Here is a 72089-nt window from a genome sequence, read left to right as displayed (position 1 = left end):
GACAAATAACGCTTTGAGTGTTGACGTGTGCTACCTTAAGGTTAGTGGGGTGGGAAGTGAAAGATTGTTTAAGGAGGTCAGCTGTAGTCGGTGTGGAAAGAGAAAGTGGAGGGTCGGTGACATTCCTAGACAGGCTTGGCTCTATTGTTAAAAGAGGGTGAGTTACAGCCAGAGATGACTCGCTAGGGGTTGTTGGTAGGTTTACACTTGTCGGAGTTTCAATGGTGCCAACTTACTAACTATTGAAACTAACAACTGTACTTACCACTTAGCGCAGCTATTCTATAGATTAATACTCGAGAGGAGATTAAACGCAGAATAAATATGGGAAATGCTTGTTATTCGTTGAGAAGCTTTTATCATCCAGTCTGCTCTCGAAAAAGCTGAAAGAATTTATAAAACATTTATATAGCTAATTCTTCTGTATGGTTGTGAAACTTGAACTCTCACTTTGAGAGAGGAACAGAGATTAAGGCTGTTCGATAATAAGATGCTTAGGAAAATATTTGAGGCTAAGAGGGATTAAGTTACAGGAGAATAGAGAAAGCTACAAAACGCGAACTGTACGCATTGTATTCTTCACTTAACATAATTAGGAACATTAAATCCAGACGTTTGAGTTGGGCAGGACATGTAGCACGTATGGGCGAATCCAGAAATGCATATAGAGTGTTAGTTGGGAGGCCGGAGGAAAAAATACCTTCGGGGAGGCCGAGACATAAATGGGAGGATAATATAAAATGTATTTGAGGGTGGTGGAATATGATGGTAGAGACTGAATTAATCTTGCTCACAATAGGGACCGTTGGCGGGCTTATGTGAGGGCGGCAATGAACCTCCGAGTTCCTTAACAGTCATTTGTAAGTAAGTACTATATTGGGAATGTGTTGCATATGAATATGATGCCAAGATGGCGACGAGTGTGAACAGCAGCTCGACACTCTCAGCACAAGTTCGAACTATGTGCAACGTTAGCTGTGGTAAATGTAATACGGTTGTGAAGAATGGAAACTTGTGTGACTTGTGTCATAGATGGTTTCATATTCGTTGTGGTGGTGGGTCAGTGAATGATAAAGATTCCACGAATTGTGATTCTTGTTTATGTGTCGGTTGTAGGCAGTATGGAGCTCGGAAGAATGTCCTTGAGAATCTGTCACGTGAAGATGTAACGGACGTTAATAGTCTAATGACAATTATAAGTGTGTTACAGCGGGACTTGGAATCTTTAAAATGTGAAAACGAACATTTGAAGATCAGTCTTCAAAACATAATTAATCATCAGCCTCAAATCACAGATGGAAATAATAATAATAATAGTGGTGCGATTTCAAAAAAAGCAATGGTCAACAGTGGTTAGGAATGGAAATAACATCCGGAAAAGCAAGTTCGCAGCATCTTCAGACATGCGTTTATTTGAATCATAAAACAGATTTAATATACTGGTCAATTTGGAGGCTAATGAAAGTCGTATTGAAAATAATAAAGAACAGATCAATTTGAACATAAAGTAACTCCGCCTTCCGTTTAAAAAAAGAAACGGTTGAGAATACATCTGTTTAGTGACAGTCATGGTCGACAGATGGCATCAAACATCAACTCATCTCTCAGCGATGTAGAAGTCTGTGGTATAGTAAAACCTGGAGCACAGATTGAATCAATGTTAGAAGGATGTAGCCCAGAATCGGTACAGAGTGACTATGTGGTAATAATCGGGGGTGCCAAGAATGCAGCCAACAATAATGGGAACAGAGTAGAGACGGAACTTAAACGTAAACTTGCCTCATTGCACACCTCTATAATTTTCATAACTAATATTCCACACAGGCATGATTTGCAAGTTCAGAGTGGGTCATGAAACTAGTAAGTTTGTGTTCAATGGTGATATTGTTATTATTATTTAAGTGCTTATAACTACATCCAGCAAAGTTCGTAAGTGAATTTAAACTTTATTTGTATAATTGACAGCTGATGAAAGTGTGGAAATATTAGGAATATTTGGTTTACTCAAATAATATAATATTTAATAAGTTAAATACGAACTATTTGGTTATCTGAAACAGATAGTGTGTTGCTTTATCATAAAATAAAAGAAGGCATTGTTGCATAGCCTTCAATATGCAATCACGTCAACAAGACGAAGGCCAATTATCCTTCCCAAATCAAGGCCCTCCAGTTAACTCTTCTACATCACGTTCCTTGTTACAGCCTTAAAAATTAGTCACAAAACGACAATATGAAGAAATAACTGAAAATAATTCTTCTAATTCTGATGAAAGTTTTTTCACACCAAATTAAAAACAAACAATTTCAGCTTCTAAAATAAATTCTAAATATGTAGTCGATCTAACTACCGTCTACAACAAGTTCTCCCCTCTCGAGGAGATGGATGATGAAATTGATAATGTGATTCCAGCATCAACACAAGAATCAACCTCTACTAGGCCTACTCCCAAAATCAGAGTACCACCAATATTTCTTCACGAAGTAAATCATTACCAGCAGATAATATGCGACATAATAGATTCCATTGTTTCCAATGAGTATTCAACACAACAACATAACAAAGTCTTAAAAATTAATACTACTACTGTTGCTGACTTTCGTTTAGTTACAAAATTCTTAGAAGAATCACAGCTCCCTTATCATACTTTTCGTAATCCAGATACCAAGAGACTGGAAGTCGTTTTACGCAATGATCCTCATTCTCTAACAGATAATGATGTTATCTTGGAGCTTAAATCCTCAACCTGCCTGTTATTAAAGTTACCAAGCTTTTCTATAGAGACAGACAACCTATGCCGCTCTGCGCAGTGGAATTGGACAACAATGAACAGGGTAAGAAGATTTTTAATATAAAACAAATTCAACATGCTCTCATTAGAGTAGAATATCGCCGAAACCTCCCGAAACATTCCTCAGCGTACAACATGTCAGCGTTATGGTCACACTAAAAACTTTTGCCATCTCACACCACGCTGTGTGAAGTGTCCTCAAAGTCATCACTTTTCTGAAAGCACTAAACCTAGAGAAGCCGAACCAATATGTATAAACTGTGGAGGAGCACACTCAGCAAATTTTAAGGGTTGTAGTTATTATCTTGGCTTAAAGAAAAAGTCTGATTCAAATCCTCGACAGCAAAACCTCTCAACATCACCGCCAACCTAAAATTTGCAAAATTTTCCTAATCTTGCAGCAAATTCTCCTCCTTCTGCCTCACCATCTACACCTTCTTGGCTACACTCAGTACCTATTAAAACAAATGTTACAAATACTTCAATTCAAGATACCTCTCATGCTACAGATGTTATTGGAAACTTAATTCAATTAGTGATAACTTCCCTGAAACCACACCTACCTGTGATTAAAACTTTCCTCCTCCATCTTGTCACAGGCCTTCTCAATAATGAATATTAATGCCAATAAAACGTTCTCTGAACTGATTATTTTAAACTGGAACGCAAATGCAATCAAAGCTAAGCGAGGAGCTTGCTTAGAATTTCTCTCTCGACACAATGTAGCTGTAGCGTGTGTTACTGAGACTCATCTTATTCATCCAGAGAAGTTTACAGTTCTTGGTTACAATATATGTAGAACTGATCGTGTTGCTCACGAAGCGTCTGGTGGTGTGGCAATTATAATTAGGAAAAATATACAGCATCACTCAATACTTCTGACAGAACTGAACTGTTTAGAAGCCTGTGCTATTAAGGTAACTTCACATAACCTTCCACAGTTTACTATAATTTCAGCATATAAACCACCAAAAGTACATTTGAATTCTGAAGATGTTGTTAATCTTTTTTTATAATACTACACCAATAATACTTTTAGGAGACTTAAATAGTAAACATCAAATATGGGGATGTCGTGTAACCAGACCTAACGGAAGACGATTACTATCTCAGAGGAAAACTCTATTAATATCGATGCACCTTTGGAACCCATGTTCTATCGACCTGACATATTACCTGATATACTGGACATAGCTTTGCACAAATATATTCAGAAAACCTCAAACATGCGTGTATTACATGAATTAGACTCTGATCATTGTCCTGTTCTGATTTCATTTGACGACAACCCTACGCTTCGCCCTCCTCCCAATCGACTTATCGAGGGTACTATAAACTGAAACAACTTTCAACTAAACCTAGACGATGTTTTGCAGGCACCAATAACTTGAAAACAATCACCGATGCTGATGCAGCAGTTCGTAATTTCACTGATGCTATTACTTCATCTATTGAGCAGCAACGGTTCCGTCAAGACGGGTACATAGAAAATCTTATCACGGAACTCTTCCCCCAAAAATAAAACGGCTTATAAAGGAAAAACATCAAATCCGTCGATTGTGGCAAAAAAAAAAAATAGAGAACCATGGCAGCATCACCGCCTAAATCAACTAACCAGAGACGTAAAAAAATTGTTGGACGAACACCGATTCATATCTTATCAACGCCATCTATCCACTTTATCTCCAGAAGATTCCTCCCTTTGGAAAGAGACAAAGAGAGTATTGAAAGAGCCATGTATAATCCCACCTTTACAACAAGTCGGTTGTCAATATGCAAGTGACAATGAAAAGTGTGAAATTTTCGCAGACACCTTTCGAGCCTCTTTCATACCAAACCCAATCAAGAATAAAGAATTCAACGAAGAAATAGAACATTTTCCGAATAATTACCCTTCAGCACCATTGCCCGTAAACTTCACCTCTCCAAATGAGATCCACTCAATAATTCAGGAACTTCCAACAAAGAAAACTCCTGGATACGATCTCATCCCAAACTTTGTATTGAAGTATCTTACTCTTAAAGCTCTAGCAAACTTAGCTTCAGTATTCAATGCTCTACTTCGTCTGGAATATTTCCCTGATACTTGGAAACATGCAGTAATAATTGTAATTCATAAACCTGGAAAACCTGCTTCAAATCCAACAAGTTACCGTCCCATAAGTCTTTTATCAACTATATCCAAAGTCTTTGAAATGGTTTTGCTGAAACGCTTGGATACGTTTCTACTTCAAGCATCCATCCTACCTCCATATCAGTTTGGCTTTCGTCGAAATCATTCTATCAACCATGAAGTGCTTCGTATCACTGAACAAATTGCACAGGGCTTTGAAAAGAAAGAGCAGACTGCAGTCGCATTTCTTGACTTCACTCAAGCATTTGATCGAGTTTGGCATAAAGGTCTTCGGTACAAATTACACAAGTCCGGCGTTCCAGACTACCTATGCAACATAATGTCTAGTTTCTTGGCAAATCGCACATTCTCAGTCAGAGTGGGTTGTACTCACTCCTCTGTTAGACCCGTTAGTGCTGCTGGCGTTCCACAAGGCTCTATCTTAGGTCCGATATTATTCAATGTATATACCTCGGACATTCCTGCAACACCAACTGCACAAATTGCTATGTATGCAGACGATACAGCTATTTATGCAACCCATCGCAACATTAAAGTAGCCTCAATTCGCCTTCAGAAAGCCTTAAACATCATATGTTCTTGGCTTGAGAATTGGCGCATCGCACTGAACTACAATAAATGCGAAGCAAAGATATTTACTTTGTGTCGTCCTGCTAATCCTCCATGCATAAATCTTTCAACCAACGTGATATCGTGGAAACCAAAGAATGAAGCTGTAAAATATCTTGGAGTGCACTTAGATCGCCGTCTATCATGGAAACATCACATCAACAACAAACTTAAATTGGCCTACTCAAGACTCGCTAAATTATATCCGCTCCTCAACAAGAAATCATCTCTAAAGCTACAAAATTGCATGCTACTTTACACATCTCTATTAGGACCTCTACTGCCTTATGCCTGTCCTGTCTGGGGAGGAGCTGCAATAAGTGAAATTAAACACATCCAGTCATTTCAAAATAAAGTCCTACGAATTTCACTCAACTCTCCTTGGTTTGTCCGTAACAGCCAACTACACAGAGAAACTGGTATTGACACAATCAAACAGTTTATTCATTCACAAGCTAAGAAGTTCTATAGCAACCTAGAAAATGTTCCAGGCGCCATCCATTACTCTCTCGGAAAGAAGTTCACATTTCCCACCAGAACCAAGAGCTGACTTCCAATGGACCTCATATTATAATCAAAATTTATCATCACACCAACCTGTGTAAATAATTATTTATTAACAATTATTTTTGTTCATTGAGGCTGCCCTCAACTCAATGCCATATATTGTATTTATATTTTTTTAGAAATGATGTATATAGCGCTAAATGCGCTGAACGATCAATAAATTGTTAAAAAAATGATTTGCAACATTGGTCTTGTGTCAACAATGAGGTTAGCAGAGTGAACAAAAGAATTGCCAGTATTTGTAAACATTTCAAAACTGTAAAAGTGATTGATGTCAATAGCTTTGATAGACAACTGTACACGAAGCACGAGTTTCATTTAAATAACAGAGGAAAAATTAGATTAAGCAACTTAATTAGTGAAGCTATTAGTAGAGAAGTCAACATCCAGACCAGTCAGGTACCAATTGCACTTTCATGGTAGGGAAACTAAATGGCTCAACCGATTATATACAGAGGCATGAGTCGGGTCAATCTCAAAATCTCAGAGGTGATAACAATGAAAATAATCTCAATAATCATATAAAAAGATGTAAATCTACACTAAGAATATAGACTATTATCAAAATGTTAGAGGACTAAACTCAAAATGTACAGAATTTTATTTTAATACTATAAGTGAAAGTTATCATATCATATTGTTGACAGAAACTTGGCTCACGGACTCTTTTTATTATTCGGAGCTATTTAGTGGTAACTATACAGTTTACAGAAATGATAAAATCGGTAAAAAAAGGAGTTGGTGTGATAATTGCAGCAAGCAATGACATTAAGAGTGACGTGATTAAATGTGACATTGAGAATGCCGTGTTTCAGATTCTAGCTGTATCAATCATATATCAAAATAGGAAATACATTATGGTTAATATATATATATATATATATATATATATATATATATATATGCCACCCAGTAGTAAAGTAGAATCATATATTTCTTTTTTCGAATGAATATCTAGTTTGAAAAATATTTATAATAGTAATATTTTGATAGTCGGGGAATTTAATTTATCGAATGTTACTCCAGATTTTTTAGCTTTGCTTAATTTATATTCAATCAATAACACATTAAATCACAATAATAGAACACTAGATTTAATTTTAACAAATACACCTAAACTCATGCACAACCTCCAGAGAGCACTATCCTCTTGTCAAAGAGGATAAGCATCATCCAGCTTTAAACATTCACATTTCTATTGAGGCCAAATCTTTCCTTGTAAAGCAAAAAAAACTCATCGTCACTAATTTCAGAAAAGCTAATTTCGAAGCAATGTACAGAAAACTTAATAATATAGATTGGGATATTTTGAGTAATAACTCAGACATTAACCATGCTTTAGAATGCTTTTACTCTTATGTGAACGAAGTCATAATGGATACGGTACCTAGTAAAGCAATAAAAAAGAATAAAAATTACCCGTTATGGTTCACGAATGAAATTATTAACAATTTAAAATTAAAATCATATTTTCATAAAAGAAAATCTTTTTCGAATGAATATGAGATTATCTTCAAAGAATTACGAAAACGTACAAAGGAATTAATCACCAAAGCCTATAATACATATATTGCCAATTCAGAAGATGCAATAAACGAAAATCCAAAAAATTTTTGGAATTTTATTAGATGTAAGAAGAATAATCTAAAACCAAAAAAATAATACATTAAGCCTAAATGACATTATTATAAATAATGAAAGTGCAATTGCTGAAAGTTTTGCTAAATATTTTAAGAGTGTTTATTTGATATGCCATCATCTTATGCGATTCCTGAAACTGTAAATTGTATTACCTCCTCCACACTATACTTTGATGAAATTTCAGGTGAGGAAATAACTGAAGCCATTAGACACCTGAAACAAAAAAAGAGCAGTGGTCCGGATGGGATACCTGCATATATAATGAAAGGTTGTTATGAAGCACTAAAATATCCACTAAAAATATTATATAGGCCTAATCTTATCATTAAAACTGGTGAATTCCCTAAATTCTGGAAATTAACCAAAATATGTCCTATTTTTAAATCTGGCGACATTTATAAAAATCGAAAACTACAGGCCTGTAACAGTAGTATCAGCTCCCGCTAAAATTTTCGAGCAAATAGTGTACGTTAAAATCTTCAATCATGTTAAAAGTTATTTATCTAATCTCCAACATGGGTTTATACCGAATAGGTCGACTACAACAAATCTACTTAATTTTGTGCAGTTGATTTCAAACAGCCTGGATAGCAGAACTCAAGTTAATGCAGTCTATACAGACTTTTCAAAAGCTTTCGACAAACTAGATCATGACATATCACTGCATAAACTATCAGAATTTGGCTTCTCTAACCATCTGCTAAAACTTACCTGTTCATACCTATCAAATAGAGAACAATATGTTTCATTCCGACAGGTCAATTCAAAACAACTTAATGTGAACTCGGGTGTCCCACAGGGGTCTAATTTAGGTCCTCTCTTCTTCTTACTATTCATCAATGATCTACCAAAACATATACAACATTCCAATTGCTTATTATACGCAGATGATGTTAAATTATTCAAAGAAATTACAAATGAATCTGACTCAGCTGAGCTACAACAAGATATTAATAATATTTTTTAGGAGGAGCATTGTTAACAAACTCAACTTTAATATTAAAAAATGCTCACACATTACCTTCACTCGTAATACTAACTTCTGGGTTACACGTATAGCATAAATAACACAAAATTAGAAAGGGTCACCATAGCCACCATCAGAATTGAGACACTTGTCGAATCGTGGGATCAACTTTTGTATCCCTCTGTCGTAGAACTCTGCTGCCTGTGAATGGAACCAGCGTGTGACAGACGTCTTCAGCTCTTCGTCGTTACCAAAACGCTTACCGGAGGACAGGAATTTCTTGAGGTGCAAGAAAACATGAAAATCGCTGGGAGCAAGATCAGGACTGTAGTGTGGATGATCAAACAACTCCCAGCCAAATTCCGTCAAAACAGCTGCTGTGCGCCGAGCCGTATGTGGACGAGCATTGTCATGGAGGAGCACAACACCTGCAGTAAGCATTCCACGCCTCTTGTTTTGAATGGCACGTCGCAATTTTCGCAGTGTTTCACAGTAACGGTCAGCGTTCACTGTTTCACCTCTTGGAAGGAAGTCAATGAGCAGAATGCCCTTCCTGTCCCAGAACACCGTGCACATCACCTTCCGTACCGACAGCGTCTGTTTGAATTTCGTCCTGACCGGAGAACCACTATGCCGCCAATGCATTGACTGCTGCTTGGTTTCCGGGGTGAAGTGCGAAATCAAAGTCTCATCGCCCGTGACGATCCTGTCGAGGAACTCGTCGCCGTCAACGTGATACCGTTGCAGAAATGTCAGTGCTGCTCCTAAACGTTGCATTTTGTGTTCGGGTGTCAGGTTTTTCGGCACCCACCTGGCACACACTTTTATGAACAGCAGATGCTTAGTGACAATGCCATCGCGATCGCGATCGCGATATCTGCGGGAAATGGCTGCTCAGCTCCGTAATCGTGAAGCGACGGTTCTCCATGATGTTTTCGCACCAGCTCAACACGATCATCATTGATGAGGGACGGTCGCCCACTGCGCTCTTCATCATGGACACTTTGACGACCTTCGGAAAACTGCCTACACCAGCGACGCACCATCTGCTTATTCATGATGTTCGGCCCATAGACCTGACAGAGCTGCCGATGAATTTCAATTGGCGCAATGCTTTGTGCATTAAAGAACTCTATCACCGACCGAACCTCGCAGGCGGCGGGAGAAGGAATAAGATCTTCCATTTCGGACAACTGCTGCCACGCTACTGGTATCAGGCGGGACCTGTCCGGATGGCATATGATACGTAATAGATCTGTTACGCATGCGCAATTGACACGGCTAATTACGTTTACTTTCAAGGGGAAAAAATCGGGAAATTTACTTTCTGGATGCGCCTCGTACATGCCTCTCGTTCTTCTTCTATATTGCGGCAACGGAACTGGCTGATCTGATCGAAGTGAGTAGTTCGAAGTGAGGGCCGCGTCCGCGGAAATCTTCGGTTTTATTAGAACGGTAGCGTCATGACGCTATCCATGTCGCGGGAAAAAGCGTGGCTACTACAGAGATGAATCTCGTATACGCCAGTCTTACTCTCGATGTAAGCGCTAGATTTGCGTTAATTTAACATACAGGATAATGTTGGGTTTTCCTGCCATCAGCATAGTTTCGATATGGATCCCAAAGCAAGAGAGGACTATGGAACGATCTAATCACGCAAGCGACCTTCTAGAGCGTGGAAGATAAAGATGGGAAAAGCTGGCGTTGCACTCTGCTACACAGAGTGAATGCGAACATGGGGATCGTCTTATTAGTTGACGTATATAGTTCGTCAGGGACTTGTATATACATGGTGTTGTACGTAAAACTTGCTATGAAACTAATGACAGTTGCTATATATATGACCACCGCAATTTATCCTTTAAATTAGCGAGGCATAACACCTGTATTCAAAAAGGGCGATCCATCGAAGGCCGAAAATTATAAATCAACATTCATTGTACCAATATTTTCTAAAATTCTCGAAACTGTCACGAACCATGAACTGAAGCGTTATTTTGAAACCAACACAATATTTACTGATTTTCAATATGGATTTAGAAAGAAATTGTTGACATTGCATGCTGTCGAAGATTTAGTTTTTTCAGTCCTAACGGGCTTTGAAAATCATAATGATTCATATGCTATCTTGTGTGATTTATCAACGGCTTTCGATAGTGTATTGGATAAAATAATTATTAATAAACTTGAGTATTATGATATAAAAGATATTGCCCTAGATTTGTTTCAAAGTTGTGTATCAAATCGTTCTCAAAGTGTAGACCTATATTATAGTGGTAAATATTCTAACATTATGGCAATTAATAGAGATGTTCCCCAACGATCGATATTTTTATGTTTGATTATGGCCAATGATTTGCTTTCTAATATTCATAGTAAATATATAGGCTACTTTTTGTAGATGATACAACGCTGTATTCCTACAGTAATAGTTTTAATGTTTTAAGCCATTTTACGAGTGTGTCCTATGAAGAAGCAAGTGAATCGTTTCAGACAAACGATTTCGAGCTTAATACTAACAAACCTTAGACAATATTATTTACTTTAAGACAGACGGAATTTGACGAGGTTCAACATGATGTTAAATTACTTTGTGTAACTCTAGATTCCAAATTAACTTGGGAACCGCATATAAATTTTGTTTTGTGTTAGATTATCGAAGGTGATTTATTTGTCAAGACGATTAAAATGCTTAGTATCTAAGGAATTTCTTAATAACGCTCATTATCCATTTTAAATAGCATATTGTTATATAGTATTCAAATTTGTGGAAAGAGTTATAATACAGTATAAATAGAGTTCTTAAATTTCAAAAGAAAACTATCCGTATAATCAGTGATTCAGACTTTGATGCACATTGTAAGCCTTTGTTTATTAGTGAAGGCATACTTACCGTAATAAATCTACACATATTTCATTGCCTAATTCAGGTCAAAAATAACTTATCCAAATATACAAGTAAATCCGAACTTCATGGTTATTCCACAAGATATAAATATTTTTTTCGTACCAAATGCTAGATTGAGTAAATCCAAAAATGTTTAAAAACGATTGCTATTGACTTGTTCAATAAACTACCTCCCGAGGCCCACTCTATTTGTTTCAGTAGATTTCAATCATCTGTCCACAGTTAGCTCCTAAACAATCCAGTCTATAATATTAAAGGATTTTTTTGACGTTTCTATTGATATTTTCTTTTAACCGCCCATTGTGTTAATTTAATGTATTTATTGTGTACCTGTTTCTGACTTGCCAAATACTCTTGGATTTTCTGGCTAAATAAAGATTAATTGATTCATCATAATCACCATCACGTCGTCAGATTTCGAGGTAGGCCAGGGCACCTGTTATATGTCCTCCCATCTCCGTAGAGATCTTTCTTGTGTTTCACTGTTTTGTATATTAATATTTAAACATTTTTTAGTATTCTATTATTATCAATTTTTACAATCCATATAGTTAATTTTATTGTTTCTGTATTTTCGAATTTTGTCACATAGTTAAAATAGATTAAAGTTTTATGATGACTATACTGGTTTGTATGTGTATAGTCAGCAACACGTCTCCAAATTAATTTATCTCAGTTATCGCTCATTGCAACTTTTTCATGGCCAATTTTTAAATCTATACAAATTGTCAGTATTTATAGAATTTTAATATTGTCTCATTTGTGGTCTTCAGATTTTTTAAATTAACTAATCAGAAAGTAATGTTACAGGAGAGAGGATAGAGGGTAAATAGTACAGCGTTGGTACATGTAGAGGAAACTGAACAACTTTCTACAATTTCTTATGAAAAATGTCGCCTGCTAGCAATAAACTGAGAACATGTTCCCGGAGACTGCGCAGCAAAACTTATCTCACCAAATCACTTAGTTGTATGTCGTTTTTTTCACCAAATAAAATACAAAATAAATACAAATACAAATTGTCAGTAATTATAGAATTTTAATATTGTGTCATTTGTGGTCTTCAGATGTTTTAATTAAATAAACAGAAAGCAATGTTACAAGAGAGAGGATAGTAAGGACTAGGCGACTAGAGGGTTAATAGTACAGCGTTGGAACATGTAGAGGGAACTGAACAGCTTACTACAATTTCTTATGAAAAATGTCGCCTGCTAGCAATAAATTGAGAACATGATCCCTAAGACTGCGCAGCAAAACTTACCTCACCAAATCACTTAGTTTTATGTCGCTTTTTCCACCAACGATCTGTTTTCTGTTGCTACATTTTAGTCCCTAGAATTGTAAAAATTACTCCCAAACTTTCTGCTATACCAATATTTAAATATATGCTGACAACCTTAAGGTTTGTATAGCCTAAACTTTTAATCTCTCGTTAGTGTGTGGCAACATAGTCTTGACCTACAGAGGGGACACGTCGCTTCTAATTTAGCCGTTCGAGAGTCGAAATAGGTTCATACAGTGATGTTTTGATAGTAGCATCTTTGTTTTTGAAATTTTTATAAAATCTTTGTCAGGATTGCTGGAGACATTACAGCTTAAAGATGTAATATTTTCAACTTTGTCGTAAATGTGATCATGACTTGCATTTCATATTGTTTCTAATGTAGCATACCGTAGGTAGAATGGTAGGAAATCCGAAGCGCTCGGAAAAACCGTACCTTAAATAATATTTTCTGTCTGTGACGAAATAATATGTACTGTAAGATAACCGACTTCCAGTGTTCTTGATAGGAATCCGTCAGCTGTTGGACTGACCTACGGCTCGATCCCTACTCCCGTGGTTCTGAGAAGAATGTCAAGACGTAAGAAGGTGATAAGGTGACAATATTAGAAGATAGCGGTATCTACATTGAAGAAAACTTAACTCGTATCAAAGGAGCAGTAGGCTGATAAGGTATCAGTGATATTATACAAACCTCTTTAACATTAGGAAGTAGTGGCAAGTTGTGAACACGTATTTTATAGGACAACGGACAGGAGACTAGAAGGACTATGACCTGATGGAAGTGACACACCCTTCTGTAAGTAATAATTTAAATCTGTAATATAAACGAAGTAGTATACGTAACGGACAAGTTACAACTATAACTTAACAGATTAGAAACCATATATACATGAATTCGAATTTCGCAATCATATGTAAGAGTAGGGGGGGGGAGGTGGTTTAACTCTTATGTTGGAAGTTGTGTCTTCATATAAGTTCCTTAGTTTTCCGCATTGGTTTGGTGTGTGATAATTGTGTTTCGATGGGAAAGATAGGATGAATTTGATTATAAGTGTTGCCAAATCTGAAAATTGTATATTATATTATATATTATTATATTATTTATAGGAATTGTCATTTTTATAACGTTGATATCATTATTGAACTATAAAATCATCTTTTTGTATAGCTGATTTACAATTTCAGTCGGAGACAAAGTACCTACATTAGTCACATTTGTTCAGTTGTTCAGTGATTAGATGTTGGCAAACCTGTTACGTTTGATTATGTGGACCAAATATTTTGCTTCCTGAAGAACTATGGCTGGAAGTCATGACATATACCATTTAACACTAAATATCCCTCTTAATTAATTCTATCGTCAATAGTGTTTCAGAAATATTGTTTTTTTTTTTTGTAAGAAGCACTATTTTAAAGTCCAACACATATGAAAAACTCTTACGAGAGTATGCAGTTTTGCTACAGAATGTGAATTACAGCATACACAATTGGCACGTATGTGGCGACCTAAAAGTTCATGACTCTGTTCGTTGGGCTTAAACTAGGGTACATAAAGTTCTCAGCTAATGGGGTAAGAGATTGGCCTGAAAGTAATCACTATTTACCTGAGAAGTTGAATGTGAAAAAGAACCTCTGGTAGACCCAAAGAAGATATTCCTGCCTCCACTACACATCAAAATTGGTTCAATGAAAAATTTCGTAAAGGCGATGGACCGCCAGGCAGAGACATTCCAATACATACAAAGCAAATTTCTTGAAGTTAGTGGAGTCAAAATTAATTAAGGTATCTTCATTGGCCCACAAATTAGAAATCTCATGAAGGATGTTAAGAACTTTTATACAGTGCTCCAGAGAAATTAAAAGGTAGCATGGAAGGCCTTGAAGGCAGTAATTGAACGTTTTATTGGTAAAAATAGACAACAACGAACAAATAGTTGACAACATGATTGAAATATACAGGAACAAGGGCTGCAACATGTCCTTGAAGATTAATTTCTTTCATAGTCATTCAGACTATTCCCCAAATTGTCTTACAGACGTCAGTGACGAGCATGGTGAGAGATTTCACCAAGAGATCTCTATCATGGAAATGCGCTACCAAAAAAAAATGTACTCCAGTAATACTTCCAGGCTACTGCTGCCAACTTAAAAGAGAGACACACATTATACATAACAGAAAGTCATATGCAAAAAGATCCAGTTAAAGTACACATTATGCATGTTGGTGTAAATAACATCTTTTTATGATAGTGTGTTTTTAATGGATGCAGTATATATGTATGTATATATATATATATATATACTTTTTTAATTGTTAACTGGTGTAGTAAATTAATATAGAGTAACTGCACCAGTGAATGACTGGTGCCAATAAATGGACCGTTTTGTTTAAACCAGAGAGAGAAGAACCAATCAGAAATCGTGAATTTGTAAAGTAGTAGTAGTAGTAGTATTAGTAGTAGTAGTAGTAGTAGTAGTAGTAGTAGATTTATTTCTACTGGCAGAGTTAAGTCCATAAAGCCTTCTCTTCCACTCAACTATTGTATCCCTTCGCTCATCAGGCTTCTTTTATGTCATTTACACAATTCTTTGCTAAAAATTGTTGAAAAGACACACATCACGGCACTTAGTTGTTGATCATTAATTGGTGCAGCTACCTTAGTAGTAAGTCCAAGGAGACATAAATTAAATGATCATTATCATCAACATTCAACGTATTAAACATAGTGATCTGTTACATTCTCTATCCATCGTTTTTTTAGGTCTTTATCTAGCTTTTCGAACAGAAAATGTATCGATCCGAACATTGTATCGAAATAGACTCGAAGAAAAATTCAGGAAGGCTAACTTAGGTGGGTTATATCATGAAGAAAAGTACCGAGAAATGAAAGATATATTCCAGGTTGGGCAACTGAAGTCTTAGGAACTAAAGTTAAAAAAAATTAGGAACGATTGATGGACGGAAGAAATGAGAGAGGAAGTAGATCACAAGAAAAGATGTTACCAGGGATATGCTCGTTCAGCTCACGTTTGGAAGATCCGTAAATCTATGGGAAACAACAATTGAGGGGTTGGGTGCAAGAAAGGCACTACACTCAAATGGAAGTTTAGAGAAAATTGATGTTGAAAATTCAAACCGTAATAATGTGATCTATGCACGCCTTTACATTTTGGGTACTCCTGACCTCTATGATCACAGTATTGAACTACAACTTGGTGATCATATGCATAACAGATCAGAGGACACAATAAAGCGTTTTACTCAAAAAGGGCACATCCTCTAAAATGCCCTTCTTGCACTCAGCCTCTCAATTATAAAGATCGAATCTCTCCCATATCAATGGAAAATTGGGTAACCTATATACAATTTTTCTACAAGAAAGACGGAATGAATCTCCACTCCGAGATATGCAGTTATTACATGACCTGGATTCAATTACAATGGATTAAGTTGTGGATGCACTAAAACAAAAATCCATTTTGAATCTTGCGTACACTACTTTTAACACTTGAATATAATTAATTGATTACTAGTGGACTAGTGTCTTCCTTATGATGTTGTCTATTATGTTTGGAAGACAAAACAAAAACTTAAACACAAAAACACGCAAAACACAACACAAACACAAGAACACAAGAAATACATCACACTAACATATGAAAACAAAAGCACACATAAGATCGCATCTTCATTCAGAAAACAGAAATACAACATAACATACAGAACAGAAAACACACTACAAAGACATCTCAACACACAAAAATCAGAAACAAATAAATACGACCACACAGGTGTATACAAACTCACATGTAATAGTTGCGATAAATTCTACATAGGACAGACAGGCAGATCATTCCAAACACGCTGCAAAGAACACATTAAAGCAATAGCCAGAGGACACAATACATCCACATACGCCGATCACATAACCAATACTAACCATACATACAATAACATAAATACGGACATGGAAATCCTACACATACAACCCAAGAACCAAAAACTCAACACACTAGAAAAATACGAAATATACAAACACACTAAAACACACCCCGATCAAATTCTCAACACACAGATCAACTTCAGTACACACACACTATTCGACTCCACTCTTCAACACATTTCAACTATAAAACACACCCACTTAACAGGCAGAGAAGTTCGAGATGACGCCGTGATCTAGTAGGCTCTGAGGATGGTGCGTGAAGCACTGAAACAGCTGTAAGCCGGACAAATCTTACATAATTAACACGAGTAAGTCCACTAGTACTCAATTAATTATAAAACAATAAATTTAAAAATGGTAAATCTTCGGAATCTGGAGGGATTTTAAGTACACCGGACCAATTGCGTTAAGAATCTTCATACACTATCTCAATGGCTTTTTAGAATTGAAGTTATTCCCTAGTGAAATAAGAGAATCTTATTTAACACGAATTTTGAAAAAAAAGGGGACAATTACTCGTATTTGAGAGTATCACAGTGTATGGTGCAGAATTGTGGGAGATGACCAATGCGCAAGAAAGACATTTGAAGGCGGCAGAGTTAAACTTCTGGAGGAAGTGTATGGATCGGGTGAGAACAGAGGACATCCGAATGGCTGTGAGTAGGAATATTACCATCATGGATCGGATAGAAGAGGAACGTTCAACCTGGTATGGACACGTCATAGGCTACCCCGCCAAATTCTTCAATGGACCTCCAGGCGAAGAAAAAAATGAGGACGTCTTGGTAGAATATGGATGGATGGAGTGAGTGAGATCGGCAATGATATCCAGAGGTCTAACTGATGAAGTCTGGCAAGACAGGGACCTCTGGCGGCGTAGAGTAACATCGGAAGATATCTAGCTGCAGGCAACTTTGAAGGGAGACGCCTGATGAATTGAACTGAACTGAACCTAAGTTTAAATTAAATTAATACAGAGTAATAATTACATTATGACATGTCTAGTAACGCAAATGTATTACAAACTAACAAAAAGTTAATGTATCTGTTTCTCAGTATTCTTACGTGATAGGACATTTCTGGTATCAAATTTGAATTTAGGAGGTCAAAATTAATGAGAAAGTCCCAGTTTCATGAAAGAAGTATAAAAAGTGTGTTCCACAGTGAAAGACACATTCCGTTGCATTGAACAAATTGGGTATGGGAGGGAACGTGTTGTCAGTGGTTTTCAGTCTAATGTTCAAATGTTCAATCATTATATTCATATCCATATGCAACACCAAAAACCTTATGTGGTATGCCTATTGTGGTTAAACATTTAAACTTTTAAGCCAATACGCTCCTTTGAGGAGAAATATGAAAAATACTAGTAATAATATTGTTTATATAATGGATATCTGTAATAGCGATCGAGATGAATAACAGGAGACGTACTTCCGAATTTTTCCACCATTGGCTTGAGTTTATATAACCTCCAAAAGTTATGCATTTAATTGGTGCTCTTTCTACATTATTTGTCTATGAGTAAGAGAACCGGGTATCCCCACGTCACAAGTGTCTCTTCGTGTGTGGAATAGATCAAGAAAAAGGGACATTTGATAGCGCATGGTGACAGAAAACAGAAAATAAGCAAACAAAGAAAATATAATTATAATATGACTCACAGTAGTGTACGCAACTGTTTGAACAGATACCGCTGCTTGAAATCAAGGTTGTGAATTCAAAACACCTCTAGTTATTCGTGTGAAGTGTTGTCTGTTATCACCTGTTTGTCTTTTGTGCAAGATTAATGCCCGGCAATTAGGAAAGGCAAAACCGTAACAAGACCAAATTCTAAAGAAAGATGGAAGGAAAGAATAAAGGAAGAAATACTGTAGAAGAAGGAAGGAAGTGAAAAAGTAAAAGATGGAAAGAAGAAAGGTTGGAAAGAACGAAAAAGAAAAGGAAAGGAGAGAGGAAGGAAAGATAAAAGGGCAAAAAGAAGCAAACAAGAAAGGGAGGAAAGGAGAAATAGGAAAAAGGAAAGAAGTAAGAGTGAAAGGAAGGAAAGAGTAAGGGTGAAGAGAACGAAAGAAGAAAGAAAGGATGAAAATGAAGAGCAAAAGGAAGACAAGTAGGAAGGAAAAAAAGAAAAGAGAGTGAAAAGAAAGATGAAGAGGAAGAGTGAAAAAAGAAGGGAAGAAAGAAGGAAGAGTAAATATAAGGAGAGAAGGAAGGGAAGAAATGAGTGAAAAGGCGATAAAACAGGGAGGTAAAAAGAAGAGTGAAAAGGAATGAAGAAGGAAGGAAAGAAGGAGGAGTCAAAAGAAGAGAAGAAGGAAGAATGAAAAGGAGAGAAGAAAGGAAAGAAAGAATGAAGAGTAAAAAGAATGAGATAAGAAAAGAAGGAAAGAAGGAAGTGTGAGGAGGAGAGAAATAAGGAAGAAAAGAAGGAAGAGTGAGAAAAATGAAAGAAAAAGCGAAGGAAGAGTGAGATGAATGAGAGAAGAAGAGAAGGAAAGAAAGTAGAGTGAAAAAGAGAGAAGTAAGAAAGGAAAGTAGGAAGAGTGAAAAAGAGAGAAGTAAGGAAGGAAAGAAGAAAGAGTGAGAAGAATGGAGAAGAAGAGAAGGAAAGATGGTAGAGTGACAAGGAGGGAAGAAAGGAAGGATAGAATGAATATTAAGAAGAATGAGAGACGAAGAAAAGGAAAGAAGGAAGAGTGAAAAGGAGAGAAGTAAGGCGGAAAGAAGAAAGAGTGAGAAGTATGAGAGAAGAAGAGAAGGAAAGAATGACGAGTGAGAAGAATGAGAGAAGAAGAGAAGGAAAGAAGGAAGAATAAAAAGAGAGAAGTAAGAAAGGAAAGGAGGAAGAGTGAGAAGAATGAGAGAAGAAGAGAAGGAAAGAAGGAAGAGTGAAAAGAGAGAAAGAAGGAAAGGAGGAAGAGTGAGAAGAATGAGAGAAGTGAAGGAAAGAAGGAAGAGTGAAAAGAGAGAAGAAAGGAAGGAAAGGAGGAAGAGTGAGAAGAATGAGAGAAGAACAGGAAAGAAGGAAGGGTGAAAAGGAGAGAAGAAAGGAAGGATAGAATGAAGACTGAGACGAATGAGAGAAGAAGTGAAGGTTATTAAAAGAAGCAAAAAAAACGAAAGGAAATAAGGTAGAGTGAAAAGAGAGAGAAAGAAGAAAGGAAAGAAGAAAGAGTGAATAAGAGGGGACAAGAAAAGGAGGAAAGAAAGGAGATTGAGAAGAAAGAAAAATGAAGGAAAGAAGGATGGGTGAAAAGAAGTGTAGAAGATTGGAAAGGAAGAAATACTCATATGCTATATACTATTCCATTTAGTCATCAACAGGTTGGAATGGTCAGGTTTATTTTAGAATTGATTTCGTCCTAGTTTTATTCCCAAGGGCAGGTCTTTCACTTAAAACCCAGGGAATTGCTTATTAATAGTTTTGTTGTGCCCAGGGATTATGATAAGCAATCATAACTTTGTTATGACCATAAGCAATATATTTCACTTTATTTTAAAGTAATAAAATCGTACTTATTAAAAGATTCAAACATGCCTTTACAATGCGAGAGCTCGCTTTCTGTTTCGACAGATTACAGACTACAGTTTAGCTAACTCAGCAAAGAACCACAGTCCAGTCCTTGAACATGCAGAAATGCGTACGCTTACATTTTTATCACGAACTCAGTCTTAGCAACAGCTGACATATAACGTGCAGCGTCTCTCGCGAGACATCAATTTCTATTGGTTACTGGTAAATCAGAAACAGAGATTCAGTCGTGAGAGTTTCTTAAATTTGTATTGTTCTAAGTGACAACCGGAAACGCCTATTTAAAATAATGGTTAAGAATCAGAAGCGAGGTGTTTAGTGAATGCAATACCGTCTTTTTAGAAGATTCGCGGGTAAAATAGCGTCACTCTGTTACGTCACAAAGGACGCGGTTCGAGAATTTATAAAAGGACATGAAACGTCGAAAACGCGGTCATTAGTTATTGGTCAAGACAGCACGTCCAGGAAGAAATCCAGGAATATGGCATCAACTATGAACAGCATTAGGGTTCGCCCTACTATCTATTGTAAGTAAAATCATCAGATCATTCTTTAGACTTTTCATGTAACTAGTTCATCTTGGTACTTTAGAATTAACATAAATTTTCATACTTTCCAAATCTTTCAATCTCAATACTTAATAATCTGTTTGTAGTAAATTTATATTTTATTAATAAACTTAGTAATAGTGAATTTCTACACTTGTGATTATTCCAAAAGTCTGAGATCACATTCTAAGTAGGAATCCTTCCTATCCATAAGCAAGTGCAGTTTATAAAGTATAATGCAGTGTCTGATTCGTTTGTGTTATTTTGATAGAGAATATAACTCGCTATTATCTCAAAGATAAGCCATCCGCCCTTGTCGTGGCAAGTGGCACGACAAAACACTGGTGTCAGATATGATAGAGCTCAACAATAACTTTTGGTGTCAGATATGGTAGAATAAAATATTGGTGTCAGATATGCTATAATAAATACTGGTGTCAGAATTAGTATAACAAAAATTGGTGTCAGAAATGGGCACAACAGTTATAATAGAGTAATCTATTGTATTTAAGATTTTTTGTACCCTATAATTTACAATTATATTTATGGTGATTGTCTATAATTCTTTAATTTAGCTTTATAATCAGACACTACACGTTCATAGTTCATACTGATTCTCGTAGTATGAGATCAGTACAATGCCGGAATACCTCTGCAATGCCCAAATCCATGCCCGTGGGTTTCTGAGCAGTATCTACACTCAGGGAAAGAAAAAATGCCGGTATAGAAATATACATATGTAGTCGTATATTTTAAAGAAAACATCATAGTGTCTTCCGTGATATTGACATATCCCATTGTAACGCTATACATTTTCAAATAACACTTATTAATGGTACTCTTGTTAACCTAACTGCAATTTACAGATCTCCAAAACTATGCAAAAATGAATTTCTGATAAATTTTGAAAGCTTCTTGTCAATATACAAAGATTAAAAAAAAAAAACATGTTATTCTGGGCGACATAAACATTCAAATTTTAGAAAATAGATTAGATAATTTTGGCAACACGTATTTAAATATCATGCATGAATATGGATACGTAAAATATTTAAATTCCATTACTCGTCCATCATGCAATTCATGTCTTGATCATATTTTCCTAAAAACGGGAAATAACTTAAATTTTATACCTGTAGTTTACGCAAGTGCAATAACAGATCATTGTATGACTTTTGCATTGTTGTCAATCAGTAATAAAAGTATTAGCAGAGAAGCCACTGAACCTTCGGACAATTATTAGCTAATTATAAACCATAAAAGCCTAATATCTCATATTAATAATATGAATTGGGAATCTATGTACTACAATGAAGACGCAGATACATGTTTCGATAATTTTTATAAAATACTCTGTAACCTAATTTGTAAATATTCTAATCATGTCCCTCTCAAATTGTCAAGTAAGTACAAAAAAATTAAACCTTGGATTACCACAGGTATTATCAAATCAATACTATCTAGGGATAAGTTAGCTAAGGAAGTTAAACGTGACCCACAAAACATTGTTTTATTAAATTACAACAGAAAATATAGAAATATTCTCACTAATGTAATAAGAAATCAGAGAATCAAATATAATTCTGAAAAATTGAACAAAAATAAAAATAAACCAAAGCAATTTTGGCAGACCATAAACGAAGCTACTGACACACAATGTAATAAAAATAGTATATTAAAGACAATTATAAGTCGAAATGGAATAAAAATTGAAAATAAGGAAACTATCGCAAACGAATTTAACGATCATTTTACTAATGTAGGTCATGACATCGTATCTAATATAAAAAAGAAAGTATATAATACTCATCACTATAACCTTACTTACAATAAAAGTATATCATCTATGTTTATGTTTCCAGTAAACGAATGTGAAATCATTAATATTGTAAACAGTTAGAAATAATGTGGCTCCTGGTATTGATGGTATTACAACAAATACCCTGAAACGTATTATCGAAGCTATTTCTAAAGCACTTGCCTTTATATTTAATTTGTGCATATCTCAAGGTGTATTTCCTTCACCCCTAAAACATGCTGTGGTGATACCAATTCACAAGTCTGGTGACAAAAATAATCTTAATAATTACAGACCCATTTCACTATTACCCAGTCTCTCTAAAGTATTTGAAATATGTATAAATACACGGTTAATACAATTTTTAGAAAAAAATAAACTACTAAATGGTAATCAATTTGGTTTCAGAAAAAATGTGTGCACTGATTATGCTATTATGGCAGTTACTTAAAAAATAATTCAACAATTAGATGTAGGAAATAAATGTCTAGGAATTTTTCTAGACTTAGAAAAAGCTTTCGATACAGTCAATCACAATATACTTTTGAATAAAATGAAATAGATTGGGAATTAATGGAATGGCCTTAAAATTATTTAAAACTTACTTAAGTAACAGAACTCAAGCAACTAAAATAAATGATCACCTTAGTGAATCACGTAACATTGATATAGGTGTACCTCAGGGGACGATTTTAGGTCCTGTTTTCTTTTTAATATATATCAATGATTTACTTAAAAATTGACATTGAGAAATATTCTGGTACTCTGTATTCTTATGCTGATGATACTGTGGTTATATTTAGCGGTTCGAGTTGGAATGAAACTTATCAAAATTCTAACGGTGGTATTAAAATTATTAAAGAATGGCTGGATGCTCACTTACTTTCTTTGAACGTTTCTAAAACAAAATTAATACCATTTTCATTAACATCACATGGCCTTGAGCAACTAAAAATGAATAATAACATAAGTATAACAATACATGATTGTAACCTACCTACTTGCTCATGTAACGCTTTGAGTATATCCACACAAGTTAAATATTTAGGCATTATTATTGACCAACATTTAAAATGGGACAAGATGTCCTTCATGTGTAACAGATTGCGTAAAACAATCCACAAATTTTCCATTCTACGCTCTTATTTACCTGTTTATGTTCTGCGTACTGTGTACTTAGCTCTGTTTCAATCAATAATTCAGTATGGTATTTTAGGTTGGGGAGGAATGGCAAAATCGACTCTCCATCCTTTAAATTTGCCCCAAAAAGAATTATCAAAATTTGTGTATATAAACCTTTTGATTACCCAACAAAATTAATTTTTCAGGAATTTGGTTCATCAAATCTAGAACAAATTTATGAACAAACATTGCTGATTTACTTCCATAAAAATCCCAATAATTTTAAATTTCATCCTCATGAATACCGTACGAGACAAAACTACAGTTTCTTTCTAAACACCCCCAAATGCCACACAACTGCTGGATTAAAACACAGCAGAAATTTTGGACTCAGAATATATAATGTATTAATTATAGTTTACCCTGTACTAAGTACACTGAACACACATAGATTTAGGAAACAAATTAGGTTAATTATTTAATTGTTTCATATTTCCTTAAGCTATATAATTTAAAATTGTAGAGTGGATCGGGGGAAGATGCCTGACTTTTTCTTTGATTGAATATTTAATATACTGTTAATTTAGTTTTGAATTTCATACTGAAATATCAAAGTCTGGAAGGTATTTTGAAACTATACTTTTGGTACAAAACAGAAAACATTAATTACCTTGTTAATAGATACAGAATTTCTTCTTGCCTGCACTGTAGGCATCTTTCCCCGATATTCGGGTAAGATGGCAAATGTAATTAACACATTTACTGATACATGTATTTTACCTGAACTTGGTTTGATACATGTATAATATAACAAAATTGACTCATTCGTTTATCACTACTTAGGAACACAGTCATTGCACTTATTTTATTGCCGTGTACAAGACTCGTGAAATCACTTCTTGCACACAATGAATTAAAATCCAGTACATTTTTGTCAACATTCGTTTTTACGAGGCGTTTAAAGGTACGGTAAGGAATCCCGTATTCTTGCGATGCTCTAAAACAGTTCTTACCCTCTGTTATAACATGTTCCATCGCAAGTTGAAGACTGTCCTCAATCCACTGACTTCTATCAGGGTATCTTACGTAATGTTTATACATTCCCTGCAGTAAAACAAAAAATAAAACTCTTGCAACAAGTTGCCATCTTACCCCGAAAAATGTGACCATATTCCCCAAGTATCGAGGTAAGATGCCTAGTTCTGTGACGCAACCTAAGATGGTGGAACAAGGTCGTTGGTTGTTAACAATACAAACTTTAGAACTTTTACTACAATATCCATTACAAAGGTTTGACAGTTATTACGAATTTATGGATGTATTAAAATTTCAACATACCTTTGAAATTAATTTATAGCAGAAAAATGAGCAGTTTTCTTACTTTTCTTCTTCTCACAACAAGGACACTTGGCAAAATGAGTTAGCTTCCACTCTACAAACATTCAACTCTCTCATTGATTATGAAGACATGTGCGTGGCGTTCTCTCTTGAAAGAATGTGAAACTACAAAGAAATAAGCATCTTTCCCCGATAGTCATCTCCCACCGATTCACTTTAACCTAATAGTCGTGTACTTTATATTTTCTATATTTTTATATGTCATTATATGGTTTGTATTTTACTATAAATTAATATTATTGTGCAGAATTAACACTCTCCAATTTTGTATAAGTAGACTGAACTGCCCACCGATTCACTTTAACCTAATAGTCGTGTACTTTATATTTTCTATATTTGTATATGTCATTATATGGTTTGTATTTTACTATAAATTAATATTATTGTGCAGAATTAACACTCTCCAATTTTGTATAAGTAGACTGAACTGCTCCCGAGCACGAGCTTCTGATCTTTCGGGCTGCAATGCCTAATGTATTGTAAACCGTGTGCATTAAGTAATTACATTTGATTTGATTTGAAAAAAAAATCTTCATGATGGCCATATAGTACAGCTGTACCTAAATTTTTGATCATGCTAGCTTGATGATTCCACTTAACTGTTTTCCCTCCCACGCATTTAGAACCAACCTCATCCTTTTCTGCTCTTATCTGTTTCTATAGATAATAATATAACTCACGAAACTTCCAAATATACGAATACAATCTAGATCCACCTCATTTGTTCACCGCACATACATATGGAAAGGACATTGGAAAAGGCTTGTTGTCGAAGTGTGTCGTAGCTCAATGATATGTTTGGCTACATACAAAATAGATGTTATCGTATTTGATTCCCGCTCCTTGTTTCATTCTTTTTAAATTGTATTTTAAAGTGACATTAATTTTATTCCACTATTGTTTTTGCAAAATTTTGCCCATATTGTGTCTTATCACTATGGTAATTTACTAATCTACCAAAAACAAAATCACACATGATGTTTTATAAAATTATCTCGCATTTGACAATAAATCGGTGTGCTTCTGAGTGACCTTTTTATGGTGCATTTGTTGTTGTTAGCTGTCAGTAGTCTCTTTTACGTTCATCTGGACGAGATTAAAACTTTGATCGAAGGACATGGACTATTGGATTCCATCGCTATAGGACATACTCGTACTTTATTGATAATGTAATCAAATATATACGTTAAATTACTTTGAAGTGAGTATCACTTAGTTGATCTTTCTACTGTTCTTTTTCTACTCAGTTTTTTCCTTGCTATCAACTATTCTCTCAAAATGCTCATTTCTTCTTTGCGTAACTCACTTGTATTACACATTTTTCACTAATCGATATGTTAGTTTGTTTGTCAAGAAAATTGTCCCGATTATGAACTTTTCACTTCAATTGTTGGGTAACTTTGGGCAGCTGGACTCCGAATTCATTTCGCTTGTATTCTTCTAATTCAAACGCCATATAACCATAGTAGCTGATAAAGCAGTCATAAAATAATCAATTAAAAATAGATGTATTCCTTTGCACTGCATTGGTATCGAAGGATTTGGTTTGTGACTCTTTCCCTTGTCATTCTACTTGCATAATCTTTTTAGCAGTGATGTAGCCAGATTATTTTGGGTGGGCCAGATATGCAGGGTTTAGAAAGTACCTGACCCATCTCCTGACAATTCTGCTGCCGTCAACTCTCTTGAGACTCATTCTCGGAAGTCTTATTTAATAACATGCAAAATTATGATAAAGAATCACGCAAAGCATATCTACACAAACGATTCATAAGGTGAACTGGAGCTGTCGAGATTTCCTTGCTACGAATCTGTCGATCGCTGATGATGGGTCCTTCAACAAATCCCAACTTTTCTCTCTCTCTCTCAATGGATAGAATTGCTAGATTACAAAGCCTTGTGCTTGACATGATTGTCGAATTTTTCTTCGTTCCAGAGCTTTGAAAAGTTTTATATAATTGTCTTAATGAAGGACGAACATTTACTAATATCCATTTTTGGAGACTGAAGTGCTTCCGATAATGAATTTGGAAGAGCAAGAATATTATCTAAACATACTAAATAAAATAAAGTGCCAATTTTTCTAGCTGATGTAACAATTCAGTAGCAACCATGGCTTCCTTTTTTTTATCGCTGCCAAACAATTTTTTAGGTTCAACCCAACACAGTCAAATTGGCTCTTGAAGAAATGAACACATTTTTGACATCTTACCTTAATGCTATCGACTGTAACTACTGTTCTGGATCCATGGTTTAGTATTAATGTTGAGTATTTTCCATAAAAACGTAAATTTCGCTTTTTTTTTTTTTGGGTGGGCCTGAGTCCACCTGGCCCACCCGCTGGCTACGCCACTGCTTTTTAGTTCTGTATTGTAATACATGTTCCATTTTCAGTTCTTTAATTACGACCTCATTCATTTTGTAGTCCTATCGTGTATAACCTGCTGTGTATTGCATGAAGCTTATCTATGTTTTAGTTAAATAAAATTACTTTACGCAACACTGGAAGTGAATGTGAACAATAACTATTGTCAGAATTATTATTCGTACTCAGGTAAATTTTCATATCTTGTATTATTATTATCATCATCATCATCTTTATCATCATCATCTTCATCATCGTCATCGTCATCATCATCATCATCATCATCATTGGCGTAGCTCAGATGATAGCGCATTTTCCTGCTGGTTCGGTGTTTTGCTCGATCATGGATTCTATTCATGATTGGGCTTTTTACCTGGTTAGATTTTTCTTAGGTTTTTTCCAACTGATAACTTCAGATACAAAGAATTTCCCCGAATCGTCTATCACTGAAAGCATTGTATTACACACCATCGTAATATACGGCGGCAGACAATACGATGGAGATACCCAGTTCTGTCAATTTGAATTCGGTACGAGATAACATCGTATCCTTGTATATGGAATACCAAGAATATATATTCCTGTATAATAGTAATTATTTGTATTTTTATCGTCGCCTACAACATCCAAGCCCGAATATAGTAAAATTATATGACGAATTCTTAACGAAAGGGCCAGTCTTAGATCTCAAACACATTCAGAGAACTTTTTTTATGGAACTGTAGTCTATGGAGTTAGTTCTTTTCTAGTGTTTAGATTTTCATTGTCATCATTACACAATGCTCAGTTATCGCCAAACCATCTCAAACAAAAAATCGGCTTTCGTAGTTGAAGTATCAAACAATAATAACAGGTCTAACAATAATAATAATATAAATAATAATAATAATAATAATAATAATTGTTATTATTATTATTATTATTATTATTATTATTATTATTATTATTATTATTATTATTATTATTATTATTATTATTCGTCATCATCCCTTGCACAACTGACCGTACGTTCACATGCCTAAGCAGAGGTAAAGGATCATCCAACCAGAACGACAGTAACGGAGTGAGAGCATACAAATATTATGAAGCGACAATGATAGAAGAATCAGTTTTAATTGGAGAAGGCACCACTAGTAATGTCACAATTCGTTATCTAACATAAACTTCTCGGCCCTCTCTGATAAAGAACAGTCAGCCTGAGCTATGTCTGGGTCTCTGTACTCTAAAAGACGTGCGTTGTGTTGTTGCTATTTATGTTGTACACGCACAGAAAATTTTCCCCGTATCCAGGCAGTGCCTGTGCTTGCGAGAAGAGTGATTTTGTGCCAATTAATGGTTACATTGCCACCGTCAACGTTTGTGCGCCTGATAAAGGCAATATTTCTTCAGCGAAATATATCAAACGAAATTATAAAACAGAAATTCAATTTTGTGCACTCGACGATGAAATAAATTTGAAATAACAGCAATAGCATTAATGCATGTATATAGTAAGAACATACTCCCAGGAGGAACTTCCCTTTTCACAAGTGACGTCGTTAGAGAACGCGATAGGAAACTGCATATATTCACAATAAAAAGGTTCGTTCGCGTATCAACATTACTTTCCAATTTCAATTTTGTTTATTATTACTTTCATAATTATAACCATTCACCATCATCATCATAATCACCTTCATCATCATCATCATTATCAACCTCGTCATTATTATCATCATGATCTAGTGTAATTACTGGATTCATTACGGCCATAGGCTACCAAAGATGGTTTTCCTTTGCCATCTGAAGTCAGACACTTCGTCGACGTTGCTTCTCCACAGATTAATTTATTTTTATAGAGATTTATGTAGCTGTTCTACGCATGAATATAATATCGTTGGCTATTATTCTGCATCATCTTGCTTTGTGATGACTGAAGCCTATTACATCACGGTAAGTTTTGCTTTGCGACATGAAAACGTAAATAGTACACATAGTTGTCTGGAAAAAAATAAATCAAGTTCGTGATGGAGGCTCTGAAATTACAGTAGGCCTACTTCAATTTTCTGGCGTTTTCTCTACACTTAATGGGACAAAATTATCCATACTGCACTGTAACTTGTTTGCCATTGTCTTCTCAGTGAGAAAAATGTGAGAACAGAAATTGGAAAAGGGAGGCCAAGTACTGTGTCTAAAGCCTTGGTTTTTCTGAACCGACGCATACGAGATGCTAGGTTCGAGGCCCGCCTGGCACCTCGCACGTCGCATGTGTCGGTTCAGAAAAACCAAGACTTAACTGTCGTCACATCGCTTCTATTTCGTTTAACATAACTTCAAATAGATTTTTGTACGTAGCTATTCAACACACAAAAATATAAAACCTTGATAAAAATTTGACAATTCTCTAACCCGGAGAAATTTTGTGAGACTTCTGTTCAATAAAACAGCTGTTTGAGAAGTTATCTCAGAATAATTAGGTTATTTGTCATATTTTCATTCCGTCAATATTTCATTGTCACCTCACAATTTTTTAATAAGCTTTCTAATGGAGACGTAACCTCACTTTCAATTTTAATGATTTTACGCGAAATTTTCGCGTATTTCTATATAATTTTACAAAATCTTAGAATTCGCAAAGAATCATAGGCCTATTATAGGTTTGTCATTTTGTGACTTTATGGAGTAAATTAGACCAAAAATAATCGGACTACCGTAACTGTAGTCAGCATGACGTCATTCACTGTCTAATGTATTTAATTTTAACATGAAGCGTTATGCTCGAGGATCAAATGGGTGGAACGTCACGGAAGTCTCAACATTTGACGTCACTTGCTTAGGAATGAAATAAGTTACGTCACACTAGTCTGATGTCACTTGCTTAGCAACGGTTCTGAATCTTGCATTGATATGGAGTTCGCTATAGAAACGGACTTACTTTCTAGGATGGATTATATTTCTTATTTCTCTTGCCATAGACATACTTATGCATATATTAATAAATTAATAGCATTTATTAAATATGAATATGTACAAGATTCAGTTTTTTTTTCCTTTTGCAGATAGTATATAGCGCATTTGTCTCAAGGGGTACGCATCTTACTGACTACGTATGTAAAAATGCTGACGTAGGTATTTATTTTATTATAGGCCTACTTAATAATTACTACAATTTACCTATTTTCTTTTACGATATTAGGTCTTGTTTTTTCTTGCTTCATTAACATTTTATATAATTCATTACAACTCGTATTATTATTCCATCAAAAACTGCTGTATGTATAATAATAATAATAATAATAATAATAATAATAATAATAATAATAATAATAGTAATAATAATAATAATAATAATAATAATAATAATAATAATAATTTATTTTGCTTGCAACATCCAATAATAGTCTTTTGTTATTTGTTATATAATGCAGTTTGGGGGTGCAAAGGTAAAAGTGAATATATTTTGGTGATACGTTTAACAAAAAATATTGAATACCACTAGTATATAGTATGAATACCACAAAGAACTGAAATAAAAATAATGATTACTAATAAAACACACAAATTGCAATACATTAGTTTCACTCTTAATCACATTCTCAATCCCTATAAATAAGAACCAATTCCTTAAAAATTTAAATAACAGAATAACACTCAACTGAGAACAAAAACTTTTCACACAAATACATAGGCCTTATGGTGTCCCGTCATATTTTTTATTATTATGAACAGTTAATGCCTCCAGCACACTAATATACCGAAATAATTGGGAAAATTGTCTATGTACCTTAAGAAGAATAGAGAAGATATGCGATGTGTCAGTACTTAGCCTATTGTGGTGATTTTCATTCTGTAGTTACGTTTATCCTTACACATGTAGGCCTACTGCACTCAAAATTTTAGATGGATTTCAATATTACTATTCTTTCTACATTCCTACCACGAAACTCTGTAATTTTATAACTGCTACTGCATTGCAAATTAATACTGACAAAACAAAATATATAATAAATAGTTTCCCGGAATTCATTTTCATGCATTCAACTATGCATTAACAGAAATACATATGTGAAGGAGTTGATTTTAAATGATTAATAATACGAAAGAAGAAATTGGCATTAGAATTCAGAATGCAAATCGATGTAATTAAAAGTAATGCAGATTTTGAAAAGTAAATTACTTTCAAGGAATGCAAAATTGCATATGTACAAATCATTGGTTTCTCCTGTACTGGCTTACCGTATGCTTCGGAAATCTGAATAATTACGATAAAAAGATTAACAAAAACTGAACAACATTGAATGTGCAATTTTTAGTAAATTATTTGGTGCAGTATTTGACCTAGTTGGTTTAGAATGGAGAAGATTAAAAAAAATGAAGAAATTTACAATCTCTACAGAGAACACAGCATATTAAAAAAGAAATCGCAGCCAAAGGACTAAAGTAGGACGCAGGTCACAGGGAAGACCAAGGCTTCTGTATTTAGATAACTTAGAAAAATATATGAATATGTTAAAAGTTTTTGACTGAAAGAAGACTTGTACAGAGTATTATAGCATTTTATTGTCATTTCTTCAGCGAGGAGTTTTCGTAGCTTCGAATAATAATAATAATAATAATAATAATAATAATAATAATAATAATAATAATAATAGTGATAATAATAATAATAATAATAATAATAATAATAATAATAATATAATTTTTAATTATACTATTTAACGACGCTGTATCAGTTACTAGGTTATAATATAGACTACTGTCGATGGAAATGGTGATAACGAGACCGTATTTGGCGAGAAATAGTCCTATAATTCTCCACGAAATAAGTGACTTCGAATTACCAGCACAGGCCTTAGAAATCTCACTTCCGCTGCTTCTCTTCATCTTTTCTCCAGTTCTCTCATCACCCATGTCTCACTCCCGTAGAGTAGGGCAGCTTTGATGGGATCTCTCTCTCTCTCTCTCTGAGGGTGGGAGGGGAACAACCCCTGACCGCGAACTGAGGTCTATTGTGCACCCCTTGGGATGAGTTGCATGCCCACCGATCCCACCTACGTTGCACCGACCTAACCGCTAACACCCTGGCGACCAGTCCCAGCCAACCTTCTAAACCCGTGTAACATTCTACGCCAACAGCCCATCCTCGTTTCCCCCCTCAACGAGTCTGAATTGTAAGCCCCCTCTCCCTTCTCCTGAATGGTTTGAGGTGTAAGCCCCCTCTCCCGTCGGGAGAGGAGTGGGTTCCGCTGCTAGTCACCAACTACTACTTCTTGACATATCCATGGAGGTCGACCGAGAGAGTCAGCAGCCTCGGAGGGCCGCCGCAGGCGCGATCTGAAAACCAATTGGACAACCAGAAATGAAGATGAAATTATGATAAGGGAGGAAAGGAAGTGGCGAGAATGAATGGGGCTTCAAACTCCTATTAAAGTTATGTGATATTTACCCATAGAAGTGAGGGAAACCCCCGAGAAAACCTCACTCAGGTAACTTGTCCTAAGCGGGGAATCAAACCCTGGCCCGCTGCGTTCAAGAGCGAAGACGCTATCACGACATCACAGCGGTGGACAATTTTACTTGCGTTGATAATTTTATTTTTCAAAATGTTTATATATATATATATATCTATTTATAGCATCATATTTTTGTATATTATTTTTAAAATAACATATGTCCACCAGTCAGATTGATATGTGAGTGTTTTGTCGTAGACAAAGCGCCACGCCGCTCGGATGTTTGTTATTGTTTTAATAATTTCTTCGCAGACGTACTTTAATTCTTTATTATAAATTACAAAATGTTCTCATAATTATATCAGGCGATCGAATTGTTCACCTACTGCTCTTAAACATGAGTCAGTCCTGTTGAAAATATAGTGTGAAGTTAGTTTTGCTGTAGTCTATTACAAAAATCGCTTGACAAATATTTTCCTTTAAATTCTCTAGATTACGTGAATTGATTGAGTGCAATTTTTTTAAGGATAGTCCACAAATAATAGTAACAGAAAATTAGGTTTAGGGATCTAGGAGGTCTAGATAATTATGTGTCATCGAACACTTAATGTAATGTATGAAATTTCCTCTTACAGGATTTGTAAGAGTGTTTTACTTTTATACATAACTGTCGTAAATGAGTATTCTTTGTTCTAATTTACAATAGAATTTTCATCATATTCCACAACATTACACAATGAACCACGCACAGATCAATAAACGTGTCAAATTAGCAACACACGAAAACTTAACTGCATAACAAACCGGTTGTTAATTGACATGACTCTTTGCGGTCGAGCTCGACGACGTAGAGAATATAATTCGATCAGTTTCTCTTGTTTTCGATCAATCTAACCGGCAGTACATCTGATATTATATACTGATATGTCTCATCCTAAGTATTTAAAAGTTTCTCTTTGTTCTACAATACGATCATTTGTTACAATTTTGGTTTAAAATTGGCCTATTTTTACTTCCCATCTCCATAACTTTTGTGTTGCTTTCAGAGACGTTCGTGTTATAACTTGACAATATTTTATTTAATTTTATAACATTTTCTTCAAGATTACGCTCTGTGTAATCACATCATCATCTACAAATAGGATTATATTAATATTTTTTAATATTTCATAGATTTATATTTTTATAATTAGTTCACTGTCATCCCTGTGTGATTTTATTAATATAGGTATCATATTATGATGTGGGTAATAGACTACAACCTTGTTTTAATCCTTCATCAACTTTTAAATGAATTTTACTGATTTCTATAATGACACTGCCATATAGCTAAATATTTAATTGTACATATTTTCTCTACATTCTCTATCATAAATAAGCTTTTTCTGTGTATAAAAATAATATACTATATAAGGAGCAGATTAGATTCTGTCCTCTTCTGTCTTGGCGGAAATCTGAAGAAAAATGGAAATAAATTCAACAAAATGAATTGGTTTTATTACAGGAATCTGTGATGGACAACATGGAAGTGCCTGTGAAAACGAGTGGCGACACTCGTCGACATAAGCTTAAGAAACTGACGCCTACGGAGAAGCGTGTCAGGTTACGCACGAGACCACTTGTGAGTCGTACTGCAGAGTCCCTCACTAAGAGTCTTATGAAACCACACATCGACATCGAAGTAGAAGACTTCAAAGAGAAGCTCGAGGCAGGAGGCGATCCTAACGGAGACCCAAATATATGGGGAGACTGGAGACCTATATTCTGGGCAGCTACCTCAGGTAACGTTCAGATTCTCTCCGCGTTGTTAAGTGACGAGAGAATTATTGTTGACGTTACTGACAACAAGGGCTATTCGGCGTTGCATCACGCTGTCATATCGGCTTGTAGGAAGGGTGATAGAGATGAAAAATTTTATTACTGCATTGATATTCTGATGAGGAATGAAAAGATGAAGTTGAATCTATTGGATAAGAAGGGTTATACAGCCATTGCACGTGCAGTGGAATATCCACATCTGAGATGCGTCGAGAGGATGTTGAAACACCCTTGTGCTCATAGACTTAATCTTGACCACAATCCAGGTGATAGAGAATCAACAGTAAGAGACATTATATTCAAGACCTTCCCACAATTTCAGTCACTTCTTCCACTTCCTCTGAGAGAAGATATTAACTCTGAAGACAAGAGAACAAAGGTTCTTGCCGCGTTACAAGAAGGGAACTACAAGATATTCCGAGAGTGTATTGATACAGATAATATCAATCCATGGTACGATGAATCGTATCACAGCAGTTTGCTTGAACTTGCTTGTCAAATGAGGAACCGTGAAGAATACGTCACGCTGCTTCTCCATAACGGTGCTGACCCAAACATACCACATCGTATTACTGGAATGCCTCTGCTCCATATGACGGCCAGATGTGGGAATCTGGATACATTGGAAGTATTACTGAAACATGATGGTATAGATGCAAATCTCAAAGACATTGAAGATCGCACTATCCTACACTGGTTATGCAGGATCTCTGGTGAACAACCTGGGGATAGATTAAGGCTTGAAACTTGTTTTGAGCTTCTTTTGGATACTGTAAGGGGCTCTCGGAAGGTTGATATAAACTGTAAGGATTCATCTGAAACTACGGCACTTCAGATCGCAGTTGAACGAGAATATCAAGAGAGAGTGATACTTCTTCTGAGATATGGTGCAGACGTAACTGTAACGAAACACGGTAGTCCTGTTCTATCATCCATAAGCACATCTACTCTAGAAAATATTTTAGATGAATGCGTTGAGACTAATGACGAGCCTGTAACGAGTAGAGACTTTAGACTGACATTCCGGTATGAGTTCCTTGCTAATATTCTTCATCATATGACGGACAGTCCTCATCTAAGAAGCCTTCTAAGACATCCAGTGATATCCAGTTTCCTGAGCTTGAAGTGGAAACAGATTAGAGTATTTTTCTATCTAGATCTTGCTTTCTATGTCTTCTTTGTTCTCTTCTTGACTATATATATTCTGTTCTCTGATTTCGATAATGCTAGAGATATAGAAAATATTTCTCCAAATAAAACTGCAAACTACGTGTTTGAAAAAATTGGAGAAAACAGAGAATCAAATCATACGAAGATAATTGATTACTCGATAGGCGATCAAGTTCCTCAGTATTTCTGGGTTCCTCTGATGATGTTGTTATGTCTCCTGGCTCTAAGGGAAACATTCCAGCTTTTCATTTACGGCACTACCTATATACTATCACCTGAAAACTGGTTAGAATGTCTGTTGATCATTTCGACGACTGTATCTTGCTCCGGTTTGGTACAAAATAATGAGGTAAAGCTCCATTTTTCGGCCATTGCCATCCTTCTAGGCTGGCTTGAGTTGGTGTTACTCTCTGGTAGACTTCCCTTACTTTCTGTTCAACTGGAGATGTTGAAAACTGTGAGTCTGACATTCTTGAGATTCATGGCAGGCTACGTTCTTCTATTAGTGGCATTTGCACTCAGTTTCTATATACTCTTCAAAGGAAGCCTAGAAAACGATGGTGAAGACATGTTTGTTACTCCTTATATGTCAATGTTGAAGACAATTGTTATGTTCACTGGTGAACTTGAAGCTTCGAATTTGAAATACGACAATCTACCATACACAAGCCATGCGATATTCTTATTGTTTGTCTTCCTGGTTGCTATTGTTTTGTTGAACTTGTTAAACGGTCTAGCAGTTAACGATACAGAAGTAATTAGGAAAGACGCTGAAGTACTGAGTTTAGTAGCCAGAGTGAAGTTGATAACGAAGATAGAGACAGTGATGAAAGCTTTTCCGAGATGTATTCTTTTCTCTGAGAAACTAACGGACAAAATATTTGTGTTATATCCAAATAGACCGAATTCAATCGAACCGATTGCAATTCGGTCTTCATTGAGGTTGGTGCATAAGAAGAAGGCTCCTAATAAGAAACGAAAATTGCACGATATCCAAGGAAAATGGAGTGAATTATCTGAAATGTTGGCTGAAATGCAGAAACGTCAGAATGAAATCGAAAAAAACTTTGAAGCAAAATTTGAGGAGACACAGAAACTTCTCATGAGAGTCATGACTCACCTGCAAGATGGAGAAAGAAAGGTTTCGAGTATTGAGGTATAAATCTCAGTGATTGTGTTAGCTAACCTTTGTGTTACGTCCCTTTAGCCCTTCCGTTGTGTTTTCCCCATTGTATGCCTAATAAAAGTGACACCAATCACAGTGGGTCACAAAACAGCGAAACAATCTATGGATGCAAACAATAAACGCACTGGCGTGCCAGATTCTGCGAAAAGAGTTAAAGTCTCTTAGTTCTCCTCCTAACTAGGAATTGAAATACAAATTATTTATTTTGTACAAGAGTTTAAACATCATATTTGCGGTAATATATTTAATGAAACCTAAAAAGCAAATCATTATTTTCATACTAATATAATATATTAAAACAAACAATTTTTAAGAAATCGCGGTTACTAGAGCGTAATGCCGATTATAATCTTACATTCTTTCCAAAATTACGTAATGGAAGCTTTAGGTCGAATAACGGCCTAAGTTACATTCTGCCAACTGTGCAGGAGAAACAAAAATATTACATCGTAGACCGTTGTTCCAACCAAGAAAGTCATGGTTGTAACTCGTGTAGAAACGCCTCTGGTACAGATATTGAAAAACAATTTTTGTGATAGCTGTGTAAGATTTAATATAGAGCATTATCCCATTAAAAAGTTGATTTTGAAAAATTGTAATATATATCGTTATTCAGCCCAACGCTTCAGTTGTACTCTTAGCCTAGTTCCTAATAATTCACTACCCCCCCTCCAAAAAAAAAAGTTTGTCGTACCTCCGCGATAAAGGTAGATGATTCTTAACGAAAAAGTTGCGCTGATTTTGAAAATCGCTATAGAAATCACCTATCACGTGAGGTTAAAAGATATAAACACATTTAGAATCTCATATACGCGGTTTCAGATAAAATATTATGTTAGATTAATTCTTATGATATAATGAAGTATTCATGTTAGGATAAGATTAATTCACAAATATAGTTTTATATGTATCCATTATGCCATATTTTAAGAGAACATACGTGTAACTTTGCTTAAAAGTGTTTGATATGTGATTTTCTCTAGTACTCCTTCCTGCTCTCTCTCACAAGAAACTCCATCATTACTAAATCCTTACGACCTTGGTATCTCTTCTCCATGATGGAAATGTCTTGATGAAACCGTTTCTTTTTGTTCATCACTAACATCATCCAGATTTTCCGGATAAAAGTTTAGATGGGAATGAAGCAAATGGATTTTCAAAGACATTCGACAACCCTTGTTTTTGTAGCATTTGAACAAATTTGACACCAAAGTTTTATAGTTTTCTTTTAAATGATTGCCAAGCTGCTAATTCAACCATTTGTAAATTTTTCTCAAACATTTCGTTCTCCATTACTTTTCTGATTTGAGGTCCAATAAAAAGTCTTTCTTTCAATTTTGCGTATGTTAACTGTGAAAATATGTAAATCCACTACCGTCCTTGTTGAGTGCCTTAACAATACTCTTCATCAACCCAAGGTTTATGTGTATGGGAGAAAGAAGAATCTTATCAGGCTGAACCAATGATGTTTCTTTTACATTACTTTCCCCCGGAACATATTGGTGCCGCTTGTCCCACTGTTGTATCACATAATGTTTTTGTGTAGCACGGCTGTCCCACAAACACAAGAAAAATCATATTTTGTGAAGTCCTTTTGCAAACTAAGCAACAAACCAATTACTTTAAGGACACCACATACCTTCCAACAATGAACCTCATATTTTAAAACACGCACAGTCTTATCCATAATCCATACTCTCATAACTTTCTTTAAGATCTATAGAATGGATAAAGGGAACAGATGGAAATTGATTATAATTATGAAATAACACTGCTTTTGAGCTAAACTTAGATGAATTTATAAACAATTGCCAGTCATATGGGTTATGCTCAATCTCTAGTTCACTCATTAAACCATTAACGTCTACACAAAAATACATATCCTCTTCCGTAGCGAAATATTTTTCAAATGTCTGATGTCTATTTCGAAATTCTATAATTTTTGTACCAGGTGCAAGTAATTTCCGCTGTTGTAGCCTAGAACTTAGAAATTCAGATTCTTCTTTGGACAAATTTAAGTCACGTGCCAAATCATTCAAGTCTACGTCTTGCTCTACGAAATGTCTTTCATTTTCAGAATTATCTGGTTGAAAGTCAGGATTTTTTTAAGTAGAGGACAACTCAGGTCGGGGATCACTATTTCCTTCACCATTACTATCACTACTCCATATCTTAGAGGGTACAGGTACAGGCAATTCCTCCCTATGTGGAACAAATCGCATGGCAGAAAGTATATCTGGGTACTGAATAACGTGTTTACTTTTCCTAGACATGTCAGATATATTTGTCATGCAGAAGTGACAATCATTAAAGGAGCAGTCCACGATAAAATTAAGTTGGCTTTAATCAAACACATTTTTCAATCTAAGTAGAATGTAATTTGCCGCATGTCAATGCGAGGCATGGTTCTTGAGTTACTGACTCCGCACAAATACTTATGACGTCACAGCCACTGTACTGGTGTGATTGCGTAGTAGGCCGAGAACATCCCGAGTGCAGTGCTTTGTATTAAATAATCTTCTCGCGCCGTAATACACGTGAACAGAATTTCGGACTTAGTTGTGATTGATTGAAGTTATATTTTGCTTTTCATTTAATCATAAAACAGTACATACCAACGTTGTGGTTTTATGTAGGGCTATTTTCTTTTATATGAACGACTTTGAACTACAGTAGACTAAACAGAAAAAATTGTATCGTAATACAGTTTAAAATGCCGTGGTGTTATGATTTTTCGTGTACAAAGGGAAGAACAAAAGCAGAACATGGAGAAGGGGTATCATTTCATGTATTTCCGAACAAAGAAAAGTCACCGCAAATATTTAAAACAGGGGCGAAGAAAATCAACAGAAAAGATTTTACACCATCGAAAACTGCTGTTGTGTGTTCTAATCATTTCCATGAAATTAATTTTGAAGAATCGTGTCTATTAAAAAGACGTTAAATGAAAGACAATAGAACTTCTATGAAAATGAAGAAAACTGCTGTCCCTTATTTTTGAAAGGAGAATCTCCCCAAGACAGTTCTAATACTAAGCGCTCCTCTGCTTATAAATGAAAAAAGATCGTCGAAGAAGTAATAGCAAGTTGCAGAGATGCACCTATAGCTGAAAATATTGACGTATGTGTAGTTCTCGATGAGGCTGAAAATTCACAGAAACCTAATATAAACAAAGCTGTACAGTGTGAGATAGGGTGCGAGACGCTAAGAAATGTGTGTGGTGAATCAGATGTGAGTGAGCCATAAACTGACTTAGACAGATATTTTCAAATAGAAGAAGAAACTTCATATTCTAATTCATCAGGTATAAGGTACAAATTGTTTGAAAATTTTTCAAAAACTTTACAACTATATTTCATCGGCAAGACAACATTTTATAAAATAATTTCAAAATTCGTAGAACCAACAGTAGGCGTAGTTATTTTCACATTCATGAACAACTTATCGATTCCCTAAAAGATAAAAACGTGCGAATCGCGGTGATGACCAATTTGATTCACCTGGTTACAGTGCAAAATAAGTGACTTACAGTGCAATGGACATCTATTCAGATAATCTTATAGACTTCATAGTTCTGCAAAATGGCCCAATTGTATGCAATCTTGAAAAAGCAGCATGCGAAAAAGTTCTAGATCGCCTAAAAGAAAAAATGAACATTACCCTCTCTCTGTCGGACCGCAATAGAGGAATTAGGAAATTAATTAGGACCAAATATGAATGGTGGACCATCAATTTGACATTTGGCACATTGCAAAAAAGCTTATCTAAAAACCTTAAAGCCGCTGCAAAAAACATATGAGAAAATACAAATGTGGAAAGCCAGCATCATAAATCACTAATGGTGATTATGTGCTACATGTGAAGTGATTCTGACGACTTAGAAGACAGATTCATTTCTGTATTAAATCATGTTTGTAATATACACGAACAGAGACATATAAGAAATGTGCACACATTCACCCATACAATAGCGAGAGAGAATGGATCGAACCTGGACCCAACGATTACAATGCTCTGAAAAATGTTGTATGCAACCCTGCCCTTTAAAAGACTTAAAGCAGACTAATCAGTTTTGTCACACCAGCAAGCTTGAATCATATCATAACGAGAGATTGATTTACATTCCTAAGAGAAAACACTTCCCATATGCTGGAATAGTAACAAGAACTATGATTGCGATAGTGGGCCATAATTACAACGTGAAAAGAGATGTAACTGGCTCCAGACTCCAGTACTCTAAAGCCACTAAACGATGGGTGGAAAAGAAAACATACATCAGGAAGAAAAACGCGTGGAGAGAAGATACACAGAGAAATGTGTTGGAAGTAGCTCGTGGTTATCCACTACCGCATTTCGATGATGCACATGTTTTAGAGTTCTCTCAAACATAGCCCCGGTGCCTAAACCGTGTGACTCAACAACAATGGTGCAATATAATAATATAAACCATGTACTAATTTATTGCTGACGTGAGATAAACACGTATCTGTAGTCCCTTCATAACGAATATTTCACGTCTCACATACATTCACTCAATCAGTGAATACGTTGATTTAGGTTATAATTGATCAAAATATTAAACCTTTTCAGTTTGAGCCCTTATCAGACCCATGTCGTTCTAATCACAGAATGGAACAGAATGCATTGTACACGGGATTTAAAGTGGGATAGAGTTTGGTTAAGTTATTATTATTATTATTATTATTATTATTATTATTATTATTATTATTATTATTACAGTATATGCATGTGATAGGTCCTAAGTGAGTTAATAATAACCGACTGTAACATGAATTTGTATTTACTCGGTCTACACTATATGTCAAACGGAACTGCAACGCAGTCTTACGAAGCGATCAGTGGTTATGACGTCAGAGCATGCAGTAAGACCTTTAATATTTCACAAACTAAAAGGCGTAGAGAGATGAGACAAACGCCGTTAATCTAAGGATTACTTAGGTAAACATCCTATAATATAATCAAAATTTCCAATTTTATCGCGGACTGCTCCTTTAATATGATTTGTTGGTTCTCGCCACATCATATGTACAGCAAATGGGAACGCATTGATTTTGCCATTTAACCACAATCTAATATTTATCGTACAACTGATACAACGTTCGTTGATGAGGTGAGCATTGTTTTTCCTGGTCACTAATTTTACACCCGAAATATAGTTTAGTAATGTTATAATTTTTTCCCTCTATTTTTTGGAAGTAAACCGTCTACAAACGTAACAAAAATTATCCGGATTATTTCTGCACTTTCGATGTGAACTAGCCCTTTGCATTGTACCACTAAAACACTCAATTATTTCTAAAAAAGAATATATTAAGGGAAAAATAAACTTCACAATATACTACACTGCTGTCAACACATCCACAATGAGACTGACAATTCGTTTCACAGGTAGTGTACTCGTATTTTAAACTGGTTGGCGACATCACCACCCAGGTAGAATATTCAACCTCCGGGTATCATAATTCTTGAAAGGAATAAGATAAGCTATTTCTTCAAATATTTTTATTTACCGATAAATTTCTTGTTCTGGTTTTAGTTAGCAGAAATGCGAATAACATAACTTACAACACGTTTATGGAGAAAATAATATTACTTTACAACCCCATTAGAAATACCAGACCCATCTCTACCTGGGTTTATCTCTTTGCGGTGTCTACTTCTAGAAGAAAAGATGCATTTATTACCGGTATCCTGATAACTGTTGGTATAACAAATAACATATTTTCATCTTTACATTTTGTAAATATGAAAGTAATCGTATAGGACAGGGGTAACCAACATGACACGTGTTACCAGGTCGCACACGAAGTAGTTTTAGATGTAGGATATCCAAAATATCTAAAAATTATGACGTGATGTGACATTTTAAGCATTGTTTTCAGAATATACGCGTGTAAATAGTTTAAAAACATGTATTATCTTCACGGAAGTAAATTTCATGTTGAGTAATGTAATCTTTGCAAATTACGGTATGCAAATGCACCGAAGACCATTATTCGACCCAAAGCTTCAATTGTATTCTTGGCTTAGTTCCTAATAACAATTGCGAATTATGGTATACCTTATGAAATATACATTGTTAATTCTTCTGAATTAACCGCACTGTTTTCTTGTACGTGTATTTGCATTTATCCTCTACCTCTGTTGAGGAATATTTCTTCAATTGCAATTTATTTAAGATATCGACGTAACTCTTACTTCCACACTCAACTGTATACGTAAATGAGGGGGTCCCGTTGAAAACCTGCTAAATGCATAATTTTAGATATTGAGAAAAATGAGAAAATGATGTAACCGAGAGTAATGCAGATATTTTAAAATATAAATTTGCAAGCTTACATTCTTTTCTACTATAACCGAAATTGTCAATAGTTCGTTCAAATAGTCAGGAAATAATGACATTTTAATAATTGTTCATTAAGAGGGGTTTGCAGCGGAATTTCTATGAAGCTTCTATAAAATTAAATTTAAAACAGTACAGAAACTCGGGCAAATATGAACATGTTATGACATAATGATGAAAAAGGTGATGTAATATGTTTTATTGGAACCAAACTAATATACCACATCAAAGCCCAATCTTCTGGCTTTCATCCCCTACGTTTGAAAAAGAAATACTTTTATTAATTTTTTGTAACAATTAAATTTCTCCAACAGTTACAGGTTGTTCATAATAGCGAGAATTCTGAGTAATATGATCAGGTTGTCTTGCGTATATATATTCAGGATTATATTGCATGTTAAACATTGAGAAAAACATCAACATCGCAGCTGAACATAATGTAAGCACTTGTAACATTAGTTATCGTTCTAATAAAGAATACATATGCATTTTAAATACCGACACAAATTTGGAAAAGCAATGGAGTTCACATTTTGAACTTTTTTGTATACTGATAATAACAGATATTATTATTACTTTCATTTACTGACAGTTTTCACGAAATTATTCTGAATCAGATACATATGCCTCTTGTAGAGATAGGGCGAGTAATAATTTTCAAGAGGGAAATTTGTTTCAAAGTTTTCTTTGACATAAGTGTTTCACCAGACATTATATTTCTAGAATAACTTCCTGATTCACACGATTGCAATAGCTCTTTTGATGGATTCTGTCAACCAATTTTAACGAAGAACAGGGCTTTTTATTTCTGTATCATTTGTGTAAATATTAATTAGATGCGTTAATCAGTATATCTGGTTCCAGAACTATGTGAAATTAGATTGAAAGCTAATAAAGAAGTCTTGCTTATATTAGCCATGTTGAAAAACACTTGGCCATATTTCCCGTATTGTCCCTGCTTATATTACACTTTGAGCAAACTTTTTTCTATCTAGATAGCAGCATACAACAAACTTTATATAATCCCAAACTTCATACACGGAAACATTGAGTATAAACAGCAGTTTTTAAATATTCAACAATAATTACGTTTATCCTCTGTCTAATGTTATTTTTCTGCACTTAAATAACTTTGAAACTAACTTTCGGCTAACAATTTTACACAATAATCAGACTTACTTTTCAAACATAAAATTGCTCCTTTACAGACATGCCAGCACGATTAACCTGATTTACAAAACTCAAGAACGCTATGGAGCACTGTTACCAACGATTACCACAATATGTACAAGAACACAAAAATTGCCGTTAGAGTAAATAATGAACTAACAGATTTTAAAACTATTAACCCAGGTGTACAACAGGGTTGTCCTCTCTCGCCTGTGCTTTTTATAATCTACATGAGCTCTATGATATGTAAATGACGTTTCCAAAACCTAAACAGAGGCTATGTTCCTACAAACAGACGGACCAAAATATGTATAGGGGAATTCGGGGAAATATGGGCACGTGGGGAATATGGGCAATATTACGTTTTCATGTCGAAACTCATGCAACGAATTATGTTTCTTCGCTAATAACGGTTAGTGTAAAGTGAGAGTATCGTAATGGTTGCTGTGGGAAGCGCGCTGTGCAGTATTGTCTCGTATTGTTGTTAAAACAGCCATCTAAAACGTGAGTATTGTCTTCAAAGTATACTGAAATTTCACAATACTTAATTTAGATATAATGTATGCAATAGATTACACATGAACTTTAGAAAATAGTTCAAATCTAATATTATACATACAGAATACACATCTTGAACTGCCGTTCTATTGAGTCAGACGTTGTTTTGTGAATAGTTTACGGTAGAGCCAACTGTTGAAAGTAAACCCTACATGTCGGGGTAATATGGGCGCTAATGTTCGGGAGAATATGGGCAAGCATTACACTTCATAAAAATGACTCTTCAATCTTGATTACAATGGCCTACAAATGATTACAAGAGCGAAAGATGTCATTGCAGCCAAAGAACACATGGTGCATTGCATTTACTCTAAAGAAAAGGGAGAAACCATTATCCTTGTGGCCGGCTTCAATGCAGCAGGGAACTACTTTCCTCCAAGTATCATTATAAAAGAAATGAGGACAATAATGACTGAAAGAACAGCTGCCTGCTGTCAGTAAAGTGTACGTCAACAAGCAGTCTGCCTACATTAACGGAGATAGGAGGTGTGATCATTAAATTCCCAGTCCTGTCCCATAAGTGGAAATAAAATTACCTCATTTAAATTTGGCTACCATCCCCTTTAAGGTAGTCCATTTGGGCAGCTATACACTGATCCCAACATGTCTGCCATTTTTGGAATGCCTCCTGGAAGTCGCGTTCTTGAAGCCTGTCAAGCACCTTCTGCGATTCGCGTTGGATCTCCTTCACAATGCCAAAACTGTGACTCTTTAGCTTGAATTTCATCGTCGGAAACAAAAAAAGTCGCAGGTGGCCAAAGCTGGTGAATAAGGGGCGAGGAACGACGTACGAGATAATAAGGGTGCAAAACTGGAGTCTTGCGAGAGCTCTGTGAGCTCTGTGAACTGGCGCAGTGTCGTCGTTGCTTTTTGTCCACAGTTGTGGTCGTTCATATTCAAAATGGACGTGAGGATCATTATGCACAATTTTTCGAATTTTTTCCACATTTTCGGCAGTGTTGCATGTGTGTGGTCAACCAGGCCTCTCGTCGTCCTTCGGCGATGTTCTGCCATTTCTGAAACGCGAATGTCACTCAAAACACCTCGCCTGGCTCACTGCTTTTTTCCCGTAGGCTTCCTTCAACATTCCATGGGTTACGCTTGCCGATTTCCCAAAGAATTTTACGTTGGCTCTCTGCTTCAGTTTCGATTCCGTGATTTCGCAAATGCGCGGCTGCACGTGCTAACAAAACTTTGTGTAGCACAGGTCTCAATGAAGCTAGCACTTCGAAACTTTGTGTCGTGTCTCTTCAAGGTCGTCTAGTGTCACTGCTGCGCACGCGTGTCAATCACACGATCCCTTCGCCCAAAGCAGACACAATCTCGGAATTTAATGATCACACTTCGTATATTTTTCTTAATAATCAAGAACTTCGTTGTTTACTTCAACATCAGTAAGCATGCGCCTGCAATTTTTATAGTAGGTGGACGTGATTCACATAGTTGTAATCCTGACACTCTTAACTTTGCAGTAGAAAACGGATTATGCATGTTTTGTCTTCCTCCACACGCCACAGCCTGACTTCAATCAGCAGTTAAGGGTCTGTTTGGTCCTCTGAAGAAAGCTTACAACAGTGGTGCTACAGCTTTCTTCAGGCAACGTAGGAGACCTTTTACGAAGGTCGAGTTTGCTTCCATTGTTAAAGAAGCATGGAACAGATGTGTCAATGTATGTCTGGCTGTAAATGCCTTCCGAGCTTCAGGCCCTTTTCACTGCACATGAGTGTCATTCTTGATTAAGCTTACATTGGCACTGCAGCATCAGGTGATAGACTTACAATTCATACAATTCCTTCAACTGATTCAAATGTCTTAGAATCTCCAAACGTCATTCATCGCCAAAGAGTCACATCATCTGCCAAAGGTCTTACGCAGTAAACATCATAAATTGCATATACAATATATAATATGTTTAATACAGTTATATTTTGAAGTATTTTAATTGTTTTTCACTTCTTTCAGTTGATTGTGATTCACATAGTTAATGCCCATTTTACCCCCACAATCGGGGGAATTTGGGCAAAATACATTAACTTGCATTTTCCAGTTTTACTTGCATACGTTTAGGACTAAGCAGTCAGGATTGTTATATAATATAGCTAAATTGTTAAGAAACATATCCCAGCTATAAAATTAATTATTAGAAAAAACCGAGAGATATTGCACCCGAAATAGTACTAAGGTGCCCATATTCCCCCGACTTCCCCTATACAATCCTCTTTGCAGATGACCAGGTTCTACTGGCCATTTCAGAAGATGATCTCCAAATGTAAATATATTCATTAAACACAGTTGCAAAATACTACAATATGACCATTTTTGTAGAAAAGTCCAACGTTATGGCGTTTAAATGTAAATATCCAATAAGAAGTAGAATCTGTTTTGAAATTCTAGAACAAGTGAACACATTTAACTATTTAGGGTACCGTCTTTCATATGAAAAAGAAAGGATATCGATTCTAAAATAACTAATTTTGTGAAAGTTATCGGTATTATCAATTCAGATTTCAAACCTAATTTACTACAGAGACATACAAGATTAAAGATGTACAACATTTTAGCACTACCTACTTTAGTCTATGGATCAGAAGCCTGGACTTTGACAAAAAAAAAGTTCAACGTATAACTACCAACGAAATGAAATTCATGAGAAAAACAGCGCGATACACACTTCGGGATAGAAAACGAAATACAGACTTTTGGAAGAATTGAACGTTCAACCTATATTAAATTTTCTTCAAACCTATAGAGTTAATTGGAAACATCATCTCGAAATAATTCCAACAGAAAGATGGTGAAAGGCAGTGCTACATTACCGCCTTTCGGACAACGATCTTTGGAAGACCATTAAAAAGATAGCATGAGACCATTGAGACCGCAACAGACCACTAGGTCTAGTGCTTGAATTGGATGATGATGATGATGATGATGATGACCACAGGAGCTAAAAAGCTTCCAGTTGCTCATATTATCTGTCTGCTCATATTTGCCTGAGTTCCCCTAAAATATGTTACTGAAAGTCTTAATGTGGTTTATTATTATACATTTTTAACACTAAAAGAATCGATTCGGTCATTCTGACGGTAAGCATCTTCAAGGCTTCATAAGTTGCACGGAAATTTTGTATATATTTCAAATTTCAAATTCATTTATATAATAAACTAGGTTTACATTACATTAGACATTGTAGCCCGAAAGAGCAGAAGTTCGTGCTCAGGTGCAATATATATATATATATATATATATATATATATATATATATATATATACACATACATAATGACTTTTATACACTTTCTATTATTAAACTTGCTTGAAAAAGCGAAATCTCTAATACGAAAGTGAAGAGAATTATAAATGTATTTAGCCTAAAGGACCGCCACAGTTCATTTTTTACCGGTAGAAGCTACGTATATTGTTGTTGCAATGTCGAAATATGCAATAATGAATTTCTTAAAATTTTTCTTGTTTTATTTTGTATAGAAGTGAATAAATACATAAATAAATCAATAAACAAACCCAATGTTGAAATAAGTGCGCGAAAACTATGTTTCAGAACTAAATAAATAGAAACAAATTCAATGTTGAAATGAGTATGTGTAAACTATGTTTACTTCTGTTAGAGAAAAAAAATATTTTTCTTTATCGATTAATAACACTGTAGAAAGACTTTATGAAGTCTGCAGACGTTCTTACATTACTAAGCAAAAACACGTACGTCTCTACGGACCTTAAAACATGCATTATTATTACCGGTATTATTTTGTCGCTTCATTAGGCAGATTCTGATACGGAGTATCACTACAACTTTGTGCATTAAGCAGAATTTGCAGCAGGAGATTTACTTTCATACGCCTTTTCTATATGGGAATATGGTACAATTTGATACTCATTGTTACTACATTTAGTAGAGTATTTCCCAAAATACCTGATTTGGTAGGCTATATAACTCAATTTCATAAAAAACACATTAAGAAGATTTTGAACCGGACCTTCTCAAATAATGTAGTAGTGATATATGAGCCGTTCAGAGCAGAATTGGTGTAAGTCAAAAATGGGTAATGAGGGTTAAAGTAAACATTCTGTAAAATACAGCGCAAAGTAGCAATTAATATTCAATTTATTTAAACTATTAGTAGTCAGTGGATAGCAAGAAGGCCATATTAATTGCTACTTTGCGCTGTATTTTATATAACTTTTACTTTAAACCTTATTACTCAATTTTGACTTACATCACTCTGAACGGCTCATATCAAAAGTGAAGTACCGTGAATAATCTATACAGTCTGTCGAGAATGCATGACCATTTCTCTTCTAATTTCATATTCTGTATTTCGAAAAGATCAGCCATAGCCAGTTATCAAAACGTTTCTCACAAAAGTTTCCACCCCTATCAGTTTTCTGGAAGATAAAATAGCCATTTTTGAGGAAGGTTTCTCTTTGTTACTTCCATTGGAGTCCAGTCACTAATTCTTTGTTAATCGGATTTGTATAATAGTAACTGAAGTTAGATTCCTACAAGATCCATTCAGACAGCTGTTTAGAGATTCAACGTCTTTGTTTTCCTTACCATTCTCAGATTATTGCTATGAATTACTAGCACTGGTGTAGTAGATCTAAAGAGGTAACAGGTAGGACTCGTACTCTGAAACTAAACTTTGACATGAGTTCGATTCCCGCTTGTACTAATTACTTAGTTTTGTTTTCTCCGACTACAAGACAAATATCAGGTTATCTAACATAGAATCTTTGGCCTCAGTTTGCCAAGTAGCATTTAGCTGGCACGAATTCCATCGACGCTACACAATTGTCGTAATTGTTGTAGTGTCGTTAAAATAAGCTTTCAAAATACTCCGTTCTATCGTCGTCATCAATTATTATTGTTATTATTATTATTATTATTATTATTATTATTATTATTATTATTATTATTATTATTATTATTATTATTATTATTATTATTATTATAAAATTTATTTAACCTCTCCAATTTGAAGTAGGTTACCGGTTGAGAAGCTGTATGAAGGAAAATGTACTTCCCTACTCTTAAATCGTAACGCACAAACTTATTCAGTCTGTAGTTTGTATGGCATTCAAGTGCTGGAAAATGTTAAGAAATTAAATTTAATGAAAAATTGAAGTTATTCGGAAGCATATAAATCCACCTCCGAAAAATCTCTGGATTGGGATCATTAATTTACTACCAGAAGAGTACTTAATAGGATTCTTTTGATAGATGAATCAGGGTAGTGAATTAAGCATAGAAGTCCGATATCATTATGATCTTTTGTGAACGAGTTTTGAGAAGAGTAGCATTTTTAATTGAGTTTTGGAATGAGCATTCCAGAGAAACCGGAGACATTGGAAAGGTGAATGAGAATTTTTTAGAAAAAATACCAACACATGTGTCCTTTATTGGTTTGTTACATAACATGACGGTTGGCTTTAAGATCGGTAAGAAAATATTATGACAGGAAGATGTGGCAACCGTGCATTCAGTGACTGTAAAAACTAGTCGAAAGAAAGTCTAATGTGAAAGGAGGAAATTTACAGCTATCGATGCGTTAGGTTACTGAACCATTCGTGAATTTACGTACATAATTTCGTGTCTCTATTATCAGGCAGTAGGCCTACATCTCACTTGTCGATATGTGTCAGAAGAAGAACAATAAAATTGTTTTTTTATACACCTGAAGTCTGTTTAGTGTAATGTGTAACGAGTCAGCCATGTATGCAATGGACTGGTAAAGGAACTGGACACTCTATTCCATTACCTTCTGGCTTAGTTGCCTCATGAGGGATGCCTTATTGGTGTCGCTTGTGAGGTTCAAACCTGACTTCGGACAGTTGACCAAAAAAAAAAAAAAAAGAAAAAATTGTGTCTCAACCGTTATACTGTTACGTGAACACGTGTTGCAATGTTGCCATATTTTCGCTTTTATTTCAATGAATATCTAAAAAAAAATTCACAAATGACTAGAATGACTTTAGACATTTTTAACTCCCCTCCCTGATTTATCTCTCAAAAGGGCCCTATTTAGTCCCCTTCCACCCGGTATATTCTCACGATTATCTTACCACATATCCAAGTTATATTTCTGACACACTTCTTCCTAGGGACACTCGGTAGCATCTCTATTAATTCGTTGTGCTACAAGCGAGAAGATCGCTGTTCGATCCCCGATGGATTTATGGATTTTCACCATTGCTTTATTTTTTCCGGTTGAACTGCGGTACAGTGGTTTGTTCTTGGGTCTTTTCTTGAGGACAAAGGTAGCAAGCACATAGAACTGACATTCATACTAATATTATTACTACTGCTACTAATTCCGATTGTTTAGAAAAGATGGAGCCTTAACCTCCCGCTATTCTGTGAGCCTTTATGCCCTAAATAGGGATACATTTACCTTTTATTTATCCTTATTTTGGATGTCATTAAAATATATATTTGTCAGTGCGTTTTTTCATCGCAAGTTCCAACAAGTTTGTTTGTTTGTCTTCTTAGTTAAGAGCAGAATATTTATGTAAATATTGACTTTCTGTTTATTGTAATGTACATGTAATTTATTTGTATTTTAAAGGGAAAAATATTGTTCTTATTTTATAGTTAAAAATAAAACTTATGAAAAAACTACAAAAAATATTTTTTTTCTAACTATCTGTTTTAGTTTTATTTTTTACTGAGTAAACTTTCACATGAAAAGATCTTAAAACAGACATCGCCATTGTTGAACTATTGTTGAGAATTTTTATAGAAAAATGTGGGAAGAAGAGTTATTCAATTTGTAATACAGAATCCTCCGTATACGACGTTTCGCTCACATTGTAAGCTCAGCGGCATTTTCTACTATACGCGTCGCGCAGTTATTCTACCGTGAAATTGGTCGCCATTTCTACGGTAGTAACTTCTGTTTATAAAACCTATTTAACGGGCAATTGTTTACACACAACTTCAAAATGAATACAGCTGCATCTTCGCTATGCTGTAAGACAGGCTCCGCCAGGTCGACTCAAGATCGCGAGAGGGCGTACAGGCCTGCTTACGGCTTCCACTGCGGGCAGTACAGTTGTACACTGCAGCTATCAGTGGTAGAACCTATCGAGGTCGCTTGGGTCCACCGGTGCACTGCATTTTGCACCAGGAATATTTATGCGCTAAAAACATGAACCTTAGCAATGTAATGGATGTTGTTGTGCGAACAATTAATTTCTTAAGATCTAAAGGAATCGCATGGAGTTCGGGGCACTGCTTGATGATATTAGCAGTGAGTATGGGGATTTACTCTACGAGGTAAGGTGGTTACGTCGAGGAAAAGTTCTGGAACGTTTTCTGGCACTTAGGAATGAAATTGCCTTATTTATGAATGTACATGGGAAACCTGTTAGAAGTCTTGGACATGGAAGTATATAATGAATAATGCAACAATTGTGCGAAGACTTCGAACGTAGATATCAGGAATTTATAGAACTTGAACAACAATTTAAGATATTTGCAACACCTTTTTCAGTGAATGTCCTGGATATTCCTACTGAACTACAATTGGAAATACTTGATTTACAAAGCTACAGGATAAGTATCAAAACAGAAAAAGTATTAACCATTTCTATACTTGTTTTCCACGAGAAAGGTTTCCTAAACTGCACAATCTCGCTGCAAGAACGTTGTGCATGTTCGGAACAACCTACGTATGCGAAACACTGTTTTCTTTAATGAAGTTTACAGACTCACGTTACGGAAGCCAATTAAGTGATGAACACTTGAAAGCATGTTTGCGATTGGCTGGTACTAAAACAATAGCTCCACGAATTAAAAAGCTGCTTATTAACAGAAAACTGCAAAAATCACCGCGAATCTCTGATGTGTAAGGAAAAGTACTATTATTAGAGATTTGAATAACAACGTTTGTACTGTTGTTTTATTTTGTTAATTGAACTGTATAGCAATGAGAAGAAGACAAACAGTGAACAGTTTTATTTCGTAGTATGTTAATCTGTATAAAAATGTATGTTTTGTTTTGTTTCGTTGTTATGCAAACATGCAAAAATTTACTTCGTATATAGTTAGTTAACTGTACCAAATTGTATAGAGTACTGTTTTCAATATAGTGCAATTAACAGTGAAAGTGTGCTTCAATTAAAAGCTGAAATTAATTTACATTCTTATCACAAATTTGGTTCACATACAAGTTCTTAACTCCGCCACTGTGGAAGCAGCTACCCTTGCCCGCAGCCGTACGTCAGGGCTTGAGGGCTTGTACGTACGCACGAGAGTGTAGTCACTTGACGCTCCCTGCTGTAAGAGATGTTCAAAGTGTCTCTCTTCTGCTTTATTGGTGAAATACATTACTAATCTCTTCATACAAAATGTTCGAAATTGCATGTTGGATATTTTCTTCCAATTTTTGAATAGCTTAAGACCATAAGAACTTACTGCAGTATACTCACATTATCAAATAAGTAGAAAAAACATAATGGCTTGCACTTCACTCTACACAAATGAAGACTCTCTTCCTTGTTCTAAAGCAATTACAAAAATACAATTGCTTGCACTACACTACCGGCTAATGAGTAATCCTTACAATATGCTAAGATAATAAAAAAATAATTAACTTTCTCTACATTACGGACGAATGAGTAATTCCTCCAGTAGTTCATCAACAGACTGAGGTGAACTGCACGCATTGAATGCCCCATAAACGCCCTTCAACTTCGGCTCGTACGAGAGGCGCAATGTGGGAAGGAAAGTTTCTATACATCCCGTGGCGTGATATACGAAGGCCTCTATGGTTACAATGAGACAATCTTAGTGATACCCATCATAATTAATAATCACAAACACTACCATCATCTTACTCACCGGAAATGACTAGTCCCTTAAATTATAAAAAAAAAAATGCCAGGGGAAGAGATTTGTAATATCCCTCAAGAAAATTAGCCCATTATTATGAAATCGCGACAAAATAAAAATTAAAACAAAAAGTTTTAGCTTGGGTTAAAACATATCATTTAAATGTTAATGTACAAAACAGAATCCAACTCAGTGTATCATGTTAACAGTTCTAACAACAACATTATGAGGTAAGTATTGGAATGTCACATCAAAGGAGTGTTCTGAGTATAGATCAATTGAAGAGACAACGCTCTACACTAAAAAATATTATTTTCTTTAATAATTTGTATACACTAAATTTACAGAATACTCTTAAATTAAATTATATATTTAATTGACTAATTCATTTTATTATTATTATTATTATTATTATTATTATTATTATTATTATTATTATTATTAAATATTTTCCCTAAACAGGGATTACCTAGAAGACAAATTGTTCCATTTACAAAAGAAAATTTGAATAGTAATTATTACATCGATAGTTTTGTTATAAATAGCAAACCAATGAAAAAAGAGAAAAAAAAATACAATGCAATGTCTCATCTCAGGTGATTTTTTAACAGTGCAATGGAATGGGTAAATGAGTGTTGGATAGATTGAGGAATTAAGGGCAGAAAATGTTTGTTCTCACTGGAGAAGGGTAGAGGAAGATAACGATTCTAATTAAAATTTTAAGCGTTTTATCGCTGTTTGTGGGTCTAATGTAATTTCACCTTCAAAGTTCACCTCTAGATAACTGAATGTCTCTCCTTGTGAAAACGCTGTAATATCTCCGTTGAGTATATGCATTTTCCTTCCTTGGACCTTTCCTTTCACAATGTTGATGCATGTTGACTTGCACATATTAATGCCAGTCCGATTTCTTGGAATTTCTGAATAGCCATTCTGGTAAGTTCTGTCGCAGACTCTTTGTCGTTAATAATATCAACTGTGTCATCTGTAAAGCCGAATAGAATATAGTTAACGATTTCATGTCAGAATGTACAGGGAAATCGAATTCCGAGGCTATTGTTTCTTGGACAAGTTCTTCAAGTATGTGATCAGTTGCCATATTGTATAGCGCAGGAGAATGAAGGGAACCTTGCATAAAACCGCGCTTTATAACCGTTTGTTTAATCCTAAAGTTGGTATTTTAAATTTGTTTATACAGTGACATCAAAAACTTTTTCTTTACATTTTTATTGCACCTTGTTTTTTTACTATAACCTTACAGGCACGTGCTTATAAACCAAGGCAACCGTCGGAACGCTCTCACTGTGCTGTGTGCAGTCTGAAGGAGCACAACATTCAGTTGCTGTGTGTCTGTTACCGACGTCCCATAGAGTGGTAGCGTGTTTCGAAGACATGGTTGCTTTTCCTGTGCAATAGAGAGCTTTTTTTTTTATTGAAGTATACTTCAAGGATGGAGATGGAAACTGGAAGTAAAATATTGAAGACTGTGAAGAACAGTTTGTTTCTCGTTTTCCTGATTATGTAATCACTGAAAACTTCCGCAGAAGTCTTAATAATTTGGTTAATAAATTTAGAGAAACTGGATTCACAGAACGGAAAAGGTATTAGTATTAGTATTTATTTAGTATTTATTTATTTAACCTGGTAGAGATAAGGCCGTCAGGCCTTCTCTGCCCCTCTACCAGGGGATTACAAGGTTATGTTGGAAAGACTACAAAACTAAAGAAGATTTAGTTGCAAATGTAAAAGAAAAATGCAGAAGAGTCCTCGTAAGTTCTTAAAGAGATTCGCTGCAGAAACGAACATTTCTTATGGAATTCTTAAATTAAGTCTAATTCTTAAATTTATAATCTCGAGAGATTCATTTTGTTTGTTTATGTAATAATGTTAAACTTTTATTTCATATCCACATGTCGATTTGAGGCACATAGCTTTTTCAGTTTCTCCAGATTGTGGATTTTGCAAATATAAAATAAAATGTGTTTTGTTGATTTCTTAATGGCTCACTGTATCACTGTATTTTTATTCCAATATCAGCGACATACCTTTTTCTCAACCTATACTTTCATCATACGCACGACCACATGCTCTCTGTACAGCAGTTTCCACGAATCGTGTGTAGCGCTATGCTAATTGTAAGGAGTGACACTACTTAGATCAATAAGGAATTAAAAATGCAAGAAAAAGTTTTTGATGTCACTGTAGTTATAATGTTATAAAACTTGAAAATTCCATAATTCAAATAGGGAAGATCCCTCTATGTGTTGGATAAGATGTCATGATATAATAAGAGCAGCTAAAAATATTGCAATATTTTATTCGTATTTCTATATGTAATATAAAACAACGCAATAAAATTATATAAAATATTGTCAAATTTTTGTATGAATCATACATGAGGCATACAGGCAAAAATAGTCACAGAAAATTAGTCCCATGAAATGTAAGTGTAATTCTGCACCAAAGTTTGCGCAGAAGAAGTTGTCAGTTTAAATTAGAAAATGAATTTTAATAACATGCAAAATCCTAAATTCTACATAACTTACTGAGGATTTTACGAGGATTCATAATTTCTAACCTCCCTATTTCTAAGAAATTCTCACACGACTGTTTATGAGATTAACAAGTTTTTAGTGAAACTGTTCCAGTAAAACATTTCGTATTTTATCAGTTTCATTATTTGAAATTCGTTGAAAGCAATTCCATATAACTTGCAATTTACATGGTGATAAATTAACTTCTCATGTAGAAAAACACTTCTCCTTTTGTCCAGTCTCTTAGCATAGTACTTAATTAACCATAAATCATGTAAATGGAGTAATATAGTCGTTTCGATATGTGCTATTGAATTATACTTTATGTTGTGCTTTTGTAGAATAAATTCTTCTATCTTTCTCGAACGATACACATCATGTTACTATTATCCGTCACGACTCTGAAGAAATTGACAATTGGAGAACTTTCTTTAATTTTTATAAGTAGTTTAATCATTGCAAGATCACCCCATATTCGTGTAATAAGAAAACTGTATATTACATTGAGAATTCGGGACATAAATGTCCTTTATAACAGTTGTTATGGCCAGGGTAGGTGGCGAACTCCAGATTAACATTTGTGAGAAATCGCAGCACTGAACGTGCAGCAGCCCTATTCCGTCTTATAGATACGCAGTTGACTACTAAATAGCCAAGCCCCTACAGTCTCGGCTGCGCGGAACGAGGAAACCGGGGCAAATCGGACGCTGCGCTTGCCGCCATGATGTTGGAGAGCAGACGCATATTAGCAGTACGTAAATCACACAATTTAACGCTGTGATGATCTAAAATTAACAGATTATGTCCATTTTCGACGTTTAACGTAAAATTAGGACGAAATAAATATATTCAAAGTTTCATTGATATGGGTCAGAGCATTAAAGGAAAGAAAATACGTACGCAGCAATTGATAGAAAACATGCTCATACATCCATAAATAGGCCTACACAATACACATTATAGAATGTATGATTTTACGTTAATCAGCATATTGTTAGGTTTCAGAGAATCGAAAATTATATTAACATACATTACTCTTAGATCACAAGACGTAAATACATGCACCTTGATTACACAAGTTCTTATTATAATCAAATTCTTAAGTGAAATAAATATGTGATAATACCTGTTGTTAAGTTTTAGAGAATCGAAAATTATATTTCCAGTATTTTTAGACCACAGGACATAACTAACTACGCAAAATATAATGCGCAAAGGTAGTAAAATTACATTACATTTATAAGTCATTCTTCAATTAATAAAGGGAATGCTATCAATTATAAAAAGTAGCCTACCGGTACCTAATACATTGCAAATAATAGGTAACACGAAGACCTAAAAACTAAACATTATCACATTATGCAAAATAAAAAAACATACTTTTTACGAGTGGATTTCTTTACATAATGTATTGTTATTTTAATAAATAAATATATATCATTGCTTGCGGAGTGATAATACGTAAATTTATGCACATATGTAATATCAATATGATGACATTCCTTGCTATTTTCATAATATATAGGCTATCCGGCAAAATATAAAATGGTTATTTGTATGTGATCTATATTTGCTGTTAAACGGCAAAAGGTGGTTGAACAGAAAATATAAACTTTTCTCTCCCTCCCCCCCTCCTAGAATCCCATTAGTGATATTAAGTTCCCACTGGAAATTATGTATTCATTTCCTTACATCTGAAACATAGCATGTTCTCCAACAAGATCAAACCCACGGCTGGCTAATTTATTAGTTTAGTTAGGCCTATACATATTGATCATGAACCCTGAATCATAATTTCACAAAGTAGGCATAACTATTATAGCCATTTATTTATTTACTTATTTATCCATATATATATATATATATATATATATATATATATATATATATATATATTTTGAATCTATTTTTATTATCTTGCAGATAAATTAATTTACATAATAAAAACAAAAAGTTACCTTTCCACTAATTGTGTTTAATATCTGATCTGTAAGTCTAAATAATTCACTTAGTAGGATTTCTCTACAGTCTGATATACTAGTACCAACAATTAAGTATTCTTTATTGTCGTAAACTACTGATTGAGTTTTAATGATATTGATAGTGTAACAACAGAGATAATATATCCTACCTTTTGCAAATGGCTTGGAAAATTAAACAGGGATAGTACAGCATCATCTTTCAAAATTATATTGCCATTACTTTTAAATTGTGACGCAAGGGACTTTTTGTATAAAGCAATAGAATATTATTCTATTAAGTTATTAATAAAATGCAAACCACTTATCATAGAGAGAGACGAAATTTTGTACATGTGTTATTAACAACCAGATATACTAGTGATAAATATTTTGTGAATTTAGCTTTAAAAATATGGAAGTTAGTAATTTCAGTATAATGTCCCCAAGGATACACTGACATGAGGTTTTGTCATTTTTGGTCAAAAAATCGTTTCTTTGTTTTTACCTTTAAAAATTCATTTTTGTTCTAAAGATGCCCTCTCCCAATTTTCATGACCATACTACCGGTCTATCAGCTATTTAGGGTCACATTTTTTAAAGGCTGCGGGCTCTGACTGTTAATTTAAATCAGGGAGCGTCAAGTGACTACACTCTCGTGCGTACGTACAAGCCCTCAAGCCCTGACGTACGGCTGCGGGCAAGGGTAGCTGCTTCCACAGTGGCGGAGCTGAGAACTTGTATGTGAACCAAATTTGTGATAAGAATGTAAATTAATTTCAGCTTTTAATTGAAGCACACTTTCACTGTTAATTGCACTATATTGAAAACAGTACTCTATACAATTTGGTACAGTTAACTAACTATATACGAAGTAAATTTTTGCATGTTTGCATAACAACGAAACAAAACAAAACATACATTTTTATACAGATTAACATACTACGAAATAAAACTGTTCACTGTTTGTCTTCTTCTCATTGCTATACAGTTCAATTAACAAAATAAAACAACAGTACAAACGTTGTTATTCAAATCTCTAATAATAGTACTTTTCCTTACACATCAGAGATTCGCGGCGATTTTTGCAGTTTTCTGTTAATAAGCAGCTTTTCAATTCGTGGAGCTATTGTTTTAGTACCAGCCAATCGCAAACATGCTTTCAAGTGTTCATCACTTAATTGGCTTCCGTAACGTGAGTCTGTAAACTTCATTAAAGAAAACAGTGTTTCGCATACGTAGGTTGTCCCGAACATGCACAACGTTCTTGCAGCGAGATTGTGCAGTTTAGGAAACCTTTCTCGTGGAAAACAAGTATAGAAATGGTTAATACTTTTTCTGTTTTGATACTTATCCTGTAGCTTTGTAAATCAAGTATTTCCAATTGTAGTTCAGTAGGAATATCCAGGACATTCACTGAAAAAGGTGTTGCAAATATCTTAAATTGTTGTTCAAGTTCTATAAATTCCTGATATCTACGTTCGAAGTCTTCGCACAATTGTTGCATTATTCATTATATACTTCCATGTCCAAGACTTCTAACAGGTTTCCCATGTACAGCTGTCAAAAGAAAAAGTGGCCGCTCTCCTGGAACAAAGTTCCCTTCGGGTATCTTCGCTACAATTCGGAGACAGGCGATGTTACATGTTGTTGGACCACGTTGCCTGATATCTACAGTTATAATTGAAGTAAACTGTGTATTATTCGATAGCATAATGATAGCGTTCAGGCCACTTATTCATGAGGTCCTGCGTTCGACTACAACCTCGTGCTTTTTATGTCCTTTTTTGTTCTGTTTTTGAAAGAGACAAACTAGACATAATGGCTCCTTTCTCTTTTATGATTATTTTAGTAATTAACATCAGGTTCATTAATATATTATGCCATGACTTTATCATTATCATTATGATGTTGTGGCTGCAAATGGAAAGAAAAAAGATTTTATTCTCAATAAAATATCTTTCGTGGCATAAACAAAACAAATTTACTGGCATCGGCCTTAAAACATTCAAACAATTAAGCGTTCAAAAAACAAAACAAAAAGCCACAATTCAATATTTAGTCTATCTTCCTCTTATCTCGATCATCTTGCAGTCGAGTGGGCATGGAATTGACTAGTCTTTGCAAATAGCGACTGTTCTTAGACACGATATTCCAGGCATTCTGAACATACACACATAAATGTTCTGTCCATGGGCAGGTCTTTCATTGCAAACCCAGCAATCTCCAATCTTTCCTGTTTTCTACCTTCCTCTTAGTCTCCGCATATGATCCACGTATCCTAATGTCGTCTATTATTCTTTTCAACCAGAGACCCAACCAATTCCTTTTTCTCTTTCTAATCAGTTTCAGCATCATTCTCTCTTCACTCACTTTTTCAAACACAATTTTATTTCTTATTCTGTCTGTTCAATTTACACGCACCGTTCTTCTCCAGATCCACATTTCAAATGCTTCAATTCGTTTCTCTTCATTTTGTCGTAATGTCCATGTTCTTTCCCCATGCAATGCCACACTCCACACAAAGCACTTCACTAGTATCTTCCTTAGTTCTTTTTCCAGAGGTCCGCAGAAGATCCTTCTTCTATTAAAAGCTTCGTTTGTTCATGTTTGCAGTTTTCTTGGGAAGGATAGGCCTAAATGCGGTAACATCCCGTTGCTTTCCGCACACCACTATCTCTTTCGCATCTTATTAAATTCCAGGGGACCCAAGCGTGGAGATGAGGAGAGTGGATTTGACTAATTGGGCCCTCCAGACTTCACCGAAAGTCACGGCAAGGGTTAAATATTAATTCTATCAGGATGTTTGACCCGGTCAGAGACCGGGAACTCTCAATTAGCCTTTGCCCCCCGCATCCTGTACTAGCTTCTACGAATCATCAGAAAATCTTAGAGTGTGATTGGGCCAATTTTTCCGAAAATGTTTCCACACTTTTGCTCTCGTAGCTCAGCGGACGAACGTCGAAATTTAGATGTCAACATCTCAGGTTCAATTCCTCGTTACTCCTTTTCATTTTATTGTGGTTCAAGATAGTATAATGTAATAATACAAAAAGAAAAACTAATACCAGTATTATGCAACTGGATTTTTCCAAACCTAATATTAAATTTATGTTATTTATATCCCTAAATAACGGTTACAATATAAATAACTTGAATATTATTTATACAGTATCACTAAAGAACGATAACAGAATATAAATGATAAATATCGGTTTGTTTAATTAATATATTGCGAAAGAACAATAACAATATAAATAACTTGAATATTGTTTTATAATGCTAATGAAGGAAAACAGAATATAAATGATAACTTGAATATTATTTAAATCGCTAAGAACGATAACAATATAAAAAACGTGAATATTATTCATATCGGAATTTCACAGATTTATTACAGATGTATTTAAGAAATTGTAGAAGAATAGTAATTAGTAACAGTGTCCTATTTATTCTTCTTGGATCCAAATTTGTAACTTTTAAAAGTGTGGTTACTATGTTGAAGTGTATGTGTTGTAACGGATGCTTGATTTGTTATGTATGTGAGTCAGTAATGGGATGCTTGATGTCGTCGCAATGTCGTAATTATAGTTTAATTGTGTTTGTGTGACTATTGTGTATTAATTTATGATGTATGGTACGGAAAGCTGCATATTTGTGTTATAGAAGTGTTACGTATGTGTGTTGTTAATGTTTTTGTATGTTTCAAATTGATACCTGATATTTGTTTTGCAATCGCAATGCCTAATTTACGGATTGTTTATGTTTTGTTTACATAGCGTAAACTAATTTAATTTTCTTTTCCATTTCTCTTTATGCTTATCATTTTTGTGTATAAAACTATAGCCCTAACATACATATGTAAAATAGGGCTATCCCGCATTGGAGATACAATAATAATTATTATTCATATCGTTATAATACGGTAACAGAATACAAATGATGACCTGAATTTTATTCATATCTCTAAAGAACGATAACAAAATATAAATAACGTGATATCCATAAAGAACGATAACTGGATATAAATGATAATTTGAATATCATTTACATCACTAAAGAACTATTAAAAAATAAAATGAAAACTTGAAGAAGGCCCGAACCCACGACCTTTGAATCATTAAACAAGCACTCTACCGCTGGTCTACGAGGCGCAGATATGGAACACTTTCATAGTTCCGGAACTGTTTTTTCAAGCACATGCATTGTGTAACATCGCCGCGATCCGAAGCGGACTTTGAAAATATTCGCTGTTCACGAGTGCGGCCACTTTTTTTTTTTTGACAGCTGAACATTCATAAATAAGGCAATTTCATTCCTAAGTGCCAGAAAACGTTCCAGAACTTTTCCTCGACGTAACCACCTTACCTCGTAGAGTAAATCCCCATACTCACTGCTAATATCATCAAGCAGTGCCCCGAACTCCATGCGATTCCTTTAGATCTTAAGAAATTAATTGTTCGCACAACAACATCCATTACATTGCTAAGGTTCATGTTTTTAGCACATAAATATTCCTGGTGCAAAATGCAGTGCACCGGTGGACCCTAGCGACCTCGATAGGTTCCACCACTGATAGCTGCAGTGTACAACTGTACTGCCCCCAGTGGAAGCCGTAAGCAGGCCTGTACGCCCTCTCGCGATCTTGAGTCGACCTGGCGGAGCCTGATTTAAATGCTCCGTCCACGCCCTCCACTCTGAATTCTGCGACCATTTAGGAAATTACGCTCTATTTCATACATTATTTTTTATATTAGATTTCCGATTGAGCCACTCGACTTCTCGAAATATTTTTTCACAGAATCCAACTGGTGTTAGGCCTACTTCAAAGGCTGCTTTCCTTTAAAAGCATTCAGTTACAAAGGAGAGCACAATTCTTGTCTAAAGGATAATTCCACTTGTTGCTAGTAGCCATAACAACGCGTTTTCCATGTTTGGTGTTTGTTTGTGATACACGAAATATTTGCAAGTTTCTAACAGTTTTATTGTTAGTGTTATAATAGTGTCTACAGTCTATAGTGATTTGTAAATAATATTTATTTATTATAGTGTTTTCATAAGTTTACATAGTTTTTTTAATCACCTTTATTTACTAGTGTAGGTTAGGTGTGCACAGCTTGGTAATGTATATAAGGGTAAGTTCTGTATATAACATAACATGCTAGGTCTATATGTTTCAAAATGCCTAGAAAATAAAAAAAGACAGAGACCTGGTTCATTATTATCATCCAAAACTTTGAAGTGAATTTTCTCAACATTAATTTACTGTAAATTTTGCATTGCTAAACATTCAACTCTTTCTACCGATTTTGTACTACGTGCATGAATTTATGTAGAGGCTTTTTTTATTTATTTATTTTATATCGTTTTAGCTTAGGAAGTCATATCGCGAAAATACATAAACAATTCTTACAGTTTACATAGAGTTTACTGTATTACAAAAATCATAGAGGTTTTTGAATATGTTCTTAACAATCTTACTATCAGGATTGTACCTAACACTCATACTTTTTGTTGTTGCTGTTGTTTAGTCAAATGTCCGAAGTCATGTTTGAATCTCATAAGAACCACCAATAAGGCATCACTCATGAGGCAACTTGGCCAGGAGATAATGGGGTAGGGTGGCCAGTTCCTTTCTCCCTCCAATGCATACTTCGGCGATTAGCTACATATTCCACTAATGAGACTTCAGATGCATACAAACAATTGTTCTTCCTCTGACACATATCGTCAAGTGAGATGTACTGCCTGATAATATATATGCATATAAGCCAGAATATCAATAAAAGGTATTTTTAATACTATTTTTTATGCTCGAGTTGAATTTTTTTCTGTTTTTACACTTTTAGTGCATTAAATATTTTTAATTGTTTTTTTAGTAAAATAAAAGGAAAATTGTATAATAAGTTTTGTTTCTGAAGGTCTAACAAGTATGTAGGCAAAAATTCTGGCCATAATAGTAGCAATTTTTGAAAACCTAAATTTACACAATTTAAAATTACAAATTAAAAGTACAAAATTTCAGAGATCAACCTAGAATAGTTTAGAAAATTGAAATTTCGCAACAGTCTAACCTTAATAGGGTTTCTAGTTTCTACGGTCTCCGCATTTTCCAATCGAGCCAAACAATACAATCTTGTCTCAAGAATGAATTCAGAACTTCACAAATATATTATGTCATTCTTGAAAATAGCAAATAGGATTAAATTCAGAAATGGTTGATTTGAAAGGGAGAAGATGGTAAAAATTTGACACTGATCCTAATTGGTACGTGATTTTAATTTGTTTTATGTAGAAATATCATTGCTGAAACAACTTAAATTCTAGATTAGTTATAATAAAATATTTTGGGGCCCAATTTTTGAAAAAAATAAATATCAAAATACAGTCATTCATTAATTACACAATGTATGCTCGCTTAGGTAGTGGATCGTTCCTTTTTATATTTATAGTCACTTCTTTCCTTTTTCCTTATTTCTTTCACCTTGTCACAGAGAAAACAAATGTGCGCTTTTTTCAGTTCTCTGTGAACAGTTCTGAACACAGCAGCATTGCATTTTTTCGCACTTAAATTACATTCTTTTCCTATGCAACTGTATACTGCATAGCACGAGCTGGACTAACAATGGCGGATTTGTCGGCATTTGCCGGCTCAAACGATTGCGGTACTCTGGATATCCACGGACTCTCTTTTGGACAGGACATCAGCGTTCCGTGTGAGTCTAGTATAGGCCTACTATATATTACGTCTTTGTAAATAGCAGATATTCGAGTCTGATTTCGCCCCTCGTGTAGCTCTTACACCATGAGAAGTAGTGATGGGATTGAATCATTGTACAGATATCACTCGCTATGATCACTATGAATTTCTAATCCTCTGTCATTTCTGTGAGGAAATTCAAGTTTGCAAATGTCTTAAGATTATTTCTGCAGGATTAACTGTCACTCAAAATACGTTATTTTTTAGTTGTATTTAACCTCTTACTTTCGTACCCACCTACAATGCAATGCGTTGTAGGACAGGATATCTGTAGACCAACACTTGACAGGCACATATGACGGGCCTCTCCGACCGTGTGGTCAGCACGACACAGGGCCAAGCTGAGACAACACAAAACTGTACATGACAAGGGACAAACACCTAGTCCTGTAGATGGAAGATAATTTTTTCTTTGCTCATTACCGGAATCGAACCACGCATCGCTTAGATGGGAGGCAACAGCGGTATCCACAGAGTCAAGACTGCGGACAGAAGATTTGCTGGTAAGTTATAAGAAATTCACAGGGTTTCGAAATCTAGATCTACTTTCTTCTCCGGGTGAACAAAAGATTGGATTGATATTCTAATTGTTGAAGTCAGTATAAGTGACTAACTGCATTTCACTGTCAGGTTGGTATATAATGTGAATAGTTTTATCAAAGCGAAGTAAGAGATAAGCATATTTAACATGTAATTCTTTAGGAATTATGTTGTTACATCTTGATTAGATAAAGAAATTGATGTAGCAAAATGTTTTTGTTAGTAAGGTAAAGTACCCAAATAAGAGACAGGGCTCTAATAAGAAATACATTGTTAACTTCTCCGGTATACTGTAATTTGCAACTCGACAACTATGGTAAATCAATGTTTGTGCTTTTAAGGCAGCGTGTTCTTTGTCTAACCTCGGTTTAAAATAAGCAACGAAGCTGAGAGCAAACAAAGTAATTTTTCATACTTTGAACTTTTTACTGGTTTTTGTTGAGGAAGAGAACAGCAGTTATAACAAATTTATTATTAATTTTATAAAATAGCTGGCAAAATGTTGTATATAAAAAGGTAGGTTGTTAATAAGGAAGATAATAATTTATGACCTTGGGTAGCTATTTCATTTTTACTTGGTCTGTTCCCTAATAAGAGACACATATGGGTCCTATAAAGAGATAATGTCTCTTATTTAGAACCCTTATTTGGTATTATTATTATGCTAACCTTTGAGAGTTTACGAAAAGCGTTAATGCTTCCAGTCGTGTCAGTTTGTCTGCCAGTAACTACATAAGAACCAATGAAAGGTTAATTGGACTATTAATTAAAATTAATTACGAATTAGGTCAATCAGTAATTATCCATTGTCCTCAATTATTTATTTAAAAATTACTAATTAAAATGATTAAGTATTATTATTAATGACTAAAATTAATTATTCATTGAGATGACAATAATATCAATAGCTAAAGTCAATTAAAATTGGCCAGTCCGACAATATTTACCTTACTTAAAGATCAAAACATAATTGCTTAATTCGTAAAATATTCTCTATACATTTGTAATAAAAATCTTGTGTAATTATTAAAACTGTCAAATTTAATTGTGATTCCTGGTTTCGAAAATTTCGTTGGATCTGTGTAAATGTCACCACTATAACCAGTGCCAGCGTTTGTGGCTCGTGTTCTTGAGTAAAAAGCCAGTCAGTGAGCACTTGTTGCCAGTGTAGCTGAGAACGGTAACACCCAACACGTCACGTAAGCAATCTGCCAATCACAGTTGTCAGCTTTAATGCCCATAGGCTGTTGCAAAGATGAGTTATTCGCTCTCAACGTTCCCATTACTTATTTCACGCGCCAGAAACGGTGACTTTGATTATACCACAGTTATGCCTACAGAAGCAGCAGCGGCAACAACCACAACCTCAAAAACCGCAAGCTTCAACCAGTGGGTAGTCGCATGTAAAGTCATCCAGGACAGGAAAATGAGCTATCATAATATCAACTCTTATCAGAAACAAATGAGATAGAGAGTTTAGAGAAGGAAAAGAAAGAAAAAATGAAGCTCGCAAGAAGTTGTTCGAAAAACAACAAAAATCACAGAAAAACTCAGTCCAAAAAGCACTGCTTAAGTTCGTCCAGTGATGAAGAATCCGATGTGGAAATGCAATTAATTAACTCTAGTTACTCGGAATGTGGAGAAAATTATGATTATGGAGAGTGCTTGTTTTGCACTGATTTTTTTTTTCAGACGACACCAGGGCCCAGGGGAGAGAAATAGATTCAGTGTTCAAAATGTCATCGTTGGGCACACGAAGACTGCAGCACTGATGAAGAACCTTTCATTTGCCCACTTTGCTCAGTACACCGAAATAAGAATTGTGTCAATTAAAGGTGTCGGCAAAATAAGTGGAATCAACTTAAAAATAAAATATGGAGATCGAAATTTAATATTCTATCATTTTTCTTTCTCTAGCAAAATATTAACGTTAGCAATAGTAGTCGAAATAAGATTAGCACATTCATGTCTGATTTGACCGACTTTGTGTTCTTTTCGTAAACCATCTTAATTTCACTTGGAAAAAAGCCAAATAAACAACAGAATTTCTGTTGAGAGGAGTTAGACCTGAATTTATTAAAGTATCTACATGACTTCACAATGTTATAAATTGCTTCAATTCTGAGCCAAATGATAGTAATTTTTGTACAAGTTAAAAAATAAACTTAAATAACACACGTGTCTCTTATTTCGAACCCATTTCCAAAACATCATTATTTCCCAGTTTTACTTTCTTTAATGATTTAAAGTAATAATAAAAACTGACTAAAAATTGTATTGTCAATTACAAAAATAGACGAAATGCTGTATTTATTCCACACATTCAGATTTAAAATCTCTATTACCATCCTCATTTATAAGCAGTTAAAAAAAGTCTCTCTCATTTGGGTACTTCACCTTACCCTATGTGCTTAACTGGTCCACTGGTGTGGAGTAACGGTTAGCATGTCAAATTGTGAAACGAGCGGTCCCGGGCTGAAATCATGGTTGAAACAAGTTACATGGTTGAGGTTTTTCCTCAATCAATTGAAGCAAAATTGCTGGGGAACTTTCGGTGTTGGACCTCGGACTCATTTCGCCATCATAATTACACTTCCTCTTTTTGACCATCTTCTCCGTTTCTTTCCAATATTTCAGGCTTTCTCCTGTAGAGCCGTCTGCGAGCCGTCACCGAACTTGGACCTCATGATATGCGGCAATTGGTTGCTGGTGATAGTGCTATGAACAATGGACTCTACCCTGGGCTCGTGGAAACTTGTAGGACCTGATCTGAGGGACCGCGGTGATGCCTACGCGGAATGACAAAGGGATTATGTAGGCTATGAGGAAGTTACGTGGCTGCTCGCAGGGGAATCTATTGAGCAGGGAGCCTAAGGGCATGCACACCAGTTCATTCCAGGTAGTAGTAACCACAATAAGCCCACCTAAGCGGCCTACATGCGAAAGCAGTCTCCAGCTCGTGCCTTTTACACCAAGGAGGACAAATATACATAATATACACACCTCTGATTGAGTTATGACTGATACGTACATCTAATCAGAGAGTACATCTCACTTGAAGCTAATCGGCGATGTAGGCCTAGTTGCCTCATAAGTGATGTTTTGTTGGTATCACTTGCGAGGTTCAGACCGTCTAAACAACAACAGATATACACAATAAAGACCATACAGTTAACATTTTGGAATCTATAGAAATATACAGGATGAGTCATAAGACAATTATGTTTGGAAAACGCGTGAACGTGCTCCTGGGTAAAAAATAAGAACAATTCCTTGTATGAAAATTTGATGGAAAATGCTTATTTATTGGAAGGAATAGTAATAGTGACTTTCGTTTTCATAAGTATCTTATCATATTATTGTGTTGTTTATGTTTTGATTTTGTACCAGTGTTTGTTTACAAACAACACAGTGACAAGACAGTAGTACATTATGTTTGGTTTGATTGGATGCTGTGATCCAGTGCTTGGCCACCCAGATCACCCGACCTCATCCCATTAGATTTTTACTTTTGAAGTCAATTGAAGGCTGTCGTCTATGCATCACCAGTGAATGAGGCAGTGAAGCTATTGCAACTTGTTGAAAATGCATGCCAATTGATCCGTAATGACAACATGTTGTTTGAGCGAACTCGTCGTTTTCAGACATGTGTAAACAATGGAGAGGGACACATTGAGCACCTTTTGTAAACGTTAAATGACAACTTTCTAAACATGTATTTGTGACACAACAAAAAAATAACAAAAATAAAGTATGACCATTTCTCCAATAAATAAGAATTTTCCGTCAAATTTTCATATAAGGAATTGTTCTTATTTTTGATCCAGAAGCATGCTCACGCGTTTTCCAAACATATTTATGACTCTTCCTGTATAAAGATAAATGAAATATTCAGAAAAACCTACATGGAAAAGCACCAGAAGACACGAACATTCTCATTGACTTACATAGTCGTTCACAAAATGACCACCGTAGTTAAACTACGTATACACAGTTCCGAGCTTACGAGCTTCCAGTCAGTCGGCAACACGTATCAGCACGATGCATTAGCGTGAACAGCAGCTGATCACGCCTCTTAAGTACTACAACGTTACTATGTCCATTTTCATTGTTTACATCTATATAACTTATTAATACAATATTGTACTCTACATTAATTAAATTTGAGAAATAATTCAAGACGTATACATTACAATAGTGTTGTTTTTCGTATTTTCAGAAAGTTACTGAAGATGGGACAGCAAGTCCTGAAACATGTCAAGCTAAATACATTTTAATTATTATATTGTTATATATTTCTTAATAATGTTGGATTTTAACATAATATACATTTTAATGATTCAAAATAAAAATACTGTTACTTTTTTATCACTAATGGACACAAATATGTCTACTATGAATCATCCTAGTGAGAGAAATTGAACAGCTTTCTCTTCATTTTCAGTAATTTGACAGGAAGGACAAAAAACTGTGGAAGCTGTTTCGATTTATGCTGCATGATGGTTTGTCATTGTTATACACAAATATGTGTTTTCAGCAAAGGTAAAATAATAAATCCTCAATTTAAATCTAGGTTTTAAATATTACCATTTCTAAAAGAATAAATTAATAAAAATTCCGTGTTATGTTTTTTATTGACCAAAATTCCAGGAACTGTACAATATATGTTTGTGTTTGTAAATTTATACCTTACATCACCATACAACTCGACATGCATGCAACAAAATGATACCTACTGCCCTACGTGTCAACGGTGAACATCTGACAACAACAGGGAGAAACTTAGTACTTTGACTCACTACGTACTCGCTTTCTCCTCCATATCTTCTGGCAGATAATCAGAATCGCCAGTGTCTATTTCACTTATAACCAAGGGTTGGAGGTTGAGACATCACAGACAAAGGAGGATGCAATAGAAACTCATGTCACTCCAACACGAATTAATATAGGCTACTTTTTTGTATTCTTCGGTCTTTTATTATCTATTAGTTATTTCTTAGGAAATTTGCTACTTATTGTTGCAATTTGCCCTTTTCTGCTTATGAACGGACTTTTTTTACAGTGCACTCGCAGTCTATATTCGAGAACCTACTGAAGATTGCTTACGCAATTCGATGAGTAGGCTAAGTGAATAAATAAATATTAACTTTTTGGATATCACTAAAATAAAAAAACTGGATTTAACATCTGCAGGAAATCTGGCCACCACCAATCATTGCATTCCGATAAATACAATATAGCCCTACTCTCACAAACTTAGTGATTTTAACTTATTGATTAATAGATTATTACAAGTATCCTTCAGCATAAAGAACTACAAGAAAGCATATAACAAAATCATGAAATAGCAAATGATATTTTTTTTTGCAATAGAAATGCAATCAAGAAATTAATTCATAAAAAATAAAAATTTGTCAAGCAGGAAACCATAACTACATTAATAAATAACAAGAAGGAGGAACAAAAACATATTCCACATTAACTTACAACAAACACATACCGATATCAATTAAACTGGCTAATTTTTTCATAAAAAGAAAATATGTCAATAGCTCATAAATCTCACAGTGAACTCAATAACAATTTAAACAATAGACTCCATAAAATTAACGAATTTCACAATAACGGCAGTTACAGTATAGAATGTCACACCTGCAAACAGAAATATATCGGTCAGATCAAGAGAAATTTCAGAATCGCCTCTAACTTCAAACACAACCGAAGAAAATCCAAATATGCCACTCATTGAATAGAGACTGGACATGAATTACATTACATTCAAAATTGTAAAACCTTGTCATGACAGTAATTTAATAAATAGAGCAGAACAATTTTAAATCACGAGATAGTTATCAAAATATAAAACTATAACTAACGAAAATTTAATTCACATCCGAAAAACTCTATACAACTTCTAAACGTCACGACAAAATAGTCCAATATTACACAATAGACAATATCAATAGCGTATTACACAGAGGACAACTGAAACCAACGACTTGCCATTACAGTACAGACAGCCACAGAATAACATCAGATATAATAGGCCATTCGCCATGTAATATTGTAAGTAGGTCTACAATTTTCTATACAGTATAGATTACAATAGTCTGATATCTAATAACTCAACATGTT

The 72089-nt window shown here is 34.9% G+C and overlaps 1 protein-coding gene across 3 annotated transcripts; it reads left to right on the top strand.

Annotated features, from left to right (window-relative positions):
• The first annotated feature begins 13535 nt into the window (after positions 1–13535).
• LOC138715372 (transient receptor potential cation channel protein painless-like) lies at positions 13536–70600 on the top strand. Of its 3 annotated transcripts, none has more exons than XM_069848220.1 (3): positions 13549–13699; positions 34553–34829; positions 68592–70599. In XM_069848220.1, the coding sequence occupies exons 1-3, from the start codon at positions 13679–13681 to the stop codon at positions 68603–68605; spliced, it is 312 nt and encodes a 103-aa protein (XP_069704321.1). In that variant the 5' UTR covers positions 13549–13678; the 3' UTR covers positions 68606–70599. The 3 variants fall into 3 exon arrangements, 2 of the variants coding, with proteins under 2 accessions (XP_069704319.1, XP_069704321.1); XR_011336264.1 differs by lacking the exon at positions 34553–34829 and adding an exon at positions 65673–65917 and having other exon boundaries at positions 13555–13699; positions 68592–70600; XM_069848218.1 differs by lacking the exon at positions 68592–70599 and having other exon boundaries at positions 13536–13699; positions 34553–43530.
• The last annotated feature ends 1489 nt before the right edge of the window (positions 70601–72089 follow it).

Source organism: Periplaneta americana, chromosome 15 (assembly GCF_040183065.1).
Source record: "Periplaneta americana isolate PAMFEO1 chromosome 15, P.americana_PAMFEO1_priV1, whole genome shotgun sequence".
Classification (NCBI taxonomy): Eukaryota; Metazoa; Arthropoda; class Insecta; order Blattodea; family Blattidae; genus Periplaneta; species Periplaneta americana.
The sequence above is the reverse complement of the archived record's forward strand: the minus strand, read 5'-3'. Positions and strand labels throughout refer to the sequence as shown.

What these genes read in the sequence shown, in the direction of transcription:
- LOC138715372 (XM_069848218.1), top strand. Translation starts at nt 13,679, where the DNA reads ATGGAAGTGACACACCCTTCT. An exon ending in TGGAAGTGACACACCCTTCT is followed by an intron (nt 13,700 to 34,552) that starts GTAAGTAATAAT and finishes GTTTTATTACAG; the next exon opens with GAATCTGTGATGGACAACAT.